The following is a 57,382-nucleotide window of genomic DNA, read 5'->3' as shown; positions in this document are numbered from 1 at the left end:
GGGGCAGAATCGATGGGTTGGGGTCCATGGGGCAGAATCTATGGGGCAGGGGCCTATGGGGCAGATTCTATGGGGCAAAATCGATGGGTTGGGGTCCATGGGGCAGAATCTATGGGGCAGGGTCCATGGCGTGGAATCTATGGGGCAGGGGTCCATGGGGCAGAATCTGTGGGGCAGGGGCCTATGGTTTGGGGTCCATGGGGCAGAATCTATGGGGCAGGGGCCTATGGGGCAGATTCTATGGGGCAGGGGCCTATGCGTTGGGGTCCATGGAGCAGATTCTATGGGGCAGGGGCCTATGGGGCAGGGTCCATGGGGCAGAATCTATGGGTTGGGGGTCCATGGGGCGGAATCTATGGGGCAGGGGCCTATGGGGCAGAATCTATGGGGCAGGGGCCTATGGGTTGGGGTCCCTGGGGCAGATTCTATGGGGCAGGGGCCTATGGGGCAGGGTCCATGGGGCAGAATCTATGGGTTGGGGGTCCATGGGGCGGAATCTATGGGGCAGGGGCCTATGGGGCAGAATCTATGGGGCAGGGGCCTATGGGTTGGGGTCCCTGGGGCAGATTCTATGGGGCAGGGGCCTATGGGGCAGGGTCCATGGGGCAGAATCTATGGGTTGGGGGTCCATGGGGCGGAATCTATGGGGCAGGGGCCTATGGGGCAGAATCTATGGGGCAGGGGCCTATGGGTTGGGGTCCCTGGGGCAGATTCTATGGGGCAGGGGCCTATGGGGAGGGGGCTGTGAGGGGCGGGGCCACAGGGGGTTAAAGGGGCGTGGCCAGAGCCGAGGGGGCGTGGCCACGAGGCCGGATTGGGGGGGCGGGCGCGCGCTCCTGTCACGTGGGGGGGGCTGTAATATAAAGGGGTCCGGGGGTGGGCGTGGCCTATAGGAAGGGGCGTGGTCTCTGAGAGGGGGCGTGGCCTCGGGGGAAGGTGACGTCACCCACCGCAGGTCGCGCTGCAGGACGTCGCTGACGAAGGCCTCGTAGCGCTGCGCCTTCTCCGCCATCGCCGCGCTTGACGTCACCGCCGCGCGACGCCGCCTGCTTGCGTCATCACCGCGCGACGCGCGCAGAGCGGCCCCGCCCCCCTCCCTCCCCCCCCCCCCCCCCCCGCCGCGCCATTTTGAGGGAAAATCCTGAGTTTTTGAGCAAGAATCGCTCAGTTTGAGGGGAAAAAAAACAAATTTGAGGGAAAACGAGTCGATTTGAGGGGGAATCGCACGATTTGAGGGGGAACCCCACGATTTTAGGGATAAATCAGCCGGTTCTGCGCGTTGTTGGGGCGGGAATCGCCTGATTTTAGCGGGTGGCGCCCGACTTTGAGGGGAAATGTGGAGAATTTGGGAAAAACGAGTCAATTTGAGGGGGAATCACGCGATTTGGGGGAAAATCAGCCAATATTGGGGAAAGTCAGGCAATTTTGGGGGAAAATTGGTCAATTTTGGGGAAAATCAGCCAATTTTGAGGGAAAATCAGCCAATTTGGGGGGAAAATCAGCCAATTTTGGGGGAAAATCAGCCAATTTTGGGGGAAAATCAGCCAATTTTGAGGAAAATCAGCCAATTTTGGGGGAAAATCGGCCAATTTGGGGGGAAATCAGCCAATTTTGGGGAAAATCGGCCAATTTGGGGGAAAATCAGGCAATTCGGGGGGAAAATCAGCCAATTTTGGGTAAAATTAGGCAATTTGGGGGAAAATCGGCCAATTCTGGGGGAAATCAGTCAATTTTGGGGAAAATCGGCCAATTTTGGGGAAAAAATCAGACAATTTTGCGAAAATCAGCCAATTTTGGGGAAAATCAGCCAATTTTGAGGAAAACGGGAAAATTTTGGGGAGAATCCCCCGTTTTCAGGGGGAAATTACCCAATTTGTGGTATTTTTCAAATAAATCAGCCCCTTCTGTGCGGGAATCCCATGGTTTTGGGGGTGAATCATCCAAATTAGAGGAAAATAAGTCAATTTGGGGCGGAATCGCTGGATTTTTGAGAGGAAACCCCACAGATTTGAGGAAAATCCAGCAGTTTTGAGGGGGGGGGAAGCTTTATTTGCTAATAGGGGGCGTGGCCAAGCGAGGGGGCGTGGCTAGTAGGGCGATGATCACGTGATGGGGCGGGGCCAAGCGAGGGGGCGTGGCTAGTGGGGCGGTGATCACGTGATGGGGCGGGGCCAAGCGAGGGGGCGTGGCTAGTGGGGCTGTGATCACGTGATGGGGCGGGGGCCAAGCGAGGGGGCGGGGCTTACACGGTCACTATTGCACATAGACCCCCCCCAGCCAAGGGGTCTGGGGGCTGAGGGGGCGGGGCTTGAGGCAGGGGGCGTGGCCTGTGGGGTCACGTGTGCCAGTGGGCGGGGCTTAAGGGGTGGGTGGGGCTTAAGGGCAGCGATTGAGGGCGGGGCTTGCTCTATAGGGCCCTATAGAGAGGCGGGGCTTCCATAAGGGGGCGTGGCTTTGAGGAGGGGGCGTGGCTTTGAGGAGGGGGCGTGGCTTGCAACCCCCTCCCTCACTCGAAGAAGGAGGCGAAGCTTTGCCGCAGGGCGCGGAGGCTCTCGGGGGCGGGGCTGGAGGAGGAAGAGGGGGCGTGGTCAGAGAGGAGGGGGCGTGGCCTGCGCGGATAAGCCACGCCTCCCTCTCCTTTAGGCCACGCCCACACTCACCTGGGGGCGGCGCCCGGCTTGGGGGCCAAGGGCGGCTTGGGGGACCCGGGGGGGCGGGGCTGAGCAGCAGGGGGAGGGGCTTTAGGACCCTGGGGGTGGGGCTGAGGGGCAGTGGGCGGGGCTTGAGGGCCCTGTGGGCGGGGCTGAGGGGCGGTGGGCGGGGCTTGAGGGCGGGGTTGTGGAGTGGGCGTGGCCTGAGGGCCCTGGGGGCGGGGCTGAGGGGCGGTGGGCGGGGCTTTAGGACCCTGCGGACGTGGCTGAGCAGCAGTGGGAGGGGCTTGAGGCCCTTGGGGGCGGGGCTGAGCAGCAGTGGGAGGGGGTTTAGGACCCTGGGGGTGGGGGTGGGAAGGGGGCGGGGCTTGAGGGCCCTGGGGGCGGGGCTGAGGAGCAGTGGGCGGGGCTTGAGGGCCCAGTGGGCGGGGCTGAGGGGCAGTGGGCGGGGCTTGAGGTCCCACCGAGTGCCGCTGAGGGGAAGTGGGCGGGGCTTGAGGCCCCGGGGGGAGGGGCTGAGGGGAGGTGGGCGGGGCCTGAGGGCTCTTGGGGCGGGGCTGAGCGGCGCTGGGAGGAGCCTGAGGGCCCTGGGGGCGGGGCTGGAGGGTGGGCGGGGCCTGAGGGCCCTGGGGGCGGGGCTGAGCGGCAGTGGGCGTGGCCTGAGGGCTCTTGGGGCGGGGCTGAGGGGAGGTGGGCGGGGCTTGAGGCCCTGGGGGGCGGGGCTGGGGTGAAGTAGGCGGGGCTTGTGGCCCCTGTGGGCGGGCCTGAGGAGTGGGCGTGGCTTGTGGGCCCTGTGGGCGGGGCTGGGAGGCGAGGGGCGGGGCTTGAGGCCCCTGTGGGCGGGGCTGGGAGGCGAGGGGCGGGGCTTGAGGCCCCTGGGGGCGGGGCTGAGCGACAGTGGGCGGGGCTTGAGGGCCTTGGGGGCGGGGCTGAGCGGTGCCCGGGGCTTTAGGACCCAGGGGGCGCGTCTGGGGGGCTGTGGGCGTGGCCTGAGGGCTCTTGGGGCGGGGCTGAGGGGAGGGGGGCGGGGCTTGTGGCTCCAGGGGGCGGGGCTGGGCGGCCCCTCGCTGGTGGGCGGGGTCAGGTGAGGCCACGCCCCCTGGTGGGCGGGGCGGGGCGGGACCAGGCGAGGCCGGGGCTCCTGCGGAAAGAAGGGGGGGGGGAGGTTAAGGGGGAGGGGCTTGAGGGGGAGGGGCTTAAGGGGGGAGGGGAACCAGCGAATTGAGGGGAATCCTCCAGATTGGGGGGAATCAGCCAATATCGGGGAAAATCAGGGAGTTTTGGACCCCAAATCATCCAGTTTGGGGGAAATTAGCCAGATTTAGGGGTCAATCCCCAAAATTTGGGAGGAAATCAACAAATTTTGGGGGAAATTGGACAGTTTGGAGGAGAATCTGGTGATTTCGGGGGGGAAATCGACAGATTTGGAGGGGAAAATGATAAAATTTGGGGGAAATATCAAAATTTTGAGGGAAATATCAAAATTTTGAGGGAAAAATGACAAAATTTGGGGGAAATCTCAAAATTTTGAGGGAAAAATCACAAAATTCGGAGCAAAACTCAAAATTTGGAGGGAAAAATCACAAAATTTGGGAGAAATCTCGAAATTTAGAGGGAAAATCACAAAATTTGGGGGAAATCTCGAAATGTGGAGGGAAAATCACAAAATTTGGGGGAAATCTCGAAATTTGGAGGGAAAATCACAAAATTTGGGGGAAATCTCAAAATTTGGAGGGAAAAATCACAAAATTTGGGGGAATCTCAAAATTTGGAGGGAAAATCACAAAATTTGGGGGAAACTCAAAATTTGGAGGGAAAATCACAAAATTTGGGGGAAATCTCAAAATTTTGAGGGAAAAATCACAAAATTCGGAGCAAAACTCAAAATTTGGAGGGAAAAATCACAAAATTTGGGGGAAATCTTGAAATTTAGAGGGAAAATCACAAAATTTGGGGGAAATCTCAAAATTTGGAGGGAAAAATCACAAAATTTGGGGGAATCTCAAAATTTGGAGGGAAAATCACAAAATTTGGGGGAAATCTCAAAATTTGGAGGGAAAAATCACAGAATTTGTGGTCAAATCACCTAATTGGGGGGGAAATTGTTGAATTTTGCAGGTGAATCACCCAATTTTGGAAGAAAATGACCCAGTCTGAGGGAAATCCCCGATTTTGGGGAGGATCAGCCAGTTTTAGGGGTTAATCCCCCAAATTTGGAGGAAATTCCTGAATTTGGAGGTAAATCAGACAGTTTGGGGGGGAAATCGGGCGACTTTGAGGGGAAATCACCAGATTTGAGGTGAAAATCACCAAATCTGGGGGGAAAAATCACTCAGTTTGGGGAAAAACCATCAAATTTGGGGGAAAATCATCAAATTTTGAGGAAAATCACCAAATTTGGGGGGAAAGAACCAAATTTGGGGGGGCAAATCACCAAATGGGGGGGGGAAACACTCAATTTGGGGGAAAATCATCAAATTTGGAGGAAAATCACCAAATTTTGGGGGAAAGAACCAGATTCTGAGGAAAATCACCAAATTTTGGGGGAAAGAACCAAATTCTGAGGAAAATCACCAAATTTTGGGGGAAAGAACCAAATTCTGAGGAAAATCACCAAATTTTGGGGGAAAGAACCAAATTTTGGGGGGCAAATCACCAAATTTTGGGGGAAAAACCACTCAATTTGGGGGAAAATCATCAAATTTTGAGGAAAATCACCAAATTTTGGGGGAAAGAACCAAATTTTGAGGAAAATCACCAAATTTTGGGGGAAATCACCAAATTTGGGGGGGCAAATCACCAAATGGGGGGGGTCCCGGGGCTTTGTGGGGGTCACTCACCCTGGGGGGGGGGTCGCTGCTGCAGGGAGGTCCCCGACCGGGGGGACCCCGGGGGCGCCGGCGTCTGTGGGACAGAAATGGGGGGGGGGGCGGTCAAGACCCTGTGGGGCCCCCCAAAACCTCCTGGAGGACTTGGGGGGCTCCTGGAGGGTCTTGGGGGGCTCCTGGAGGGTCTTGGGGACCTCCTGGAGGGTCTTGGGGGGCTCCTGGAGGGTCTTGGGGACCTCAGGAGGGATCTTGGGGGGGTTCCTGGAGGACTTGAGGACCTCAGGAGGGATCTTGGGGGGGCTCCAGGAGGACTCTGGGGGCTCCAGGAGGTTCCAGAAGGTTCTGGAGGACTCGGGGGGCCCCAGGAGGATGTTGGGGTGCGGTTACCTGCGGCCGCGGCCGAGCAGGAGAAGGACTTGGGGGTCGAGGAAGCTCCGACCTCATCCGAGCCAGAACCAGCTCCACGATGTGACCTCGATCCTCGGCCGCTCCCGGTCCCACCAGCGGCATCCAGGACCCCAGCACCTGCCGGGGGGACACAGGGGGGGGTCTTGGGGGGCTCCCGGAGGGGTCTTGGGGGGCTCCCGGAGGACTTGGGGGGCTCCTGGAGGACTTGGGGACCTCGGGAGGGGTCTTAGGGACCTCAGTGGGGGTCTTGGGGGGCTCCTGGAGGACTTGGAGAGCTCAGAAGGGGTCTTGGGGGGCTCCCGGAGGACTTGGGGACCCCAGGACGGGGTCTTGGGGGGCTCCTGGAGGACTTGGGGGGCTCAGGAGGGGACCTGGGGGGCTCCTGGAGGACTTGGGGTCTCCAGGGGGGTCTTGGGGGGCTCCTGGAGGACTTGGGGACCTTGAGAGGGGTCTTGGGGGGCTCCTAGAGGACTTGGAGGGCTCAGGGGGGGTCTTGGAGACCTCAGAAGGGGTCTTGGGGGGCTCCCGGAGGACTTGGGGACCCCAGGACGGGGTCTTGGGGGGCTCCTGGAGGACTTGAGGGGCTCAGGAGGGGACCTGGGGGGCTCCTGGAGGACTTGGGGACCCCAGGACGGGGTCTTGGGGGGCTCCTAGAGGACTTGGGGGGCTCCGGGGGGGTCTTGGGGGGCTCCTGGAGGACTTGGAGACCTCAGAAGGGGTCTTGGGGGGCTCCGGGGGGGTCTTGGGGAGCTCCTAGAGGACTTGGGGACCTCAGAAGGGGTCTTGGGGGGCTCCCAGAGGACTTGGGGGGCTCAGAGGGGGCCTTGGAGGGCTCCTGGAGGACTTGGGGACCTCGGGAGGGGTCTTGGGGGGCTCCTGGAGGACTTGGGGGGCTCCTGGAGGACTTGGGGACCTCAGAAGGGGTCTTGGGGACCTCAGTGGGGGTCTTGGGGGGCTCCCGGAGGACTTGGGGACCTCAGAAGGGGTCTTGGGGACCTCAGTGGGGGTCTTGGGGGGCTCCCGGAGGACTTGGGGGGCTCCTGGAGGACTTGGGGACCTTGGGAAGTGACCATGAGGGTCCTGAGTGACCATGAGGGACCTGGGTGACCATGAGGGATCTGAGTGACCATGAGGGTCCTGAGTGACCAGGAGGGACTCAGGTATCTCAGATGGGACCTGAGTGACCAGGAGGGACCTGAGTGACCTGAGTGACCAAGAGGGACCTGAGGGACCTGAGTGACCAGGAGGGACTCGGGTATCTCAGATGGGACCTGAGTGACCAGGAGGGACCTGAGTGACCTGAGTGACCAGGAGGGACTCGGGTATCTCAGATGGGACCTGAGTGACCAGGAGGGATCTGAGTGACCAGGAGGGACCTGGGTGACCATGAGGGACCTGGGTGACCATGAGGGATTCAGGTATCTCAGATGGGACCTGAGTGACCATGAGGGATCTGAGTGACCAGGAGGGACTTGGGTGACCATGAGGGACTCGGGTATCTCAGATGGGACCTGAGTGACCATGAGGGTCCTGAGTGACCAGGAGGGACTCAGGTATCTCAGATGGGACCTGAGTGACCAGGAGGGACCTGAGTGACCTGAGTGACCATGAGGGACTCGGGTATCTCAGATGGGACCTGAGTGACCAGGAGGGATCTGAGTGACCAGGAGGGACCTGGGTGACCATGAGGGACTCGGGTATCTCAGATGGGACCTGAGTGACCAGGAGGGACCTGAGTGACCAGGAGAGACCTGAGTGACCACGAGGGACCTGAGTGACCATGAAGGACCTGAGTGACCAGGAGGGACCTGGGTGACCAGGAGGGACTCAGGTATCTCAGATGGGACCTGAGTGACCAGGAGGGACCTGAGTGACCAGGAGGGACCTGGGTGACCAGGAGGGACCTGGGTGACCATGAGGGATCTGGGTGACCATGAGGGATCTGAGTGACCAGGAGGGACCTGGGTGACCATCAGGGACCTGAGTGACCATGAGGGACCTGAGTGACCAGGAGGGACCTGAGTGACCAGGAGGGAGTCGGGTATCTCAGATGGGACCTGAGTGACCATGAGGGACCTGAGTGACCAGGAGGGACCTGAGTGACCAGGAGGGACCTGGGTGACCATCAGGGACCTGAGTGACCATGAGGGACCTGAGTGACCAGGAGGGACCTGAGTGACCAGGAGGGAGTCGGGTATCTCAGATGGGACCTGAGTGACCATGAGGGACCTGAGTGACCAGGAGAGACCTGAGTGACCAGGAGGGACTCGGGTATCTCAGATGGGACCTGAGTCACCAGGAGGGACCTGAGTGACCAGGAGGGACCTGAGTGACCAGGAGGGACTCAGGTATCTCAGATGGGACCTGAGTGACCAGGAGGGTCCTGAGTGACCAGGAGGGATCTGAGTGACCAGGAGGGACTCGGGTATCTCAGATGGGACCTGAGTGACCATGAGGGACCTGAGTGACCAGGAGGGACCTGGGTGACCAGGAGGGACCTGAGTGACCAGGAGGGACTCAGGTATCTCAGATGGGACCTGAGTGACCAGGAGGGACCTGAGTGACCATGAGGGACTCGGGTATCTCAGATGGGACCTGGGTGACCAGGAGGGTCCTGAGTGACCAGGAGGGACTCGGGTATCTCAGATGGGACCTGAGTGACCAGGAGGGTCCTGAGTGACCAGGAGGGATCTGAGTGACCAGGAGGGACTCGGGTATCTCAGATGGGACCTGAGTGACCATGAGGGACCTGAGTGACCAGGAGGGACCTGGGTGACCAGGAGGGACTCAGGTATCTCAGATGGGACCTGAGTGACCATGAGGGACCTGAGTGACCAGGAGGGACCTGGGTGACCAGGAGGGACTCAGGTATCTCAGATGGGACCTGAGTGACCAGGAGGGTCCTGAGTGACCAGGAGGGACTCGGGTATCTCAGATGGGACCTGAGTGACCAGGAGGGACCTGAGTGACCATGAGGGACCTGAGTGACCAGGAGGGACTCGGGTATCTCAGATGTGACCTGAGTGACCATGAGGGACCTGAGGGACCTGAGGGACCATGAGGGACTCGGGTATCTCAGATGGGACCTGAGTGACCAGGAGGGACCTGAGTGACCAGGAGGGACTCGGGTATCTCAGATGGGACCTGAGTGACCATGAGGGTCCTGAGTGACCATGAGGGATCTGAGTGACCAGGAGGGACCTGAGTGACCAGGAGGGACTCGGGTATCTCAGATGGGACCTGAGTGACCAGGAGGGACCTGAGTGACCACGAGGGACCCGGGTGACCGCGAGGGGACCCGGGCTCCCCCCCGGTTGGGGTGCAGCCCCCCCAGGTGTCACCCTCGTACCTGGTCGATGGCCTCGCGGCCGTCGGGCGCCCGTTGAGCCTCCACCGCACACACCTCGACGCCCCCGAAGAGCCTCGAGCAGGCGTCCACCCACGCCCGGTGCCTTTGGGGGGACACAGGGACACCCCCAGACCCTCAGTGTCCCCTCAGTGTCCCCTTGGGGTCCCCCCCAGCCCCCCCGGCCCCTCACCGGGGACTCAGCGCCATCGGCTCCACCTTCACCTCCTCCCCGGGGGCGTCTCCGGGCCCCGGCGACCACCTTGGGGGGGGGCAGGGGGGGACGTGGGGACACCGGGGACCCCCATGTCCCCATGTCCCCAATGTCCCCCCATGCCCTCAATGGCCCCCAATGGCCCCTGTGACCCCCCACATCCCCATGTCCCCAATGTCCCCCTGTCCCCATGTCCCCAATGTCCCCCCCATGTCCACACATCCCCCCATGTCCCCATGTCCCCAATGTCCCCAATGTCCCCATGTCCCCATGTCCCCAATGTCCCCCTGTCCCCCCCATGTCCGCACATCCCCCCATGTCCCCATGTCCCCCCACATCTCCAATGTCCCCATGTCCTCAATGTCCCCACATCCCCCATATCCCCAATGTCCCCTCTATGTCCCCATGTCCCCCACATCCCCATGTCCCCCCCATGTCCCCATATCCCCCATATCCTCAATGTCCCCTCTATGTCCCCATGTCCCCCCACATCCCCCCAATGTCCCTATATCCCCCATATCCCCCCATGTCCCCATGTCCCCCCATGTCCCCAATGTCCCCAATGTCCCCCACATCCCCATGTCCCCCCAAGTCCCCACGTCCCCATGTCCCTCTACGTCCCCCAATGTCCCTATATCCCCCCATGTCCCCCCATATCCCCCATGTCTCCCCATGTCCCCATGTCCCTCCATGTCCCCCCAATGTCCCCAATGTCCCTATATCCCCCATGTCCCCCCAAAGTCCCCATATCCCCCATGTCCCCATGTCCCCCCACATCTCCAATGTCCCCATGTCCTCAATGTCCCCACGTGTCCCTCACATCCCCATGTCCCCCCAATGTCCCCAATGTCCCTATATCCCCCATATCCCCCCACGTCCCCATGTCCCCATGTCCCTCCATGTCCCCATGTCCCTCCATGTCCCTATGTCCTCCATGTCCCCCCCATGTCCCCATGTCCCTATATCCCCCATATCCCCCCACGTCCCCATGTCCCCATGTCCTCAATGTCCCCCCATGTCCCCCCACATCCCCCCAGTGTCCCCAATGTCCCTATATCCCCCATGTCCCCATGTCCCCCCATGTCCCTCATGTCCCCCCAAGTCCCCATGTCCCCATGTCCCCCCACATCTCCAATGTCCCCATGTCCTCAATGTCCCCCCATGTCCCCCCACATCCCCCATGTCCCCATGTCCCCCCATGTCCCCATACCCCCCCACATCCCCATGTCCCCCCGTGTCCCCATGTCCTTCATGTCCCCCCATATCCCCCCATATCCCCCATGCCCCCAATGTCCCCATATCCCCCATATCCCCCATGTCCCCCCAAGTCCCCACGTCCCTCCACGTCCCCCAATGTCCCCAATGTCCCTATATCCCCCATGTCCCCATGTCCCCCCATGTCCCCCCCTTGTCCCCCCATGTCCCTCATGTCCCCAAGTCCCCATGTCCCCATGTCCCCATGTCCCCCCACATCTCCAATGTCCCCACATCCTCAATGTCCCCCCATGTCCCCATGTCCCCCCTGTCCCCCCATGTCCCCCCTGTCCCCCCTGTCCCCCCCGTCCCCGCTGACCTGAGGGCTCTGTACTGGGTCCCGATGCGCTGGACCCGCAGCCGCTGGCCGCCCCCCGGCCCCCCGCTGACCAGCGCCCCGGCCCTCGCGGCCCCCATGGCCGCGGCCACCACCCCCAGCGCCTCCGGGCTCCCCACGCGCACCTGGGGGGACACCGCCTGCACTGGGGGCACTGGGGGGGACTGGGGGGCACTGGGAGGGACTGGGGGGGACTGGGAGGGACTGGGAGGGACTGGGGGGCACTGGGAGGGGACTGGGGGGCACTGGGAGGGGACTGGGGGGCACTGGGAGGCACTGGGAGGGGACTGGGAGGGACTGGGGGGCACTGGGAGGGCACTGGGAGGGACTGGGAGGGCACTGGGAGGGACTGGGAGGGACTGGGGGGCACTGGGAGGGGACTGGGGGGCACTGGGAGGGGACTGGGAGGGACTGGGAGGGACTGGGAGGGACTGGGAGGGACTGGGGGGCACTGGGAGGGGACTGGGGGGCACTGGGAGGGGACTGGGGGGCACTGGGAGGGGACTGGGAGGGACTGGGAGGGACTGGGAGGGCACTGGGAGGGCACTGGGAGGGGACTGGGAGGGGACTGGGGGGGGACTGGGGGGGGACTGGGGGGGGACTGGGGGGGGACTGGGAGGGACTGGGAGGGACTGGGAGGGGACTGGGGGGGACTGGGAGGGACTGGGAGGGGACTGGGGGGGGACTGGGAGGGACTGGGAGGGGACTGGGAGGGACTGGGAGGGGACTGGGGGGGGACTGGGGGGGGACTGGGGGGGGACTGGGAGGGACTGGGAGGGACTGGGAGGGCACTGGGAGGGACTGGGAAGGACTGGGAGGGGACTGGGAGGGACTGGGAGGGACTGGGGGGCACTGGGAGGGGACTGGGGGGCACTGGGAGGGGACTGGGGGGCACTGGGAGGCACTGGGAGGGGACTGGGAGGGGACTGGGAGGGACTGGGGGGCACTGGGAGGGGACTGGGAGGCACTGGGGGGCACTGGGGGGGGACTGGGAGGCACTGGGACACACTCAGAGGGGACTGGGAGGGACTGGGAGGCACTGGGAGGGGACTGGGAGCCAGAGCGTGGCGGCTCCTTTAAGGGGCGTGGTCTGTGGGGAGGGGGCGTGACCATTGACCATATATGGTATTGGGGGCGTGGCCTCACCTGTCCGACCCCGGGGGGGGCGGGGCTGAGCGTCACCAGCATCGGGAAGGAGGCGGCGGCCACCTGGGGGTCCCAGTAACACCAGTGACACCCCCAGTGCGTCCCAGTCACCCCCCCGAGCCTCCCAGTACCCCTCCCAGAGCTCCCAGTGCCTTCCAGTCCCCCCTCGGTGCCTTCCCAGTGCTCCCAGTACCCCCCCAGTGCCTCCCAGTCACCTCCCAGTGCTCCCAGTGCCCTCCCAGTGCCTCCCAGTCCCTCCCAGTGCTCACCAGTGCCTCCCAGTCACCCCTCAGTCCCCTCCCAGTGCCTCCCAGTCCTTCCCAGTGCCTCCCAGTGCCTCCCAGAGCTCCCAGTGCCTCCCAGTCCCCCCTCGGTGCCTTCCCAGTGCTCCCAGTACCCCCCCAGTGCCTCCCAGTCACCTCCCAGTGCTCCCAGTGCCCTCCCAGTGCTCCCAGTTACCCCTTAGTCCCCTCCCAGTGCCTCCCAGTCCCTCCCAGTGCTCACCAGTCCCCTCCCAGTGCCTCCCAGTGCCCTCCCAGTGCCTCCCAGTCACCCCTCAGCCCCTCCCAGTCCCTCCCAGTGCCTCCCAGTCCCTCCCAGTCCCTCCCAGTCCCTCCCAGTCACCCCTCAGTCCCCTCCCAGTACCTCCCAGTCCTTCCCAGTCCCTCCCAGTGCTCACCAGTGCCCTCCCAGTGCCTCCCAGTGCCCTCCCAGTGCTCCCAGTACCCCCCCAGTGCCTCCCAGTTACCCCTTAGTCCCCTCCCAGTCCCTCCCAGTGCCTCCCAGTGCTCACCAGTCCGCGGGGGCGGTTGCAGTACCGCTGGGGTACCAGTGGAAAGGCCTCGGGCCCCAGTTCCCGCTGCAGCTGGGCCAACTGGGCAAACTGGGAGCACTGGGAATGTCGGGGGGGGGAGGGGGGCAGGCGCCGCAGCCCCTCCCAGTGCTCCCAGTTTGCCCCAGTAGCCCTCCCAGAGCCCACGCGCTCCACTAGCCACCTCCCAGTGCTCACCAGTCCCTCCCAGTGCCCCCCAGTCCCCCACCAGTGGCCTCCCAGTCCCCATCCCAGTCCCTCCCAGTGCGTCCCAGTGTCTCCCAGTCCCTCCCAGTGCCCCCCAGTCCCCTCCCAGTGCCCCCCAGTCCCTTCCTATCCCTTCCCAGTCCCTCCCAGTCCTCTCCCAGTCCCCTCCCAGTGCCTCCCAGTCCCCTCCCAGTCCCTCCCAGTCCCTCCCAGTGCCCCCCAGTCCCCTCCCAGTCCCTCCCAGTCCCTCCCAGTCCCCTCCCAGTCCCCTCCCAGTCCCTCCCAGTCCCCTCCCAGTCCCTCCCAGTCCCTCCCAGTAACCTCCTAGTCCCCTCCCAGTCCCCTCCCAGTCCCTCCCAGTCCCTCCCAGTCCCTCCCAGTCCCTCCCAGTCCCTCCCAGTCCCCTCCCATCCCCTCCCAGTCCCTCCCAGTCCCTTCCCATCCCCTCCCAGTCCCTCCCAGTCCCTCCCAGTCCCCTCCCAGTCCCCTCCCATCCCCTCCCAGTCCCTCCCAGTCCCTTCCCATCCCCTCCCAGTCCCTCCCAGTCCCCTCCCAGTCCCCTCCCAGTCCCTCCCAGTCCCCTCCCAGTGCCCCCCAGTGCCCCCCAGTGCCCCTCACCAGTCGGGGGGGGTGTGCGAGGGCGCAGAGGGCGGGGAGGGGGGGGGCGCTGGGGACCCCCCCGAGCTGCAGCCCCAGGAGCAGCCGCCGAGGGGTCCCCCCCGCGCCCCCCCCCGGCGCCTCCCGCACCAGCACGAAGTCGGGGCGCAGCCTCCTGGGGGGGGGGGGGAGGCGGCTGTGACCCCCCAAAAATCAACCCGACACCCCAAGATCTGAGCCTGAACCCCCAAATCTGAGCCTGAACCCCCTAAAATCTGAGCCTGAACCCCCAAATCTGAGCCTGAACTCCAAAATCTGAGCCTGAACTCCCTAAAATCTGAGCCTGAACCCCCAAATCTGACCCTGAACTCCCTAAAATCTGACCCTGAACCCCCAAATCTGAACCTGAACCCCCGAAATCTGAGCCTGAACCCCCAAACCTGAGCCTGAACCCCCAAAATCTGAGCCTGAACCCCAAAATCTGAGCCTGAACCCACTAAAATCTGACCCTGAACCCCAAAATCTGACCCTGAACCCCAAAATCTGACACTGAAACCCCGAAATCTGAGCCTGAACCCCCAAATCTGAGCCTGAACCCCCAAATCTGACCCTGAACTCCCTAAAATCTGACCCTGAACCCCCAAATCTTAACCTGAACCCCCTAAAATCTGACCCTGAACCCCCAAATCTGAGCCTGAACCCCCAAAATCTGACCCTGAACCCCAAAATCTGAGCCTGAAACCCCGAAATCTGAGCCTGAACCCCCAAACCTGAGCCTGAACCCCCAAAATCTGACCCTGAACCCCCAAATCTGAACCTGAACCCCCCAAAAATGATCCTGAACCCCAAAATCTGACCCTGAACCCCCAAAAAATTACCCTGAACCCCAAATCTGACCCTGAATTCCCTAAAATCTGACCCTGAACCCCCAAAAAATGATCCTGAACCCCCAAATCTGACCCTGAACCCCCAAAATCTGACCCTGAACTCCCTAAAATCTGACCCTGAACCCCCCAAAAATGATCCTGAACCCCAAAATCTGACCCTGATCCCCTAAAATCTGACCCTGAACCCCCAAAAAATGATCCTGTACCCCTAAAATCTGACCCTGAACCCCAAAATCTGAGCCTGAACCTGAAAATCTGACCCTGAACCCCCAAAATCTGACCCTGAACCCCCAAAATCTGAACCTGAACCCCCAAAATCTGACCCTGAACACCCAAAATCTGAGCCTGAACCCCAAAATCTGACCCTGAACCCCAAAATCTGAGCCTTAACCCTCAAAATCTGAGCCTGAATCCTCAAAATCTGAGCCTGAACCCCAAAAAAATGAGCCTGAACCCCCAAAATCTGAGCCTGAACCCCAAAATCTGACCCTGAACCCCCGAAATCTGAGCCTTAACCCCCAAAATCTGAGCCTGAAACCCCAAAATCTGAGCTTTAACCCCCAAAAACTTACCCTGAACCCCCAAATCTGAGCCTGAACCCCCTAAAATCTGACCCTGAACCCCAAAATCTGAGCCTGAACCTGAAAATCTGACCCTGAACCCCCAAAATCTGACCCTGAACCCCCAAAATCTGAACCTGAACCCCCAAAATCTGACCCTGAACACCCAAAATCTGAGCCTGAATCCTAAAATCTGAGCCTGAACCCCCAAATCTGAGCCTGAACCCCCAAATCAGACCTTGAACCCCCAAAATCTGACCCTGAACACCCCAAATCTGAGCCTGAACCCCCCAAAAATGATCCTGAACCCCAAAATCTCACCCTGACTCCCCCAAAATGACCCCAAACCCCACAAATCTCACCTTGACCCCCTCAAAAATCAACCCGAACCCCCCAAAAATGACCCTGAACCCCCAAAAATCACCCAACCTCCCCCAAAATGACCCCAAACTCCACAAAAATGACCCTGACCCCCCAAAAATGACCTCAACCCCCCCAAATCTGATCCTGAACCCCCCAAAAATGACCCTGAACCCCCCCCAATCTGATCCTGAACCCCCCAAAATGACCCTGAACCCCCTAAAATGACTTCAAACCCCTCGAATATGACCCTGATCCCCCCCAATCCCACCCCGAACCCCCAAATCCCACTTTTTCTCCCCAGATCTTCCCCCTTGCCCCCCAAAGTGGGGGGGGGACCCCAAAACCCACCTGGTGCCCCCGCGGGGGGAGTCGATGGTGACGCTGAGGGCGCCGTGGGTGGAGGCCACGAGGGAGAGCTCGGAGAACTGAGCCTGGGGGGGCACCCCGAAATCCAGGGGGACCCCAAAACCCACAGGGACCCCAAAACCCAACCCAGGGTCCCCAAAAATCCAACTCAGGGACCCCAAAACCAACCCAGGGACCCTAAAATCAACCCAGGGACCCCAAAACCAACCTAGGGACCCCCAAAATCCGCACCAGGGACCCCAAAATCCATACCAGGGACCCCAAAACCCCCCTCAGGGACCCCAAAAATCCAACTCAGGGACCCCAAAATCTGCCCCTGGGACACAAAAACCAACCCAGGGACCCCAAAAACCCACCCTGGGAACCCCCAAATCTGCCCCAGGGACCTCAAAAGCCCCAGCAGGGACCCCAAAATCCAACCCAGAGACCCCAAAACCCAACCCTGGGACCCCAAAACTAACTCAGGGACCCCAAAATCCAACCAAGAGACCCCTAAGCCACTCAAAGCACCCCAAAACCCACCCCTGGGAACCCCAAACCTCCCCATAAACCCCTCTGAGACCCCAAATTGGGTCAGAAAAGGGAGGTTTGGGGCACCCCAAAAACCTGGGGGGATCCCCAGAATCCAGGGGGACCCCAAAACCCACGCCAGGGACCAAAAAACTCACCCCAGGGACCCCCCCCAAACCATCCCGACCCCCCAAAATGGGGCTCCAGGTCCTCCAGGATGCTCCAAGAAGGGGGGTGGGGGGCACCCCAAGATGTGGGGGGGACCCCCAAAAGTCTCACCTGCTCCACTCGCAGCTCCACGTCCCCGTGGACGGATTTGCCCTTGAAAAGCTTCGTCCTGGGGGGGCCCCAACATTTTTTTGGGGGGGAGGTGCAGAAGGGGGTGGATTTGGGGGTTCAGGGGGGTTTTAGGGGGTCCCACGGGGGGATATTGAGGTCTTGGGGGGATTTTGGGGTCCCCAGGTTGGGGGGAGGGGGCTTGGGGGGGGTCCAAGGTTGGATATTGGGGTCTGGGGCGGGGATTTAGGGGTCCCGGGGGGGATTTTGGGGTCCCTAGGATGGGGGGGGCAGGATTTGGGGTCCCAGGGTTGGATTTGGGGGTCCCAGAGGGGGATTTTGGGGTCCCTAGGATGGGGGGGGGAGGATTTGGGGGTCCCGGGGGGGGATTTTGGGGTCCCTAGGATGGGGGGGGCAGGATTTGGGGGTCCCAGGGTTGGATTTGGGGGTCCCAGAGGGGGATTTTGGGGTCCCTAGGATGGGGGGGGGGGGGAGGATTTGGGGGTCCCTAGGATGGAGGGGGGGTAGGATTTGGGGGTCCCAGGGTTGGATTTGGGGGTCTGGGGGGGGATTTTGGGGTCCCTAGGATGGTGGGGGGTAGGATTTGGGGGTCCCAGGGGGGGATTTTGGGGTCTGGGGGGGGATTTTGGGGTCCCTAGGATGGAGGGGGGTAAGATTTGAGGGTCCCAGGGTTGGATTTGGGGGTCTGAGGGGGGATTTTGGGGTCCCTAGGGTGGGGGGGGAAGGATTTGGGGGTCCCAGGGTTGGATTTTGGGGTCTGGGGGGGATTTTGGGGTCCAGGGGGGGGCATTTTGGGGTCCCTAGGATGGGGGGGGGGGAGGATTTGGGGGTCCCAGGGTTGGATTTTGGGGTCTGGGGGGGGGATTTTGGGGTCCCTAGGATGGGGGGGGGAGGATTTGGGGGTCCCAGGGTTGGATTTTGGGGTCCCTAGGATGGGGGGGGTAAGATTTGAGGGTCCCAGGGTTGGATTTTGGGGTCCCAGGGTTGGATTTCGGGGTCCCTAGGATGGGGGGGGTTAAGATTTGAGGGTCCCAGGGTTGGATTTGGGGGTCTGAGGGGGGATTTTGGGGTCCCTAGGATGGGGGGGGGGAGGATTTGGGGGTCCCAGGGGGGGATTTTGGGGTCCTGGGGGGGGATTTTGGGGTCCCTAGGATCGGGGGGGGGCAGGATTTGGGGGTCCCAGGGTTGGATTTTGGGGTCTGGGGGGTGGAATTTTGGGGTCCCTAGGATGGGGGGGGGGGGGGAGGATTTGGGGGTCCCAGGGTTGGATTTGGGGGTCTGGGGGGGGGGATTTTGGGGTCCCTAGGATGGGGGGGGGGAGGATTTGGGGGTCCCAGGGTTGGATTTTGGGGCCCAGGGGGGATTTGGGGGCCCTGGGGGGGGATTTTGGGGTCCCTAGGATGGGGGGGGGAGGATTTGGGGGTCCCGGGGGGATTTTGGGGTCTTGGGGGGGATTTTGGGGTCCCTAGGAACGGGGGGGGGCAGGATTTGGGGGTCCCAGGGGGGGATTTTGGGGCCCTGGGGGGGGATTTTGGGGTCCCTAGGATGGGGGGGGGTAGGATTTGGGGGTCCCAGGGTTGGATTTGGGGGTCTGGGGGGGGGATTTTGGGGTCCCTAGGATGGGGGGGGTAGGATTTGGGGGTCCCAGGGTTGGATTTTGGGGTCCCTAGGATGGAGGGGGGGTAGGATTTGGGGGTCCCAGGGTTGGATTTGGGGGTCCCGGAGGGGGATTTTGGGGTCCCTAGGATGGGGGGGGGAGGATTTGGGGGTCTGAGGGGGGATTTTGGGGTCCCTAGGATGGAGGGGGGTAGGATTTGGGGGTCCCAGGGTTGGATTTAGGGGTCCCGGGGGGGGATTTAGGGGTCCCCAGGTTGGGGGGGATGGATTTGGGGGGTCCAAGGTGGGGGGGGGGGGATGGATTTGGGGGTGTCCGACCCCCCCCCCCCCCCTTTTTACGTACCAGTCGGTGGTGGGGGGGGCGATGACGAGCAGGAGCGGGGGGGTGGGGGGGTTCCCCGCCCCTCCCCCCACCCCGGGGACCCCCCCCCCGCCCGGGGGGTCCCCCCCGCCCCCCCCCCCCGCCAGGAAATTCCCCTCGGAAAGGCGGCGCCGCAGAAACTGCATCCCGGGGGGGGGGAGGGGAGAGAGGGGAGGGGCTATAGGGGAGAGGAGGGGGGTATAGGGGAGGGGGAGGGGCTAGAGGGGAGGGGGGGGCGAGAGGGGAGGGGCTAGAGGGGAGAGGAGGGGGGTATAGGGGCTATAGGGGCTATGGGGGGTATAGGGGTATAGGGACTATAGGGGCTATAGGGGGTATAGGGGGTATAGGGGGTATAGGGGGGTATAGGGGGTATAGGGGGGTATAGGGGGGTATAGGGGGGTATAGGGGGCTATAGAGGTATAGGAGCTATAGGGGCTTTAGGGGGCTATAGGGGTATAGGGGCTATAAAAGGTCTAGGGGCTATAGGGGCTGGGGGGGCTTTAGGGGGCTATAGAGGTCTAGGGGCTATAGGGGCTGGGGGGGTTAAGAGGTCTAGGGGCTATAGGGATATAGGGGCTATAGGGGCTGGGGGGCTTCAGGGGGCTATAGAGGTCTAGGGGCTATAGGGGCTGGGGGGTTAAGAGGTCTAGGGGCTATAGGGGCTGTAGGGGCTATAGGGGCTGGGGGGGCTTTAGGGGGCTATAGGAGCTATAGGGTTATGGGAGGTAGAGGGGCTATAAGTGGTCTAGGGGCTATAGGGGTATAGGGGCTATAGGGGCTGGGGTGGGCTTCAGGGGGCTATAGGGGCTACAAGAGGTCTAGGGGCTATAGGGGCTGGGGGGGGCTTTAGGGGGCTATAGGAGCTATAGGGCTATGGGAGGTAGAGGGGCTATAAGAGGTCTAGGGGCTATAGGGGTATAGGGGCTATAGCGGCTGGGGCGGGGTTAAGAGGTCTAGGGGCTATGGGGGCTATAGGGAATGGGGGGGGTCTATAGGGGCTATGGGGGGTATAGGGGATTGGGGGCTATAGGGGCTGGGGGGGTCTATAGGGGATTGGGAGGCTATAGGGGCTGTGGGGGGTAGGAGAACTATAGGAGCTGTAGGGGCTGGGGGGGCTATAGGGCCTGTAAGGGCTGTAAGGGTCGTGGGGGTATAGGGAGCTATAGGGGCTATAGGGAGCTATAGGGGTCTATGGGGCCTATAGCGGCTCCGCAGCGCCCCCGCTGGCCCCGCCCCCTCTGCAGCACCCGCAGGCCCCGCCCCCTTCCCGCAGGCCCCGCCCCCTCGATGACGTCACTCGGAGCCCCTCGCTGTGCCGGGGGTGGGGGGTGTCGGTTTATTGAGAGGCTGTTGGGGGCGAATCCATTCGGGTTTGGGGGGGGGGGGGGAGAGGAGGCTGTGACGTCATCGGGAGGGCTCATTCCTCTGTGGGGGGGGAGAAAGGGGGGGATGGGGGTCAGTTCTTTAACCCTTTAACCCCTTCCTCCCCACCCCCCCTCCCAGAGACACCCCCCCACCCCATAAGGGGGTGACCCCCTCCCCATTTACCCCCCTCTTGAGACCCCCAACCCCCCCCCTTTAACCCTTTCCTCCCCTCATTGAGACCCCCAACCCCCCCCTTTAACCCTTTCCTCCCCTCATTGAGACCCCCAGCCCCCCCTTTAACCCCTTCCTCCCCACTCCCCCCCCCCAGACCCCCCCTTAACCCTATAAGGGGGTGACCCCCTCCCCATTTACCCCCCCTTGAGACCCCCAACCCCCCCCTTTAACCCCTTCCTCCCCTCATTGAGACCCCCAACCCCCCCCTTTAACCCCTTCCTCCCCTCATTGAGACCCCCAGCCCCCCCTTTAACCCCTTCCTCCCCACTCCCCCCCCATAGAGACCCCCCCCCCAAACCCCATGGGGGGGGGGTCCCCCCATTTTTAACCCCCCCCCCCTCACCGTGGGGCTCGGGGCAGGGCTGCCCCCCCCTGCAGGGCTCCGTCTCCTCCAAGCGCAGTCGCTGCCCCTCGAGCGGGGGGCACCGGGGGCGGGGGGACCCCCAAAACTGGACCCGGGATGGGGCCGAGGAGCCCACCGGGGTCACCAACAGCCTGAAGGGGGGGGGCACAGACCCATAGATCCTGCCCCATAGAGCCCCCCCTGCCCCATAGAGACCCCCCCAGCCCCATAGAGCCCCCCCCAGCCCCATAGAGACCCCCATAAAGACCCCCTAGGGACCCCCATAATTGCATTGGGGAGGGGTCACAGACCCATAGATCCTGCCCCATAGAGCCCCCCGTGCCCCATAGAGACCCCCCTGCCCCATAGAGACCCCCTCTCCACCCCATAGAGCCCCCCCCAGCCCCATAGAGACCCCCTCTCCACCCCATAGAGCCCCCCCCAGCCCCATAGAGACCCCCTCTCCACCCCATAGAGCCCCCCCCAGCCCCATAGAGACCCCCTCTCCACCCCATAGAGCCCCCCCCAGCCCCATAGAGACCCCCTCTCCACCCCATAGAGCCCCCCCCAGCCCCATAGAGACGCCCTCTCCACCCCATAGAGCCCCCCCCAGCCCCATAGAGACCCCCTCTCCACCCCATAGAGCCCCCCCCAGCCCCATAGAGACCCCCTCTCCACCCCATAGAGCCCCCCCCAGCCCCATAGAGACCCCCTCTCCACCCCATAGAGCCCCCCCCAGCCCCATAGAGACCCCCTCTCCACCCCATAGAGCCCCCCCCAGCCCCATAGAGACCCCCTCTCCACCCCATAGAGCCCCCCCCAGCCCCATAGAGACCCCTCTCCACCCCATAGAGCCCCCCCAGCCCCATAGAGACCCCCCAGCCCCATAGAGACCCCCCCAGCCCCATAGAGACCCATAGAGACCCCTTCTCCACCCCATAGAGCCCCCCCCAGCCCCATAGAGACCCCCTCTCCACCCCATAGAGCCCCCCCCAGCCCCATAGAGACCCCCTCTCCACCCCATAGAGCCCCCCCCAGCCCCATAGAGACCCCTCTCCACCCCATAGAGCCCCCCCAGCCCTATAGAGACCCCTTCTCCACCCCATAGAGCCCCCCCCAGCCCCATAGAGACCCCCTCTCCACCCCATAGAGCCCCCCCAGCCCCATAGAGACCCCCTCTCCACCCCATAGAACCCCCCCAGCCCCATAGAGCCCCCCACTCACGGGTAGTCGGGGAGGACGGGCTGGCACTCGCGCCAGCGGCTGCGTGTGGGGCTGGCCCCACATGGGGGGGTGCAGAAGCTCCAGGGGCTCCAGTCGGACCAGTTCCCATCCACTGGGGGCACAGGGAGGGCTCGACCCATAGAGCCCCCCCCAGCCCCATAGAGCCCCCCCCAGCCCCATAGAGACCCCCCCAGCCCCATAGAGAGACACCCTCCAGCCCCATAGAGAGACACCCCCCAGCCCCATAGAGACCCCCCCCAGCCCCATAGAGACCCCCCCCAGCCCCATAGAGAGACCCCCCCAGCCCCATAGAGAGCCCTCCAGCCCCATAGAGACCCCCCCAGCCCCATAGGACACCAGCCCCATAGAGACCCCCCCAGCCCCATAGAGCCCCCAGCCCCATAAGGTGCTGTGGGGCAGCTCTAGGGCACTATAGGGTGCTATAGGGCGCTATAGGGCGCTATAGGGCGCTGTGGGGCAGCCATAGGGCTCCATAGGGCACCTATAGGGCACTATAGGGTGCTGTGGGGCAGCTCTAGGGCTCCATAGGGCAGCTCTAGAGCACTATAGGGTGCTGTGGGGCAGCCATAGGACACCTATAGGGCACTATAGGGTGCTATGGGGCAGCTCTAGGGCGCTATAGGGTGCTGTGGGGCAGCTATAGGGCTCCATAGGGCAGCTCTAGGGTGCTATAGGGTGCTGTGGGGCAGCTCTAGGGCTCCATAGGGCACCTATAGGGCACAATAAGGCTCCATATGGCACTATAGGGTGCTGTGGGGCAGCTCTAGGGCGCTATGGGGCAGCTCTAGGGTGCTATGGGGTAGCCATACGGCTCCATAGGGCACCTATAGGGCACTATAGGGCACGCTGGGGCAGCTCTAGGGCACTATAGGGTGCTGTGGGGTGGCCATAGGGCTCCATAAGGCACCTATAGGGCACGGTGAGGCAGCCATAGGGCTCCATAGGATAGCTATAGGGCGCTATAGGGCTCCATAGGGAAGCTCTAGGGCGCTATAGGGTGCTGTGGGGCAGCCATAGGGCTCCATAGGGCACCTATAGGGCACTATACGGTGCTGTGGGGCAGCCATAGGGCTCCATAGGGCACCTATAGGGCGCTATAGGGTGCTGTGGGGCAGCCATAGGGCTCCATAGGGCAGCTCTAGGGCACAATAAGGCTCCATATGGCACTATAGGGTGCTGTGGGGCAGCTCTAGGGTGCTATGGGGCAGCCATACGGCTCCATAGGGCACCTATAGGGCACTATAGGGCACGCTGGGGCAGCTCTAGGGCACTATAGGGTGCTGTGGGGTGGCCATAGGGCTCCATAAGGCACCTATAGGGCACGGTGAGGCAGCCACAGGACTCCATAGGATAGCTATAGGGCGCTATATGGTGCCAAAAGGCACTCTAGGGCACTATACGGTGCTGTGGGGCAGCCATAGGGCTCCACAGGGCACCTATAGGGCACTATAGGGTGCTGTGGGGCAGCCATAGGGCTCCATAGGGCAGCTCTAGGGCGCTACAGGGCTCCATAGGGCAGCCATAGGGCTCCATAGGACACCTAAAGGGCACTATAGGGTGCTATGGGGCAGCTCTAGGGCTCCATAAGGCACCTATAGGGCACTATAGGGTGCTGTGGGGCAGCCATAGGGCACCTGTAAGGCACTATAGGGCGCTGTGGGGCAGCTCTAGGGCTCTATAGGTTGCTGTGGGGCAGCTCTAGGGTGCTATAGGGCAGCTCTAGGGCTCTTTAGGGCAGCTCTAGGGCTCTTTAGGGTGCTATGGGGCAGCTCTAGGGCTCTATAGGGTAGCTCTAGGGCACTATAGGGTACTATGGGGCAGCCATAGGGCTCCATAGGGCAGCTCTAGGTTGCTATAGGGTGCTATGGGGCAGCTGTAGGGCACTATAGGGTGCTATGGGGCAGCCATAGGGCTCCATAGGGCAGCTCTAGGGCACTATAGGGTGCTATGGGGCAGCTCTAGGGCTCTATAGGGTAGCTCTAGGGCACTATAGGGTGCTATGGGGCAGCTCTAGGGTGCTATAGGGTGCTGTGGGGCAGCTCTAGGTTGCTATAGGGTGCTGTGGGGCAGCTCTAGGGCTCCATAGGGCAGCTCTAGGTTGCTATAGGGTACTATGGGGCAGCCATAGGGCTCCATAGGGCAGCTCTAGGTTGCTATAGGGTGCTATGGGGCAGCTGTAGGGCACTATAGGGTGCTATGGGGCAGCCATAGGGCTCCATAGGGCAGCTCTAGGGCACTATAGGGTGCTATGGGGCAGCTCTAGGGCTCTATAGGGTAGCTCTAGGGCACTATAGGGTGCTATGGGGCAGCTCTAGGGTGCTATAGGGTGCTATGGGGCAGCCATAGGGCTCCATAGGGCAGCTCTAGGGTGCTATAGGGTGCCGTGGGGCAGCCATAGGGCTCCATAGGGCAGCTCTAGGGCGCTATAGGTGCTGTGGGGCAGATATAGGGCGCCGTGGGGGACTCACGCAGGCAGTGCTGGATGTTGTAGCAGGCGTGGATCTGGATGGTGCCCCCGGCCTCGTCCGTGGGGCAGGGGGGGCCCCCCGGCGTGCGCCCCACACATTCCCGCGTGCGGCGCTGCTGCCCCACGGCCTCCTGGCAGCTCAGCGAGCCCCACAGCGGCCGCACGCAGGGCGACCACGCGCCCCACGGCGACCAGTGCGCCACGTCTGGGGGGGCGGGGGGGAGATGTGGGGCCCCTATAGCCACCCCATAGACCCCCCATAGCCCCACACTGCCCCATTGACCCATAGACCCCCCCTGCCCCATAGAGACATATTGACCCCCCCGCCCCATAGAGCCCCATTGACCCATAGACCCCCCTGCCCCATAGAGACATATTGACACCCCTGCCCCATAGAGACACATTGACCCATAGACCCCCCCGCCCCATAGAGACACATTGACCCATAGACCCCCCTGCCCCATAGAGACACACTGACCCATAGACCCCCCTGCCCCATAGAGACACATTGACCCATAGACCCCCCCTGCCCCATAGAGACACATTGACCCATAGACCCCCCTGCCCCATAGAGACACGTTGACCCATAGACCCCCCTGCCCCATAGAGACACATTGACCCATAGAGCCCCACAGACCCATAGAGCCCCACAGACCCATAGACCCCCCATAGCCCCCCCTGCCCCATAGAGCCCCACAGACCCATAGAGCCCCCATAGCCCCCACTGCCCCATAGAGCCCCATTGACCCATAGAGCCCCACAGACCCATAGACCCCCCACAGCCCCCACTGCCCCATAGAGCCCCACAGACCCATAGCCCCCCCGTAGTCCCCACTGCCCCATAGAGCCCCATTGACCCATAGAGCCCCCCTGCCCCATAGAGACACATTGACCCATAGACCCCCCCGCCCCATAGAATTCCATTGACCTACAGACCCCCCCCAAATGCTCCATAGAGCCCTATTGACCCCCCTGCCCCATAGAGCCCCATTGACCCATAGACCCCCCCGCCCCATAGAGACACATTGACCCATAGACCCCCCCGCCCCATAGAGACACATTGACCCATAGACCCCCCCGCCCCATAGAGACACATTGACCCCCCTGCCCCATAGAGCCCCATTGACCCATAGAGACACATTGACCCCCCTGCCCCATAGAGCCCCATTGACCCATAGAGACACATTGACCCATAGACCCCCCTGCCCCATAGAGACACATTGACCCATAGAGCCCCCTGCCCCATAGAGACACATTGACCCATAGAGCCCCCTGCCCCATAGAGACACTTTGACCCCCCTGCCCCATAGAGCCCCACAGACCCATAGCCCCCCCGTAGTCCCCACTGCCCCATAGAGCCCCATTGACCCATAGAGCCCCCCTGCCCCATAGAGACACATTGACCCATAGACCCCCCTGCCCCATAGAGACACATTGACCCATAGACCCCCCCCGCCCCATAGAGACACATTGACCCATAGAGCCCCCCTGCCCCATAGAGACACATTGACCCATAGACCCCCCCCGCCCCATAGAGACACATTGACCCATAGATGCCCCCGCCCCATAGAGCCCCACAGACCCCCCCCGCCCCATAGAGACACATTGACCCATAGACCCCCCTGCCCCATAGAGACACATTGACCCATAGAGACACATTGACCCATAGACCCCCCCTGCCCCATAGAGACACATTGACCCATAGAGCCCCATTGCCCCATAGAGCCCCACTGACCCATAGAGCCCCATTGACCCATAGAGACACATTGACCCATAGAGCCCCCCGCCCCATAGAGACACATTGACCCCCCGCCCCATAGAGACACTTTGACCCATAGACACCCCCTGCCCCATAGAGCCCCACAGACCCATAGAGCCCCCATAGCCCCCACTGACCCACAGAGCCTCATTGACCCATAGAGCCCCACTGACCCCATAGAGACCCATTGACCCATAGAGCCCCCCCCATAGAGCCCCACTGCCCCATAGAGCCCCATTGCCCCATAGAGCCCCATTGCCCCATAGAGCCCCATTGACCCATAGAGCCCCATTGACCCATAGAGCCCCATTGACCCACAGAGCCCCATTGCCCCATAGAGCCTCACTGACCCATAGAGCCTCATTGACCCATAGAGCCCCACTGCCCCATAGAGCCTCATTGACCCATAGACCCCCCATAGCCCCCACTGCCCCATAGAGCCACACAGACCCATAGAGCCCCATTGACCCATAGAGCCCCACAGACCCATAGAGCCCCCATAGTCCCCACTGACCCATAGAGCCCCATTGACCCATAGAGCCCCACAGACCCATAGAGCCCCCATAGCCCCCACTGACCCATAGAGCCCCATTGACCCATAGAGCCTCACTGACCCATAGAGCCCCACTGACCCATAGAGCCCCCTGCCCCATAGAGACACATTGACCCATAGAGCCCCCACTGACCCATAGAGCCCCACTGACCCATAGAGCCTCATTGACCCATAGAGCCCCATTGACCCACAGAGCCTCATTGACCCATAGAGCCCCATTGACCCACAGAGCCCCATTGACCCATAGAGCCCCACTGCCCCATAGAGCCCCACTGCCCCATAGACCCCCCATAGCCCCCACTGCCCCATAGAGCCACACAGACCCATAGAGCCCCATTGACCCATAGAGCCCCACAGACCCATAGAGCCCCCATAGCTCCCACTGACCCATAGAGCCCCACTGACCCATAGAGCCCCATTGACCCATAGAGACACATTGACCCATAGAGCCCCACTGCCCCATAGAGCCCCCTGCCCCATAGAGACACATTGACCCATAGAGCCCCACAGACCCATAGAGCCCCACTGCCCCATAGAGCCTCATTGACCCATAGAGCCTCATTGACCCATAGAGCCCCATTGAGCCATAGAGCCTCATTGACCCACAGAGCCCCATTGACCCATAGAGCACCCATAGCCCCCACTGCCCCATAGAGCCCCACAGACCCCGCCCCCTCCCTCTCAGGCCCCACCCCCTCCCCTCAGACCCCGCCCCCTCCCTCTCAGCCCCCCCGCCCCTCAGGCCCCGCCCCCTCCCTTTCAGCCCCGCCCCCTCCCCTCCGGCCCCGCCCCCTCACCGGGACAGGCCCCCAGGGGCCCGCAGGCCTCGCGCCGGGTCCCGTTTCCCGGGCAACCGCGGCCGCCGTGCCGGGGGGCGGGGGAGTCGCACGCGCGGCGCCACGTGACCGCGCCCAGCCCGCACGTGACCGGGCAGGGCGGGGCGGGGCCCCAGGGGCCCCACGCGCCGTCGACTGCGGGGGGGGCGGGGGGGGGGGGTTGGGTCACGTGACCCTCCCCCCCCCTTAGAGTCCCATATCCGGGTGTCCCCCCCATATTAGTGTGTCCCCCCCCTCTTTAGGGTCCCATATCTGAGTTCCGCTCCCCCCCTTAGAGTCCCATATCCGGGTGTCCCCCCCATATTAGTGTGTCCCCCCCCTCTTTAGGGTCCCATATCTGAGTTCCGCTCCCCCCCTTAGAGTCCCATATCCGGGTGTCCCCCCCATATTAGTGTGTCCCCCCCCTCTTTAGGGTCCCATATCTGAGTTCCGCTCCCCCCCTTAGAGTCCCATATCCGGGTGTCCCCCCCATATTAGTGTCCCCCCCCCCTCTTTAGGGTCCCATATCTGAGTTCCGCCCCTCCCTTTAGGGTCCCATATCGGGGTGTCCCCCCCTTATTGGTGTCCCCCCCTCTATAGGTTCCCATATCGCGACGTTCCGACCCCTTTAGGGTCCCATATCGGGGTGTCTCCCCCCCATATCGGGGTGTCCCCCCCCCACTTTAGGGTCCCATATTGGGGTGTCCCCCTCCCTTTAGGTCCCATATCCGGGTGTCCCCCCCATATTAGTGTCCCCCCCCCTCTTTAGGGTCCCATATCTGAGTTCCGCCCCCCACTTAGGGTCCCATATAGGGGTCCCCCCCCTCTTTAGGTTCCCATATTGGTGTCCCCCCCTCTTTAGGATCCCATATCAGGGTCCCCCCCCACTTCCGAGTCCCATATCGGGCTGTCTCCCTCCCATATCGGGGTCCCCCCCCCACTTTGGGGTCTCATATCGGGGTTCCCCCCCACTTTGGGGTCTCATATTGGGGTCCCCCCCTCCCTTTAGGTCCCATATCCGGGTGTCCCCCCCATATTAGTGTCCCCCCCCTCTTTAGGGTTCCATATCTGAGTTCCGCCCCCCTTTAGGGTCCCATATCGGGGTCCCCCTCCCTTCAGGGTCCCATATTGGGGTCCCCCCCCTCTTTAGGTTCCCATATCCGGTTGTCCCCCCCATATTGGTGTCCCCCCCTCTTTAGGGCCCCATATCTGAGTTCCCCCCCTCTTTAAGGGTCCCATATCACGACGTTCCCCCCCCTTTAAGGTTCCATATCGGGGTGTCCCCCCCTTATTGGTGTCCCCCCCCCTTTTTTAGGTTCCCATATCCGGTTGTCCCCCCCTTATTGGTGTCCCCCCCTCTTTAGGGTCCCCTATCACGACGTTCCGCCCCCTTTAGGGTCCCATATCGGGGTGCCCCCTCCCTCATTTTCGGGGTCCCCCCCCCCTCCTCACCGGGGCAGGGGGGCAGCCCCGGGCAGGGCTCTCTCTCCGTGTCCCCCCCCCGGCACGGGGCTCCCGGCGGCTCCACCGAGGGCGGCGGCGAATCGCAGCGGCGGCTCCGGGTTCGCTCCGGCTCCGGGGCCCCCGAGCTCCGGCAGCTCCGCGAGCAGCCGCCCCAGGGCCCCCAGGGCCCCCAGGAGCCCCCCACTGCGGGGACAGCGGCTGGGAGCGCTGGGAGCACTGGGGGGGGGGACTGGGAGGGACTGGGAGGGATTGGGAGGGGAGTAGGGGGGACTGGGAGGCACTGGGAGGGGAGTAGGGGGGACTGGGAGGCACTGGGAGGGGAGTAGGGGGGACTGGGAGGCACTGGGAGGGGAGTGGGAGGCACTGGGAGGGACTGGGAGGGGAGTCGGGGCAACTGGGAGGCACTGAGGGGGAACTGGGAGCAGATAATGGGGACTGGGAGAAGAGTGAGTGGGACTGGGAGGGACTGGGAGAGGACTTAGAGCCGGTTGAGAGCACTGGGAGGGAACTGGGAGGCACTGGGAGCACTGGGAGCACTGAGAGGGGAGTAGGGGAGGGACTGGGAGGGACTGGGAGCAGATAATGGGGACTGGAGAAGAGTGAGGGGGACTGGGAGGGGACTCAGAGGAGATTCGGAGCACTGGGAGTTACTGGGAGGGGAGTGGGAGGGACTGGGAGTTACTGGGAGGGAGCAGGCGCGGGGTGGGGTGGGGCGCTAGGACCGCGCGGCTCCCTCCTCCCTCCCCCGCCCCGCTCTACCTGGGCACGTGACCAGGGCGGCGGCGCACATCCGGGTCTCTCGGGCGTCCCCCGCGCCGCAGCCCCCCCCGCAGCGGGGGGCGGGGTCAGGGCAGCTGCGCTCCCGCCATTGGCTGCCGGAGCCGCACGTGACCGAGCAGGGCGCCCAGGGGCCCCACGGCGCCCACGCGCCGGCCTCTGGTCACGTGGCGGGGGGAAAGGAGCGCGGGTCACGTGGGGCGGGAAGCCGCGCGGTCCTAGTGCCCGCCCTGCGCCCTCCCCCAGTGCTCCCAGTGCCCTCCCAGTGCCCTCCCAGTGCTCCCAGTGCCCTCCCAGTGCCCTCCCAGTCCTTCCCACGTCCCTCTCAGCTCCCTCCCAGTGCTCCCAGTCCCTCCCAGTGCCCTCCCAGTCCCTCCCAGTGCCCTCCCAGTGCCCCCTAGTGCCTCCCAGTGTCCCCATAGTGCCCTCCCAGTATCCCCAGTGCCCTCCCAGTGCCCTCCCAGTGCCCCCCCCAGCGCCCCCCCCAGTCCCACCGGGGCAGCAGGGCAGGTCGCACACTCTCCGCTGCCACTCGCGGTCGTCCCCGTGGGCCTCGCGGCGCCGTCCCCGTCCCCGCAGCTGCGTCCCCTCCCCGCACGAGGCCGAGCAGGCGCCCCACGGCCCCCACGGGCCCCACGTCTCCGGCCTGGGGACGCGGGGACGTCAGGGGGGCACCTGGGGGCACCCAAGGGCCTTCGAGGGCACCTGGGGGCCTTTCAATGGCACCTGGTGGCACTCAGTGGCCTTCGACGGCACCTGGTGGCACCTGGTGGCATCTAGTGGCCTTCAAATGGCATTTGGTGGCACCCAAAGGCACCTGGTGGCACCTGGTGGCTTCCAATGGCACCCAAGGGCCTTTCAATGGCACCTGGTGGCACCTAAGGGCCTTCAAGGGCACCTAGAGGCCTTTCAATGGCACCTGGTGGCACTCAGTGGCCTTTAATGGCACCTGGTGGCACCTAGTGGCACTCAATGGCACCCAAGGGCCTTCAATGGCACCTGGTGGCACCTGGTGGCTTCCAATGACACCCAAGGGCCTTCAAGGGCACCTAGAGGCCTTTCAATGGCACCTGGTGGCACTCAGTGGCCTTTAATGGCACCTGGTGGCACCTAGTGGCACTCAATGACACCCAAGGGCCTTCAAGGGCACCTGGTGGCACCTGGTGGCTTTCAATGGCACCTGGTGGCCTTCAATGACATTTGGTGGTATCTAATGGCACCTGGTGGCCTTCAATGGCATTTGGTGGCACCCAAGGGCCTTCAATGGCATTTGGTGGCACCTGGTGGCCTTTAATGGCATTTGGTGGCACCTGGTGGCACTCAGTGGCCTTTAATGGCACCTGGTGGCACCTGGTGGCTTCCAATGGCATCCAAGGGCCTTAAACGGCACCTGGTGGCACCCAAGGGCCTTCAAGGGCACCTAGAGGCCTTTCAATGGCGCTGGTGGCACCCAATGGCACCTGGTGGCCTTCGATGGCATTTGGTGACATCTAATGGCATCTGGTGGCACCCAGTGGCCTTCAAATGGCATTTGGTGGCACCCAAAGGCCTTCAATGGCATTTGGTGGCACCTGGTGGCTTCTAATGGCACCCACTGGCCTTTGACGGCACCTGCTGGCACCTGGTGGCACCTAGTGGCCTTCAATGGCATTTGGTGGCACCCAATGGCACCCAAGGGCCTCCAAATGGCATTTGGTGGCATCTAATGGCACCTGGTGGCACCCGGTGGTCTTCAATGGCACCTGGCGGCCTTCGATGGTGGCTTGTGGTGGCTCGTGGTGGCCACAATGACCCCCGATGACCCCCAACGGCTTGTGGTGGCCACGGTGGCACCTGAGGGTGACCAAGGCCCCCCAGGTGACCCCAGGTGCCCCCCGGTGTCCCCCGGTGTCCCCGTGACGCACCGGCAGGGGCGGCAGAGGCCGCGGTGGCGCCGTCGGTACCAGTAGGAGGGGTTGAGGCAGCAGTCGGCGAGCGGCACCGGCAGCTCCAGCAGCGGCTCCGAGCACCCCGAGGGCCCCACGAAGCACAACACGGAGCCCGCGCCTGATCCCAGGGACACCAGTGACACCAGTGACCTCCCAGTGCCACCAGTGCCACCGGGGACACCAGGGACACCAGGGACACCAGGGACACCAGTGACCTCCCAGTGCTCCCAGTGCCCCCAGCAGCGGCTCCCAGCACCCCGAGGGCCCCACGAAGCACAACACGGACCCAGCACCTGCCCCCCAGGGACACCAGTGACCTCCCAGTGCTCCCAGTGCCCTCCCAGTGCCTCCCAGTCCTCTCCCAGTGGCCTCCTACCCCCCTCCCAGTGCCTCCCAGTCCCCTCCCAGTGCTCCCAGTCCCCTCCAGTTCCCCCCACTCCCTCCCAGTGCCTCCCAGTTCCTCCCCTCCCCTCCCAGCACCCCCCAGTTCCCTCCCAGTGCCACCCGCTGCTCCAGTGCCCCCCGGCCCCCTCCCAGTCCCTTCCCAGTGCTCCCAGTCCCCTCCCAGTCCCCTCCCAGTGCTCCCAGTACCCGCGGGCCCCAGGGGGGCGCAGAGCAGCGCCAGCACCAGCCCCGCGGGCGCCATGGGGGGAAGTGGGGGAGGGGCGTCCCCACCCAGTGCTTCCAGTAACCCCAGTAACCCCAGGGCCCCTCCCAGTAACCCCCAGTAACCCCAGGGCTCCTCCCAGTAACCCCAGGGTCCCTCCCAGTAACCCCAGGGCACCACCCAGTGCCTCCCAGTAGCCCCAGTGCCTCCCAGTATCCTCCCAGTATCATCCCAGTCCCCTCCCAGTGCCTCCCAGTGCCTCCAGTTTCCACCTCACTCCCTCCCAGTGCCCTCCCAGTGCCCCCAGTACTTCCAGTGACCCCCCCAGTCCCCTCCCATGGCCTCCCAGTCCCACCCAGTCCCCCTTCCAGTCCCTTCCCAGTCCCCTCCCAGTGCTCCCAGTTCCCTCATGCTGCTCCAGTCTCTTCCCAGTGCTCCCAGTCCTTCCCCATCACCTCCCAGTACTCCCAGTGCCCCCTCCCAGCGCTCCCAGTCCCCCCAAACCCCCTCCCAGTGCCCTCCCAGTGCTCCCAGTGACCCCCAAACCCCCTCCAGTGCCCTCCCAGTGCTCCCAGTGACCCCCAGTCCCCTCCCAGTGCTCCAGTCCCCCCCAAACCCCCTCCCAGTCCCCTCCCAGTGCTCCCAGTCCCCCCCAAACCCCCTCCCAGTTCTCTCCCAGTGCCCTCCCAGTGCTTCCAGTCACCCCCAGTCCCCTCCCAGTGACCCCAACCCCCCTCCCAGTGCTTCCAGTGACCCCCAGTCCCCTCCAGTTCCCCCATTTCCCTTTTCCAGCCTCCAAAATCCACGTTTTTTCCACCATTTTTATTCCGATATAAAACAGGAACCGAAACCGCGCGCGGGGGGGGCGGGGCCTCCAGAAGGGGGCGGGGCCTCCAGAGGAGGCCCCGCCCCCTTCTGGAGGCCCCGCCCCCCACGGGGGGGTTCTGAGGCCTCTGATTGGCTCCGGTCTCCGAGGGGGCGTGGCCTCCGGGGAAAGGGGGCGGGGCCTCAGGGCCCCTCGGTGAAGCGCGAGACCCCGGGGCGGGGCCGGGCGGGGGCCTGCGGGGACCAGTGCTCCCAGTGACCCCCCAGTCACCCCCCCAGTCACCCCCCCAGGGCTCCCAGTCCCCTCCCAGTCCCTCCCAGTCCCTCCCAGTCCCCTCCCAGTCCCTCCCAGTCCCTCCCAGTCCCCTCCAGTCCCTCCCAGTCCCTCCCAGTCTCAAGTCCTCCCAGTCCCTCCCAGCCTCCCCCTCCCAGTCCCTCCCAGTCCCCTCCCAGTCCCCTCCCAGTCCCCCCCAGTCCCTCCCAGTCCCCTCCCAGCCCCCTCCCAGTCCCCTCCCAGTCCCTCCCAGTCCTCCCAGTCCCTCCCAGTCCCCTCCCAGTCCCCTCCCAGTCCCCTCCCAGTCCCCTCCCAGTCCCCTCTCCAGTCCCTCCCAGTCCCCTCCCAGTCCCTCCCAGTCCCCTCCCAGTCCCTCCCAGTCCCCTCCCAGTCCCCTCCCAGTCCCCTCCCAGTCCCTCCCAGTCCCCTCCCAGTCCCCTCCCAGTCCCCTCCCAGTCCCTCCCAGTCCCTCCCAGTCCCTCCCAGTCCCTCCCAGTCCCTCCAGTCCCCCCAGTCCCCTCCCAGTCCCCCCCCAGTCCCTCCCAGTCCCCTCCCAGTCCCCTCCCAGTCCCTCCCAGTCCCCTCCCAGTCCCTCCCAGTCCCCTCCCAGTCCCTCCCAGTCCCTCCCAGTCCCCCCCAGTCCCCCCCAGTCCCCTCCCAGTCCCTCCCAGTCCCCTCCCAGTCCCCTCCCAGTCCCTCCCAGTCCCCTCCCAGTCCCTCCCAGTCCCTCCCAGTCCGTCCCAGTGCTCCCAGTCTCACCTCCCGGCGCCGTCCCAGTCCGCTCCCTTCCTTCCAGCCCATGGCCTGGAGCATCCGGCAGCCGAGGGGGGGCGGGGGGGGCGCCTCGGGGGGGCTGCGGGACCCGAGTCGGGGTCAGAACCCCCCGTTTGGGGAAAAAAACCCCAAAAACCCCCATTCTGGGGGGAAAAACCTCAATTTTGGGGTCAAAACCCTCAATTTTGGGGTCCCAGCACCCACTTTGGGGTCAAAAACCTCAATTTTGGGGTCAAAAAACCTCAATTTTGGGGTCCCAGCACCCACTTTGGGGTTTAAAAACCCTCAATTTTGGGGTCCCAGCACCCACTTTGGGGTCAAAAACCTCAATTTTGGGGTCAAAAACCCTCAATTTTGGGGTCCCAGCACCCACTTTGAGGTCAAACCCCTCCATTTTGGGGTCAAACCTCTCAATTTTGGGGTCCCAGCCCCCACTTTGGGGTCAAACCCCTCAATTTTGGGGTCAAACCTCTCACTTTTGGGGTCCCAGCACCCCCTTTTGGGGTCCTTACCCCGGGGGGGCTCCCCCAAAGCGGCGCCTCTTGGTTTCGGGGGGGTCGGGGCCCCCCTGCTTCACCCGCCGCTCGGCCGCTCGGTCCCGGTACCGGAGCTGGGGAGGGGGGTGTCAGACCCATAGAGACCCCCCCAGACCCATAGCAGCCCCCCCAGACCCATAGAGACCCCCCAGACCCACAGAGACCCCCCCAGACCCATAGCAGCCCCCCCAGACCCATAGAGCCCCCCCAGACCCATAGCAGCCCCCCCAGACCCATAGAGACCCCCCCCAGACCCATAGAGCCCCCCCAGACCCATAGAGCCCCCCCAGACCCATAGCAGCCCCCCCAGACCCATAGAGCCCCCCCAGACCCATAGCAGCCCCCCCAGACCCATAGGGCCCCCCCAGACCCATAGGGCCCCCCCAGCCCCACAGAGCACCCCCAGCCCCATAGAGACCCCCCAGACCCATAGGGCCCCCCCAGACCCATAGGGCCCCCCCCAACCTCCTCCCCCTCGGGGGGGGCCGGGTGGCTCCGTCGCTGCAGCTCCAGGTTTTGCTGTTGGGGGGGGGGGGGGAGACCCTGTTATTAGGGGGGTGGGGAGACCCCAAAACCCAAGGGGGGCCCCAATACCTTCAAGCGGGACCCCAAAAACCTCAAGGGGGACCCCAAAACCTCCCCCAAACCCCCCTGTACTCCCCCTCCAGCCCAAGGGGGGGGGGCGGGCTGAGATCTCCGAGGGGACCCCAAGACCTCAAGGGGGACCCCAAGACATCAAGGGGGGGTCCCCAAAGCCTAGTGGGACCCCAATAGGGCTAAAGGGGACCCCAATACCATCAAGGGGGTCCCCAAAACCCCTTTAAAGAGCCCAAACCGCCCCTCTCTCCCAGCTCCTCCAGCCCAAGGGGGGTCCCCAAGATCTCTGAGGGGACCCCAAGACATCAAGGGGGGTCCCCAATACCTGGTGGGACCCCAATAGGGCTGAAAGGGGCCTCGATATCATAAAGGGGGTCCCCAAAAGTGCCTCCAAGAGCCCAACCCGCCCCTCTCTCCCAGCTCCTCCAGCCCAAGGGGGGTCCCTAAGATCTCTGAGGGGACCCCAAGACATCAAGGGGAACCCCAACAAACCCAGGAGAGGTCCCCAAAGCCTGGTGGAACCCTAATAATGCTGAAAGGGACCCCGATATCATAAAGGGGGTCCCCAAAAGTGCCTCCAAGAGCCCAACCCGCCCCTCTCTCCCAGCCCCTCCAGCCCAAGGGGGGGTCCCTGATCCCCCCCAGGATTTGGGGGTACCTTGTGGAGCCCCGAGAGCTGCTGGTGGCGCAGCAGAGCCTCCTTGCTGGGGAACTGGCGGCGGCAGAGGAGGCAGGCGAGCTTGTGCCAGTCGGTGAGGGGCTCCCCGGGGCGCTCGGGCCGCTCCCCCTCCTCCTCGCTCTCGCTCTCCCCGCTGTAGGCGGCCACCAGCCCGCGGGGGGGGCTCTGGGGGGGGGCCCGGGGGGGTTAGAGAGGAATTTGGGGGGCCCCGTGGGGGTTAGAGAGGAATTTGGGGGGCCTCGGGGGGTTTGGGGGGGGGAAGGGGATTGGGGGGCACAAGGGGAAATAGGGAACCAGGGGTTTAGGGGGTTTGGGGGGGGTATAGAGGGGATTTGGGGGGGCCAGGGGCTCTGGGGGGGCTCTGGGGGGCCCCCCGGGGGGGTTAGAGAGGAATTTGGGGGGACCCCGGGGGTTTGGGGGGGAGAAAGGGATTGGGGGGCACAAGGGGAAATAGGGAACCAGGGGTTTAGGGGGTTTGGGGGGGTATAGAGGGGGGTTGGGGGGGGCCAGGGGCTCTGGGGGGGCCCCCGGGGGGGTTAGAGAGGAATTTGGGGGGACCCGGGGGGTTTGGGGGGGAGAAGGGGATTGGGGGGCACAAGGGGAAATAGGGAACCAGGGGTTTAGGGGGTTTGGGGGGGTATAGAGGGGATTTGGGGGGCCCCCCGGGGGGGTTAGAGAGGAATTTGGGGGGACCCCGGGGGTTTGGGGGGGACAAGGGGATTGGGGGGCACAAGGGGAAATAGGGAACCAGGGGTTTGGGGGGTGGAAAGGGGTTTAGAGGGGGTATAGAGGGGATTTGGGGGGGTCCCAGGGGTTGTGGGTCGGGGGTTTTGGGGTCCCCCCCCCCTCACCAGCCTCTCGTCGCCCCCCAAGCGCGGCAGCTCCAGGGGGGGGGGTTGGCGCTCGGCCAGGGCGCCCTGGAAAAGGGGGGGGGGGGGGCACCTATGGGTGAGGGGGTACCCAGAGCACCCCCATAATGCCCCATAGCCCCCCCAAACCCCTATAGCCCCCCCACAGGCCCCATAAAGTCCTATAGGCCCCAGAGCCCCCCCAGTTTCCCACAGCCCTATAGTCTCCCCAGAGCCCCTATAGCCCCCCTATAGTTCCCACAGCCCCCCTATAGCTCCCACAGCCCCCCTATAGCTCCTCTATAGCTCCCACAGCTCCCACAGACCCCCCTATAGCCCCCATAGCCCCCCCAGCTCCCATAGACCTCCCTATAGCCCCTCTATATCTCCCACAGCCCCCATATAGCCCCCCATAGCCCCCACAGCCCCCCCATAGCTCCCACAGCCCCCCTATAGACACCACAGCCCCCCAGTAGCGCCCCTATAGCTCCCCTATAACTCCCACAGCCCCCCTATAGCCCCCACAGCCCCCTCATAGCCCCCCCATAGCCACCATAGCCCCCCCACAGCCCCCCTATAGCATCCACAGCCCCCCCATAGCCACCCCTATAGCTCCCATAGACCCCCCTATAGCCCCTCTATAACTCCCACAGCCCCCCTATAGCCCCCCTATAGCCCCCCCCATAGCCCCTCTAGCGCCCACCCCCAGGCCCCATAGCCCCCCCTCTAGCCCCCTATAGCCCCCCTATAGCCCCCCTAGGTACCCCACAGCTCCCATAGAGCCCCCTATAGCCTCTCTATAGCTCCCACAGCCCCCCTATAGCCCCCCTATAGCCCCCCCCATAGCCCCTCTAGCCCCCCCCCCCAGGCCCCATAGCCCCCCCTCTAGCCCCCCCAGCCCCCTATAGCCCCCCTATAGCCCCCATAGGTACCCCACAGCTCCCATAGAGCCCCCTATAGCCCCTCTATAGCTCCCACAGCCCCCCTATAGCCCCCCTATAGCCCCCCCATAGCCCCTCTAGCCCCCCCCCCAGGCCCCATAGCCCCCCCTATAGCTCCCCCAGCCCCTCTATAGCCCCCCCAGCCCCCCTATAGCCGCTATAGGGGGCACCTTCTTCTCGAGGATGGCGTAGCCGGCGTCGGCGGCCGCGGCCTCGCGCCGCTCGTCGTCGCGGGGGGCCGGGGGGGGCCCCGCGCTGCGCCCGCTCTCCCGCTGCTTGTTGAGGCTCCGCGCCCACCGCTCCATGTCCTTGGCGATCTGGGGGGGGTACTGGGGGGTACTGGGGGGGACTGGGAACCTATGGGGACCCATGGGAGCTACTGGGATCAATGGGGACTCATGGGGGCTACTGGGAACCTATAGGAGCTACTGGGGTCAATGGGGACCTATAGGCTTTACTGGGAACCTATAAGAGTTACTGGGATCAATGGGGACCTATGGGAGCTACTGGGAACCTATGGGAGCTACTGGGAACCTATGGGAGCTACTGGGATCAATGGGGACCCATGGGAGCTACTGGGAACCTATGGGAGCTACTGGGAACCTATAGGAGTTACTGGGAACCTATAGGAGTTACTGGGATCAATGGGGACCTATGGGCTCTACTGGGAACCTATGGGAGTTACTGGGAACCTATAGGAGTTACTGGGATCAATGGGGACCCATGGAAGCTACTGGGAACCTATGGGAGCTACTGGGAACCTATAGGAGTTACTGGGAACCTATAGGAGTTACTGGGGTCAATGGGGACCTATAGGCTTTACTGGGAACCTATAAGAGTTACTGGGATCAATGGGGACCTATGGGAGCTACTGGGAACCTATGGGAGCTACTGGGAACCTATAGGAGTTACTGGGATCAATGGGGACCCATGGGAGCTACTGGGAACCTATGGGAGCTACTGGGAACCTATAGGAGTTACTGGGATCAATGGGGACCCATGGGAGCTACTGGGAACCTATGGGAGCTACTGGGAACCTATGGGAGCTACTGGGAACCTATAGGAGTTACTGGGATCAATGGGGACCTATGGGCTCTACTGGGAACCTATAGGAGTTACTGGGATCAATGGGGACCCATGGGAGCTACTGGGAACCTATGGGAGCTACCGGGGTCTCCAAGCCCCTACGCGTTTTTTTTGGGGTTCCTGGGGGTTCCCATGGGGCTGGAGGGGCCGGGAGCCCCCCCAGATTTTGGGGGTGGGATCGGGGGGGGGCTCTGGGGGGGCTTTTTTTTTGGGGGGGGGGGGTCTGACCTGCTGGGCCGTCTTGGTCTTGTGCTTCTCCTTCTTGTCCTTGTGCTCCTTGGGGGGGTTGTTGGGGGGCGCGGGGGGCCCCGTGGGGGGCGCGGGGGGCGCCGGGAGGTACGTGCGACGCTCCCCGTCCCAGTAGAGGAACCGCCCCGCCCCCGCCTCGTAGTAGTACTGGGGGGGGGGGGGGGGAGAAAGGAGGGGAGGGGGGGGGTCATGGAGGGGGAGCACCCCGAAATCCGGCCCCCAACGGGACCCCCCTCACCCCGAAATTGCCACCTTTCCCCTCAAAATTAGCACGTTTCGCTCCAAAGTTGATGGATTCAGCACAAAATCAGCACGACGCACCCCAAAATTAGCACGTTGCACCCCAAAATTAGCACGTTTCACCCCAGAATTGATGCGTTTCACCCCAAAATTGAGGCATTCAGCCCCAAAATTGAGGCATTCAGCCCCAAATCGAGGCGTTTCACCCCAAAATTGAGGCATTCAGCCCCAAATCGAGGCGTTTCACCCCAAAATTGATGAGTTCAGCGCGAAATTAGCACAATTCACCCCAAAATTAGCATCTTTTACCCCAAAATGGATGCATTTTACTCCAAAATTGATGCACTCACCCCAAAATTGATGCGTTTTACCCCAAAATTGATGCATTCAGCCCCAAATTGACATGTTTCACCCCAAAATTAGCACATTTAACCCAAAATTGATGCATTTCACCCCAAAATTGATTCATTTTACCCCAAAATTGATGCATTTCACCCCAAAATTGATGCATTTTACCCCAAAATCGATGCAATTCACCCCAAAATTGATGCATTTTACCCCAAAACTGACTGATTTCACCCCAAAATTGATGAATTCAGCCCCAAATTGACACGTTTCACCCCAAAATTAGCACATTTCACCCCAAAATTGATGCGTTTCACCCCAAAATTGATGCATTCAGCCCCAAAATTGAGGCATTCAGCCCCAAATCGAGGCGTTTCACCCCAAAATTGAGGCATTCAGCCCCAAAATTGAGGCATTCAGCCCCAAATCGAGGCGTTTCACCCCAAAATTGAGGCATTCAGCCCCAAAATTGAGGCATTCAGCCCCAAATCGAGGCGTTTCACCCCAAAATTGATGCATTCAGCCCCAAAATTGAGGCATTCAGCCCCAAATCGAGGCGTTTCACCCCAAAATTGATGAGTTCAGCGCGAAATTAGCACAATTCACCCCCAAATTAGCATCTTTTACCCCAAAATGGATGCATTTTACTCCAAAATTGATGCACTCACCCCAAAATTGATGCATTTTACCCCAAAATTGATGCATTCAGCCCCAAATTGACACGTTTCACCCCAAAATTAGCACATTTAACCCAAAATTGATGCATTTCACCCCAAAATTGATGCATTTCACCCCAAAATTGACCTTTTCAACCCCAAAATTGATGCGTTTTACCCCAAAATTGATGCATTCAGCCCCAAATCGACACATTTCACCCCAAAATTGACGAATTCAGCCCAAAATTGACATGTTGCACCCCAAAATTAGCACATTTCACCCCAAAATTGATGCGTTTCACCCCAAAATTGGTGCATTTCACCCCAAAATTGACGCACTCACCCCAAAATCGATGCATTTCACCCCAAAATTGACTGATTTCACCCCCAAATCGATGCATTTCACCCCAAAATTGATTCATTTCACCCCAAAATCGATGCATTTTACCCCCAAATTGACTGATTTCACCCCAAAATTGATGAATTCAGCCCCAAATCGACACCTTTCACCCCAAAATTGATGAATTCAGCCCCAAATTGACACGTTTCACCCCAAAATTAGCACATTTCACCCCAAAATTGATGCGTTTCACCCCAAAATTGATGCATTTCACCCCAAAATTGATGAATTCAGCCCCAAATTGACACGTTGCACCCCAAAATTAGCACATTTCACCCCAAAATTGATGCATTTCACCCCAAAATTGATGAATTCAGCCCCAAATTGACACGTTGCACCCCAAAATTAGCACATTTCACCCCAAAATTGATGCATTTCACCCCAAAATTGATGAATTCAGCCCCAAATTGACACGTTGCACCCCAAAATTAGCACATTTCACCCCAAAATTGATGCATTTCACCCCAAAATTGACCTTTTCACCCCCAAACTGACGCTTTTCACCCCCAAAACCGACCCCTGCACCCAAAACTCTTCCTTTTCGACCCAAAACGGACCCCCTTGACCCCCAAAACGCCCCTTTTCAACCCCAAAACGTCTCTTTTTCCTCCCAAATTGACCCTTTTTAACCTAAATCTGCGAGTTTCACCCCAAAAAATCTTTTTAGCCTTAAAACACCGTTTTCAGCACCAAAATTGCACTTTTTGGACCCGATTTCCCACTTTTTCAACCCAAATTTTCCTTTAATTCGGGGAAGGGGCCCCGATTCCCCCCCCCCCAGCACCCAAACGGCCCCGTTCGCTGCCCCAAATCTCACTTTTTTCGCCCCAAAACGCGTTTTGAGCCGTTTTAAGCCCCAAAATCGCCGTTTTTTCGGAATTTTTTTTTTCCTGAAGGGGGGGGACGGACCCAAAATTCCTGTTTTTCACCCCAAAATCCTTCTCACCTGGGAGTGGGGGTCGTAATAGAGCCCCGTGAGGGGGTCGTAGTAGTAGCCGGAGGTCTCGTCATATTGATAAGTGGAGACGTCGGGAACAGCTGGGGGGGGGGGGGGGGGGCAGAAAGGGGGGGGTCAGGGGGGACCCCAAAATCCTCTGACCCCCCCATACCCCATAGACCCCCCAAAACCGCCCCCCCCACCCCATAGACCCCCCTAAACTGCCCCCCCACCCCACAGACCCCCCCAGAACTGCCCCCCCCACCCCATAGACCCCCCTAAACTGCCCCCCCACCCCACAGACCCCCCCAAAACTGCCCCCCCCACCCCATAGACCCCCCAAAACCGCCCCCCCACCCCATAGACCCCCCTAAACTGCCCCCCCCACCCCACAGACCCCCCCAAACTGCCCCCCCACCCCACAGACCCCCCCAGAACTGCCCCCCCCACCCCATAGACCCCCCTAAACTGCCCCCCCCACCCCACAGACCCCCCCAAACTGCCCCCCCACCCCATAGACCCCCCAAAACCGCCCCCCCACCCTAGACCCCCCTAAACTGCCCCCCCCACCCCACAGACCCCCCTCAGCCCCCCCAAACCGCCCCCCCCAGCCCCCTAGACCCCCCCCCCCGTACCCCAAATTTCACACCCCCCCCCCCAAGCCCCCCCCCAAAACTCACGGAACTGCCCGTAGGGGTCGGCGCTGGGGGTCGCTGTGGGGGGGGCCGCGGGGGGGGCAGCACTGGGGGGCTCAGTCTTGGGGGGCCCCGCGTAGCTCTGGGGGGGGGGCAGCACCCCAAATCCATTAGGGAAACCCCTTTTTTTTACCCTCCCCCCCCCATTTTTGGGGTCCAAATCTCTGCCCCCCCCTTCCCTCCCCCCTTCTTGGGGTCCCCCCCCACTTTTTGGGGTCCCCCTTATATTTTGGGGTTCACTCACCTGGCTGGGGGGGTTGTTGCTGGAGGGGGGGTCCCCGGATTGGGGGGCGTAGGGGCTCCCCCCGGGGGGGGCGCGAGAGAAGGAGCCGCCCCCCCCCCACGCCCCCCGACCCCCCCGGAGGCTCCAAACCCGGCACCCCCGGCTCCTCCGCACCTGGGGGGGATGATAGAGGGGACCCCAAAATCTATAGGGGCCCCCCCAATCCGTAGGGACCCCCCCGAATCCATAGGGACCCCCCAAATCCATAGGGAGCCCCCTCCCAAACCATATAGGCTCCCCCCAAATCCATAGGGACAGCCCCTAGTTCATAGGGGGGGGTTCCCCATTCCATAAAGACTCCCCCCAATCCATAGGGACCCCCCCAAAATCCATAGGGACCCCCCCTAGTTCATAGGGGGGGGGCTCCCCATTCCATAAAGACCCCCCCAATCCATAGGGACCCCCCCAAATCCATAGACCCCCATCCATAGGGCTCCTCCTTCCATAGAACCACCCCCAAATCCATAGGGACCCCCCCCAAATCCATAGGGGCTCCCCCCTAGTTCATAGGGGGGGTTCCCCATTCCATAGAGACCCCCCCCAATCCATAGGGACCCCCCCAAATCCATAGAGACCCCCATCCATAGGGCTCCTCCTTCCATAGAGCCACCCCCCAAATCCATAGGGACCCCCCCAAAATCCATAGGGACCCCCCCTAGTTCATGGGGGGGGGGGCTCCCCATTCCATAAAGACCCCCCCCAATCCATAGGGACCCCCCCAAATCCATAGAGACCCCCATCCATAGGGCTCCTCCTTCCATAGAGCCACCCCCCAAATCCATAGGGCCCCCCCCAAATCCATAGGGCCCCCCCCTCCTCTATAGCCCCCCCCCCCCCCTCACCGGAGGCGGCGCCGTCGGCCTTGGGGGGGCCGCTCGGGGCCAGGGGGGGCCCGGGGGGCGGGGGGGGCCCCCCCAGAGCCTCCTCGGCTTGGTAGAAGGAGCCGAAATCCGCGGGGGGGTCCTCAGCCCCCCCCCACGAGGGCTCCGAGCCCGGAGCAGCCTGGGGAGGGAAGAAGGGGGGGGGTTAGAAAACCCCCCCTCTATTGATAACCCCCCCCCTCTATTGATAACCCCCCCATTCCATTGATAAAACCCTCTATTCCACTGATAACCCCCCTGTTCCATTGATAACTCCCCTCATTCATTCATAAAACCCCCATTGATAACTCCCCCCGTTGATAAAAACCCCTTCATTCATAACTTCCCCATTCATAAATTCCCACGCTCCATTCATAAAACCCTCCTCCCCAACTCCCCCTCCAAGAGCCCCCCGACCCCCCTAAAGTCCCTCCTTGACCCCCAAGTGCCCCCCAACTCCCCCTCCAAGACCCCCCTGACCCCCCCTAAAGTCCCTCCCTGACCCCCAAGTGCCCCCCAACTCCCCCTCCAAGCCCCCCCCGACCCCCAAGCGCCCCCTAAGTGCCCCCCAACCCCCCTCCCAAGCCCCCTCGACCCCCAAGCCCCCCCCCAAAGTCCCTCCCTGACCCCCAACTCCCCTTCCAAGCCCCCCCTGACCCCCGGCCCCCCCCAAACCTGCGACAGGGCCCACTGGGCGGCGGCGATGGCCGTGGAGGCGACGGAGGCGGCGCTGGCGCGGGGGGGACCCTCCCCTGGCCCCGCCCCCTGCCCCTCCCTATGGGAAAAGGGGCGGGGTTTAGGGTCTGGGGGCGTGGCTTAAGGTGTGGGGGCGTGGCCTGAGCCGAGGGGGCGTGGCCTGAGCCGAGGGGGCGTGGCCTGAGCCGAGGGGGCGTGGCCTCACCGCTTGGAGCCTTTAGCGAACTCGACGTTGATGCTTTTCCCATCGATGTGAAGCGGCGGCTGCAGCGCCTGCAGCATCTGGAGCAGCTGAGACGCCTCCTGAGGGGGGTGAGGGGTGAGGGGGACCCCGAAAACGGACCCCGGGGGAGCCCAGAAGGGACGGGGGGACCCCGAAAACGGACCCCGGGGGCTCAAAAAGTGGAAAGAAGGGACGACGAAAGGGGCGCAGGGGCGTAAAAATGGACCCAGCGGGACCCGAAAGCAACCAGGGGGGTCAAAAAAAGGAGGAAAAGGACCAAAAAAGGGGTGCAGGGAACTCAGAAATGGACCCGGGGACCCCAAAAAGGGCTGAAGGGACCCCAAAAACACCCAGGGGCTCCAAAAAAGGAACTAGAGGACTCAAAAAGGCACCTGAGGGCTCCAAAAAGGTGCTGAGGGACCCCCAAAAACACTCAGGGGCTCCAAAAAAGGACCAAGGGGACCCAAAAAGGGACCTGAGGACCCTAAAAATGGACCCAGGAGACCCCAAAACCACCCAGGGGGCAGCAAAAAGGATCAAGGGGACCCCAAAAAGGACCTGGGGGACCCCCAGAAACACCAAAAAGGACCAAGGGGACCTAAAAAGGACCAAGAGGACTCAATAATCCACCCCAGGACCCCAAAAAAAGGATGAAGGGGACCCAAAAGGGACTATGGGGACCCCAAAGGGACCAAGTGGACCCCAAAAAGGACCAAGAGGAGTCAAAATCCACCCCGAGATCACTGAAAAGGACCAAGAAGAGCTCAAAAAGGACCAAGAGGACCCCAAAAAGGACCTGGAGACCCTCAAAAAGGACCTGGAGACCCCAAAAAGGATCTGGAGACCCCCAAAAAGGACCAAGGAAACCCCAAAAAGGACCTGGGGGACCCCCAGAATCACCCAGGGGCTCCAAAAAGGACCAAGGGGACCTAAAAAGGACCAAAAGGACTCAAAATCCACCCCAGGACCCCAAAAAAAGGACCAAGGGGACCCCAAAAAGGACCAAGAGCACCCCAAAAAGGACCTGGAGACCCCAACAAGGACCTGGAGACCCTCAAAAAGAACCTGGAGACCCTCAAAAAGGATCTGGAGACCCCAAAAAGGAGCTGGAGACCCCGAGAAGGACCTTCTGAAGGAACCCGAGGAGCCATAAAGGGACCTGGGGAGCCATAAAGGGACCCGGGAGCCGTTTTGGGGCGCGGGGAGCGGGTTTCGGGGTCCCCGCGGAGTCGGGGTGACCCACCACGATGGTGGCGAGCTGGACGAAGGCGAAGCCGCGGTTGAGCTGCGTCTGTCGGTCCTTGATGACGCGGACGTTGGCGGCCGAGAGGGCGGCGAAGGGGGCGAGCGCCGCCAGGATGGACTCGAGGCTGCTCTGAGGGTGCAGGTTGCGCAGGATGATGGCTGCGGGGGGCGGAAAAAGGGGGGTCAGGGGGGTGGGACCCCAAGATTCGGGAGCGGGAAGTCAAAATTCGGGGGTGGAAGGTCAAAGTTTGGGGGTTCAAGCGGAGATGCGGCGGTCAAACTGCAAAATGGGGCGGTGGAACCTCGAAATCTAGTGGTTGGAACCCAAAATTTCGTGGTTGGAACCCAAAATCTGGTGGTTGAACCTCAAATCTCGTGGTTGGAACCCAAAATCTGGGGGTTGAACCTCAAATTTGGTGGTTGAAACCCAAACTTGGGTGGTTGGAACCCAAAATTTGGTGGTTGAACCTCAAATCTGGTGGTTGAAACCCAAAATTGGGTGGTTGAACCTCAAATTTGGTGATTGGAACCCAAAATCTAGTGGCTGAATCTCAAATATTCTGGTTGGAACCCAAAGTTGGGCGGTTGGAACCCAAAATCTGGTGGTTGAAACCCAAAATTTGGTGGTTGAACCTCAAATTTGGTGGTTGAAACCCAAAATCTGGTCGTTGAAACCCAAAATTTGGAGGTTGAACCTCAAATCTTGTGGTTGGAACCCAAAATCTGGTGGTTGGAACCCAAAATCTGGTGGTTGAAACCCAAAACTGGGTGGTTGGAACCCAAAATCTGGTGGTTGAAACACAAAATTGGGTGGTTGGAACCCAAAATCTGGTGGTTGAAACCCAAAATTGGGTGGTTGAACCTCAAATCTGGTAGTTGGAACCCAAAATCTGGTGGTTAAACCTCAAATTTGTTGGTTGGAAGCCAAAAGCTGGTGGTTGAAACCCAAAATTGGGTGGTTGAAACCCAAAATCTGGTGTTTGAACCTCAAATTTGTTGGTTGGAACCCAAAATCTAGTGGTTGAACGTCAAATATTCTGGTTGGAACCCAAAGTTGGGCGGTTGGAACCCAAAATCTGGTGGTTGAAACCCAAAATTTGGAGATTGAACCTCAAATCTGGTGGTTGAAACCCAAAACCTGGTGGTTGAAACCCAAAACCTGGTAGTTAAACCTCAAATTTGGAGGTTGAACCTCAAATCTGGCGGTTGGAACCCAAAATCTGGTGGTTGAAACCCAAAATTTGGTGCTTGAACCTCAAATCTCGCAGCTGAACCCCAAAATTTGGAGGCTGAAACCCAAAATCTGGTGGTTGAAACCCAAAATTTGGTGGTTGAACCTCAAATTTGGTGATTGAAACCCAAAATCTGGTGGTTGAAACCCAAAGTCTGGCAGTTAAACCTCAAATTTGGTGGTTGAACTTCAAATCCAGCGGTTGGAACCCAAAATTTGGTGGTTGGAACCCAAAATCTGGTGGTTGAAACCCAAAACTGGCTGGTTGGAACCCAAAATCTGGTGGTTGAAACCCAAAATCTGGTGGTTGAACCTCAAATTTGGTGCTCGAGCTCCAAGATTTGGTGGTTGAACCTCAAAATCTAGTGGTTAGACTCCAAAATTTGGGGGTTGAACCTCAAAATCTCGTGGTCGAACCCCAAAACCTGGTGGTTGAGCCCTAAAATCCCCATTTACCCCCCTCAAATTCCCCATTTTTACCCCCCCAAATCCCCTTTTACCCCCCCAAGACCCCCCCAAATCCCCTTTTACCCCCCCCGGATCCCCCCCAACCCCCTTTTACCCCTCCAGGACCCCCCCAAATCCCCTTTTACCCCCCCCAGACCCCCCCAAACCCCCTTTTACCCCCCCAGGACCCCCCCAAATCCCCTTTTACCCCCCCAAACCCCATTTTACCCCCCCCAGAACCCCCAAACCCCCTTTTACCCCCCCAGGACACCCCCAAACCTCCATTTACCCCCCCAGACCCCCCCAAATCCCCTTTTGCCCCCCCCAGGCCCCCCCGAACCCCCTTTTTTTGCCCCCCAAACTCACTGTCGTTGGCGTTTTCAGCTCCGGGTTCGCTGCCACCTTGGGGTCCCCCCGGGGTCCCCCCCAAATTGGGGGTGTAGGACTGGGGGAGGGGGAGGAGCCCCGCGCCCCCCCCCGGCACCAGCTCCGCTCGGGGCCCCCCGGGACCTCGCTGCTCGGCTTCTGCACCCCAAAAAAAACAACCCCCCCCCCCCAGGTCAGGAGAACCCCCCAAAAATCTCGGGGTTCAGCCCCAAAAGCGGGTGGAGAACCCCAAATCGGGGGGGTTGGACCCCAAAATGTGGGGGTTGGACCCCAAAATCTCGTGGTGGGACCCCAAAATTGGGGGGTGGGACCCCAAAATTGGTGGTTGGACCCCAAAATCAGATGATTTGGCCCCAAATTGGGAGGTAGAACCCCAAAATGTGGCACCTGGACCCCAAAATCTGGTGGTTGAACCCCAAAATTTGGTGGCCAAACGCCAATATTAGGTGGTTTGGGGTGAAAAAGAGGGATTTTGGGGTGAAAAAGAGGGATTTTGGGGTGAAAAAGAGGGATTTAGGGTCCCCGGGGGTGATTTTGGGGTGAAAAAAAAGGATTTTGGGTCTCCCAAGGTGATTTTGGGGTGAAAAGGAGGGATTTTGGGGTCCCCCGGGAAGATTTTGGGATGAAATGGAGGAATTTTGGGTCCTCGGGGGGATTTTGGGGTGAAACGGAGGGATTTTGGGTCCCCCCAGGGTGATTTTGGGGTGAAACGGAGGGATTTTGGGTCTCCCAGGGGTGATTTTGGGGTGAAAAGAAGGGATTTTGGGTTCCTCGGGGTGATTTTGGGGTGAAAAGGAAGGATTTTGGGTCCCCCAGGGTGATTTTGGGGTGAAACAGAGAGATTTAGGGTCCCTGGGTGTGATTTTGGGGTGAAAAGGAGGGATTTTGGGTCCCCCGGGTGTGATTTTGGGGTGAAATAGAGAGATTTTGGGTCCCCCGGGTGTGATTTTGGGGTGAAAAAGAAGGATTTTGGGTTCCTCGGGGTGATTTTGGGGTGAAAAGGAAGGATTTTGGGTCCCTGGGTGTGATTTTGGGGTGAAAATGAAGGATTTTGGGTCCCCCCCCGATGATTTTGGGGTGAAAAGGAGGGATTTTGGATCCCCCTGGGGTGATTTTGGGGTGAAACAGAGGGATTTTGGGTCCCCCAGGGTGATTTTGGGGTGAAAAGGAGGGATTTTGGGTCCCTGGGGGGATTTTGGGGTGAAAATGAGGGATTTTGGGTCCCCCAGGGGAATTTTGGGGTGAAAAGGAGGGATTTTGGGTCCCCTGGAGGTGATTTTGGGGTGAAAAGGAAGGATTTTGGGTCCCCGGGGGTGATTTTGGGGTGAAACGGAGGGATTTTGGGTCCTCCAGGGTGATTTTGGGGTGAAACGGAGAGATTTTGGGTCCCCGGGGGTGATTTTGGGATGAAATGGAGGAATTTTGGGTCCCCGGGGGGATTTTGGGGTGAAAAGGAGGGATTTTGGGTCCCCAGGGGTGATTTTGGGGTGAAACGGAGAGATTTTGGGTCCCCTGGAGGTGATTTTGGGGTGAAACAGAGAGATTTTGGGTCCCCCGGGTGTGATTTTGGGGTGAAAAAGAAGGATTTTGGGTCCCCCAGGGTGATTTTGGGGTGAAAAAGAAGGATTTTGGGTTCCTCGGGGTGATTTTGGGGTGAAACGGAGGGATTTTGGGTCCCCCCAGGGGAATTTTGGGGTGAAAATGAGGGATTTTGGGTCCCCCCAGGGTGATTTTGGGGTGAAAATGAAGGATTTTGGGTCCCCCCCCGATGATTTTGGGGTGAAAAGGAGGGATTTTGGGTCCCCCTGGGGTGATTTTGGGGTGAAAAGGAGGGATTTAGGGTCCTCCAGGGTGATTTTGGGGTGAAACAGAGGGATTTTGGGTCCCCCTGGGGTGATTTTGGGGTGAAAAGGAGGGATTTTGGGTCCCCCAGGGGAATTTTGGGGTGAAAAGGAGGGATTTTGGGTCCCCTGGAGGTGATTTTGGGGTGAAAAGGAAGGATTTTGGGTCCCCGGGGGTGATTTTGGGGTGAAACGGAGGGATTTTGGGTCCTCCAGGGTGATTTTGGGGTGAAACGGAGAGATTTTGGGTCCCCGGGGGTGATTTTGGGATGAAATGGAGGAATTTTGGGTCCCCGGGGGGATTTTGGGGTGAAAAGGAGGGATTTTGGGTCCCCAGGGGTGATTTTGGGGTGAAATAGAGAGATTTTGGGTCCCCCGGGTGTGATTTTGGGGTGAAAAAGAAGGATTTTGGGTTCCTCGCGGTGATTTTGGGGTGAAACGGAGGGATTTTGGGTCCCCCCAGGGGAATTTTGGGGTGAAAATGAGGGATTTTGGGTCCCCCCAGGGTGATTTTGGGGTGAAACGGAGGGATTTTGGGTCTCCCAGGGGTGATTTTGGGGTGAAAAGAAGGGATTTTGGGTCCCCTGGAGGTGATTTTGGGGTGAAATAGAGAGATTTTGGGTCCCCTGGCTGTGATTTTGGGGTGAAAAGGAGGGATTTCGGGTCCCCCTGGGGTGATTTTGGGGTGAAATAGAGAGATTTTGGGTCCCCCGGGTGTGATTTTGGGGTGAAAAAGAAGGATTTTGGGTTCCTCGGGGTGATTTTGGGGTGAAAAGGAAGGATTTTGGGTCCCTGGGTGTGATTTTGGGGTGAAAATGAAGGATTTTGGGTCCCCCCCCGATGATTTTGGGGTGAAAAGGAGGGATTTTGGATCCCCCTGGGGTGATTTTGGGGTGAAACAGAGGGATTTTGGGTCCCCCAGGGTGATTTTGGGGTGAAAAGGAGGGATTTTGGGTCCCCCTGGGGTGATTTTGGGGTGAAAAGGAGGGATTTAGGGTCCTCCAGGGTGATTTTGGGGTGAAAATGAGGGATTTTGGGTCCCCCCAGGGGAATTTTGGGGTGAAAAGGAGGGATCTTGGGTCCCCTGGAGGTGATTTTGGGGTGAAAAGGAAGGATTTTGGGTCCCCGGGGGTGATTTTGGGGTGAAACGGAGGGATTTTGGGTCCCCCAGGGTGATTTTGGGGTGAAATAGAGAGATTTTGGGTCCCCCGGGTGTGATTTTGGGGTGAAAAAGAAGGATTTTGGGTTCCTCGGGGGGATTTTGGGGTGAAACGGAGGGATTTGGGGGTTTGGGGTCACTCACCAGCTTTGGGGACTCCGCACTTGAAGCATTTTTCGCGCCGTTTGAAGTTCTGGACCCCGCACTGAGCCCCAAAACCCGAGAGTTTCACCCCAAAAGCAGCAGTGGGGACCCCCCCCCCCAACAAAGGTCCCTCTGTGCCCCCCAACTCCCCCTCCACCCCCCTAAGTGCCCCCCAACTCCCCCTCCGAGACCCCCCCAGCCCCCCAAGTGCCCCCCAGCTGCCCCCCCAGCCCCCCAAGTGCCCCCCAAGTGCCCCCCTACTCCCCCTCCAAGCCCCCCCCAGCCCCCCAAGTGCCCCTGAGGTGCCCCCCCAGCCCCCCAAGTGCCCCCCAACTCCCCCTCCAAGCCCCCCGCAGCCCCCCAACTCCCCCTCCACACCCCCCCATCCCCCCAAGTGCCCCCCAACTCCCCCTCCAAGCCCCCCCCATCCCCCCAAGTGCCCCCCAACTCCCCCTCCACACCCCCCCATCCCCCCAAGTGCCCCCCAACTCCCCCTCCACACCCCCCCAGCCCCCCAAGTGCCCCCCAACTCCCCCTCCAAGCCCCCCGCAGCCCCCCAACTCCCCCTCCACACCCCCCCATCCCCCCAAGTGCCCCCCAACTCCCCCTCCAAGCCCCCCCCATCCCCCCAAGTGCCCCCCAACTCCCCCTCCACACCCCCCCCATCCCCCCAAGTGCCCCTGAGGTGCCCCCCAGCCCCCCAGGTGCCCCCCAACTCGCCCTCCACGCCCCCCCAGCCCCCCAAGTGCCCCCCCAGCCCCCCAGGTGCCCCCCAACTCCCCCCCAATGCCCCCCAGGTGCCCCCCAACTCCCCCTCCAAGCCCCCCCAGCCCCCCAAGTGCCCCCCAACTCGCCCTCCACGCCCCCCCAGCCCCCCAAGTGCCCCCCCCAGCCCCCCAGGTGCCCCCCAACTCCCCCTCCAAGCCCCCCCCCAGCCCCCCAAGTGCCCCCCCAGCCCCCCAGGTGCCCCCCCCAGCCCCCCGGCACCTTCCCGCAGAGCCAGTCCTCGTTGCTCTTGGGTTTGGGGTCACTGTAGTGCAAGGACACTCGCTGCCCCAGCAGCACCAGCCCCGCCTGCGGGGCACGAGGGGCTCGCACGAGGGGCTCGCACGAGGGGCTCGCAACCCCTCGCCCGGGCCCCGAACCGGGGGGGGGGGGCTCGAACCGAGGGGCATCGGGGCTCGCACGAGGTGGGGGGGGGGGAACCAGGGGCACCCAGGGCTCACGGGGCCCTCGCACGAGGAGGCACGAGGGCTCGCACGAGGGCTCTGAACCCCCTCACGCAGCGCCGGCACGAGGGCTCGCACGAGGGGGGGAGCAGGGGCACCCAGGGCTCGCACGAGGAGGCACGAGGCCTCGCACGAGGCCTCGCACGAGGGTTTGCACGAGGAGGGGAGCGGGGGCACCCAGGGCTCGCACGAGGAGGCACGAGGCCTCGCACGAGGGCTCGCACGAGGGTTTGCACGAGGAGGGGAGCGGGGGCACCCAGGGCTCGCACGAGGAGGCACGAGGCCTCGCACGAGGGCTCAGACCCCCCCCCCCAAGGGCTCGCACGAGGGCCGGGACTCGGGGGGAGGAGGAAGGCGGCGCCTCCCAGTATAAACCAGTGCAGCCCAGTATAAAGCAGAATAAATGGGAGGCACCCAGTACTCCCAGTACAAACCAGTATAAACCAATATAAACCACTACAGGCAACTACAAACCAGTCCAGACCAGTATAGACCAGTAGCTCCCAGTACCTCCCAGGAACAACTAGTGAACCTCAAAAAATCAGGCCCCCCAGTATAAACCAGTAGAAACCAGTATAAACCAGCACCGCTGAGGCCACCCCAGTCGCTCCCAGTCACTCCCAGTCCAGACCAGTAAGATCCGATCCCATCCCGTATCCACCAGTACAGCCCAGTAGAGACCAGTACAACCCAGTACTTCTCTGCAGGGACCAGTATAACCCAGTATGCACCAGAACCACTTATTAAACACCAGCAAACACCAGTACACACCAATTAAGACCAGTATGCACCAGTAAAAACCAGTAAGCACCAGCACTGCCTAATAAATAGATACCAGTACAGCCCAGTATAGTCCAGTACAGCCCAGTACTTCCCTATATAAACCAGTACAACCCAGCACATACTGGGATTATTTATTAGAAACCAGTAAAAACCAGTAAAGCCCAATAAAAACCAGTAAAGACCAGTACCGCTTAAAAACCACATCCCAGTACACACTAGCACTGCCCAGTACAGCCCAGTACGCACCAGTACAGCCCAGTACAACTCTCTACTTCCCAGAATCGCTTCCTAAAAACCAGTAAAGACCAGTAAAAGGCAATAAAAGCCGGAACGCACCAGTACAAACCAGTAAACACCAGTACTGCCTAATAAATACGCACCAGTACACACCAGTAAACACCAGTGCTGCCTAACAGACACCAGTACACACCAGTGGGGCCCAGTGGAGCCCTGTAGAGAGGAGTAAAGCCCAGTGCAGCCCAGTATAACCAGTATAACCAGTATAACCAGTACCTGGTTGGCCGCCATCCACCGCGCCGCCTCCTCCACGCGCTGGAACTCGACGAAGGCGAAACCGCGACTCTGACCTGGGGAACAGCACCCGACGGGGCTACTGGGGAGACTGGGGAGACTGGGGAGACTGGGAACCCACCATGGGGGAGACTGGGGATACTGGGAACCCACAGGGCCTGCTGGGAACCCATAGGGGATACCGGGAACCCATGGGGGATACTGGAGGCACTGGGCCCCCTCCAGTGTTACTGGGGGATACTGGGCACCCCTGGGTGCTACTGGGACGCCTTCCAAACTGGTTTTGATCCCCCCCCCCCCCCGGGTGCTTCAGGGACCCTCTGGGTGCTCCTAGAACTGGGACCAGCACCCCTGGGTGCTCCTGGGGATAAGATGGGGACCCCTGGGTGCTCCTGGAGCTGAGACCAGCACCCCTGGGTGCCCCCTAGAACTGGGACCAGCACCCCTGGGTGCCCCCTAGGAACAGGATCAGCACCCCTGGGTGCCCCTAGAAGTGGGATCAGCACCCCGGGTGCTCCTAGAAGTGGGACCAGCACCCCTGGGTGCCCCTAGAAGTGGGATCAGCACCCCTGGGTGCCCCTAGAGCTGGGACCAGCACCCCTGGGTGCCCCTAGAACTGGGATCAGCACCCCTGGGTGCCCCTAGAGCTGAGACCAGCACCCCTGGGTGCTCCTAGAAGCGGGATCAGCACCCCTGGGTGCCCCTAGAAGTGGGATCAGCACCCCTGGGGGCTCCTAGAGCTGGGATCAGCACCCCTGGGTGCTCCTAGAACTGGGAACAGCACCCCTGGGTGCCCCTAGAGCTGGGACCAGCACCCCTGGGTGCTCCTGGGGAAGGAATCAGCACCCCTGGGTGCTCTTGGGGATGGAGCCAGCACCCCTGGGTGCTCCTAGAAGCGGGATCAGCACCCCTGGGTGCCCCCTAGGAACAGGATCAGCACCCCTGGGTGCTCCTAGAACTGGGAACAGCACCCCTGGGTGCCCCTAGAGCTGGGATCAGCACCCCTGGGTGCCCCTAGAGCTGGGACCAGCACCCCTGGGTGCCCCCTAGGAACGGGATCAGCACCCCTGGGTGCCCCTAGAACTGAGACCAGCACCCCTGGGTGCCCCTAGAACTGGGACAGCACCCTTGGGTGCTCCTAGAACTGGGACCAGCACCCCTGGGTGCTCCTGGAGCTGAGACAGCACCCCTGGGTGCTCCTAGAACTGGGACCAGCACCCCTGGGTGCCCCTAGAGCTGGGAACAGCACCCCTGGGTGCTCCTGGGGAAGGAATCAGCACCCCTGGGTGCTCCTGGGGATGGAATCAGCACCCCTGGGTGCTCTTGGGGATGGAGCCAGCACCCCTGGGTGCTCCTAGAAGTGGGATCAGCACCCCTGGGTGCTCCTAGAAGTGGGATCAGCACCCCTGGGTGCCCCTGAGGATGGAACCAGCACCCCTGGGTGCCCCCTAGGAACGGGATCAGCACCCCTGGGTGCTCCTGGGGAAAGGGACCAGCACCCCTGGGTGCTGCCGGGTGTGGGTTTGGCACCCCTGGGTGCCCCTTGAGAGGGAGATGGGCACCCCTGGGTGCTCCCTAGGGACAAGAGCGGCACCCCTGGGTGCCCCTGGGAAAGGGATCAGCACCCCTGGGTGCTCCTAGAGCTGGGACCGGCACCCCTGGGTGCCCCTGGGGATGGAACCAGCACCCCTGGGTGCTCCTAGGACACCCCTGGGTGCTCCTGGGGACGGAGTCAGCACCCCTGGGTGCTCCTGGGGAAGGGACCAGCACCCCTGGGTGCTCCTAGAGCTGGGACCAGCACCCCTGGGTGCCCCTGGGGACGGAATAAGCACCCCTGGGTGCTCCTGGGGAAGGGATCAGCACCCCTGGGTGCCCCTAAGGAAGAGACCGGCACCCCCGGGTGCCCCTGAGGATGGAATCAGCACCCCTGGGTGCCCCTAGGAGGGATTCCAGCACCCCTGGGTGCCCCCTAAATTCCACGCGACAGCCCTGGGTGCCCTCTGAGAGTGGAATTAGCACCCTCGGGTGCCTCTGAAGAACAACCCAGCGCCCTTGGGTGCCCCGGGGGGTGGGATTTAGCGCCCTTGGGAGGGACCCCGCGCCCTCGGGTGCCCCTGGGGGTGGGATTCAGCCCCCCTGGGTGCCCCTGGGGGTGGGATCCAGCCCCCCTGGGTGCCCCTGGGGGTGGGATCCAGCCCCCTTGGGTGCCCCTGGGGGTGGGATCCAGCACCCTTGGGTGCTGTGCTCACCGGAGGATTTGTTGCGCATCAGCCGGACCTCGCGGGGCTGCACCCCCTGTGCCTGTAGCTGCGCCCGGATCTGGGGGGGGAAGGAGGAGAAAAAAACATCTTGGGGGGGAGCCCCAACATCTGGGGGGCCCCCCAAACACCTGGGGGGGGCCCTAAACATCTGGGGGGGCCCCAAACATCTGGGGGGGCCACCCAGGGGCTGGGGACCCCCCGAGACCCTCCCCTGACAGCAGCTAAAGGGAACCTAGGGGAGCCCCAGGGGGGAGGCGTGGCCTAAGCGAGGGGGCGTGGCCTAAGGGGCAAGGGGGCGTGGCCTAAGCGAGGGGGCGTGGCCTAATGGGCAAGGGGGCGTGGCCTAAATGCAACGAGCTATGAAAGGGGCTTATGGAGGGGGCGTGGCCTAAAGAATAAGGGGCGTGGCCTAGGGCGAATGGACTACGGGAGGGGGCGTGGCCTATAGAAGGGGCGTGGCTTAAGGGAGGGGGCGTGGCTTGGCCAAGGGGCCCTGTGCTAGCCCCAGAGAGCCTGTGCTAGCCCAGAGGGCCTGTGCTAGCCCCAAGAGGGCCTGTGCTAGCCCAGAGGGCCTGTGCTAGCCCCAGAGAGCCCATGCTAGCCCCAGAGGGCCTGTGCTAGCCCAGAGGGCCTGTGCTAGCCCCAAGAGGGCCTGTGCTAGCCCCCGAGGGCCTGTGCTAGCCCCAAGAGGGCCCTGTGCTAGCCCCAGAGGGCCTGTGCTAGCCCCAGAGGGCCTGTGCTAGCCCAGAGGGCCTGTGCTAGCCCAGAGGGCCTGTGCTAGCCCCAGAGAGCCTGTGCTAGCCCCAGAGGGCCTGTGCTAGCCCCAAGAGGGCCTGTGCTAGCCCAGAGGGCCTGTGCTAGCCCCAGAGAGCCTGTGCTAGCCCCAGAGGGCCTGTGCTAGCCCAGAGGGCCTGTGCTAGCCCCAGAGGGCCTGTGCTAGCCCAGAAGGCCTGTGCTAGCCCCAGAGGGCCTGTGCTAGCCCCAGAGGGCCTGTGCTAGCCCCAAGAGGGCCTGTGCTAGCCCAGAGGGCCTGTGCTAGCCCCAAGAGAGCCTGTGCTAGCCCAGAGGGTCTGTGCTAGCCCCAAGAGGGCCTGTGCTAGCCCAGAGGGCCTGTGCTAGCCCAGAGGGCCTGTGCTAGCCCCAGAGGGCCTGTGCTAGCCCCAAGAGAGCCTGTGCTAGCCCCAGAGGGCCTGTGCTAGCCCAGAGGGCCTGTGCTAGCCCAGAGAGCCTGTGCTAGCCCCAGAGAGCCTGTGCTAGCCCCAAGAGGGCCTGTGCTAGCCCCAGAGAGCCTGTGCTAGCCCCAGAGAGCCTGTGCTAGCCCCAGAGGGTCTGTGCTAGCCCCCGAGGGCCCGTGCTAGCCCCCGAGGGCCCGTGCTAGCCGCGGGGTGGCTCACGTCGCTCTCGGTGGCGGCGGGCGGCAGCATGCGCAGCATGACGATGGTGCTGGCCCGCGGCTCCTCGTCGCCGGCCTCGGGCCGGTAATCCTGGTCCCGGTAGTCGCCGTCGGCCCCGAAGGGCAACGAGGAGGCGGCCGCCGACGTCACCTCCCGCTTGCGGGGGGGCTCCGAGCCCTCGTAGGGGGCCTGCGGGGGGGCAGAAAGGGGGGTCGGGGGGCAGAAACGGGGGTAAGGGGGGCAAAAAGAGGGAGTTGGGGGGCAGAAAG

General features: G+C 62.0%; 3 protein-coding genes across 3 annotated transcripts; all 3 read right to left on the bottom strand.

Annotated features, from left to right (window-relative positions):
- Nucleotides 1-2,408: 2,408 nt before the first annotated feature.
- On the bottom strand, nucleotides 2,409-18,906 carry LOC138735160 (synapsin-1-like). The gene is made up of 13 exons (XM_069883064.1): nucleotides 18,743-18,906; nucleotides 16,765-16,822; nucleotides 15,958-16,040; nucleotides 13,821-13,974; nucleotides 12,978-13,076; nucleotides 12,185-12,247; nucleotides 11,021-11,163; nucleotides 9,427-9,495; nucleotides 9,237-9,339; nucleotides 5,867-6,004; nucleotides 5,492-5,555; nucleotides 2,661-3,792; nucleotides 2,409-2,564 (listed from the first exon to the last, which is right to left on the bottom strand). Exons 1-13 carry the CDS (start codon nucleotides 18,904-18,906, stop codon nucleotides 2,507-2,509), a joined length of 2,328 nt encoding a protein of 775 aa, XP_069739165.1. The 3' UTR covers nucleotides 2,409-2,506.
- A 1,187-nt stretch (nucleotides 18,907-20,093) lies between these two features.
- Nucleotides 20,094-32,359, bottom strand: CFP (complement factor properdin). The gene is made up of 10 exons (XM_069883062.1): nucleotides 32,302-32,359; nucleotides 31,687-31,828; nucleotides 30,277-30,428; nucleotides 29,765-29,941; nucleotides 28,994-29,188; nucleotides 27,524-27,697; nucleotides 24,416-24,619; nucleotides 21,927-22,038; nucleotides 20,703-20,854; nucleotides 20,094-20,185 (listed from the first exon to the last, which is right to left on the bottom strand). The coding sequence occupies exons 1-10, from the start codon at nucleotides 32,354-32,356 to the stop codon at nucleotides 20,178-20,180; spliced, it is 1,371 nt and encodes a 456-aa protein (XP_069739163.1). The 5' UTR covers nucleotides 32,357-32,359; the 3' UTR covers nucleotides 20,094-20,177.
- A 900-nt stretch (nucleotides 32,360-33,259) lies between these two features.
- On the bottom strand, nucleotides 33,260-57,311 carry LOC138735159 (RNA-binding protein 10-like; the record flags this gene model as incomplete). The annotated part of the gene is made up of 22 exons (XM_069883063.1): nucleotides 33,260-33,376; nucleotides 34,176-34,269; nucleotides 34,703-34,800; nucleotides 35,192-35,245; nucleotides 35,982-36,167; nucleotides 36,854-36,919; nucleotides 37,962-38,108; nucleotides 39,106-39,273; nucleotides 41,714-41,805; nucleotides 42,385-42,481; nucleotides 42,644-42,796; nucleotides 42,909-42,943; nucleotides 43,525-43,684; nucleotides 44,218-44,317; nucleotides 44,444-44,541; nucleotides 45,705-45,865; nucleotides 47,751-47,909; nucleotides 50,916-50,976; nucleotides 51,903-51,989; nucleotides 53,441-53,514; nucleotides 55,708-55,777; nucleotides 57,114-57,311. Coding segments are annotated over 22 exons (2,409 nt in total), but the record flags the coding sequence as incomplete, so codon positions are not given.
- Between the last annotated feature and the right edge of the window lie 71 nt (nucleotides 57,312-57,382).

The sequence above is a fragment of the Phaenicophaeus curvirostris genome, unplaced genomic scaffold (genome assembly GCF_032191515.1).
Source record: "Phaenicophaeus curvirostris isolate KB17595 unplaced genomic scaffold, BPBGC_Pcur_1.0 scaffold_499, whole genome shotgun sequence".
In the NCBI taxonomy this organism is placed as follows: Eukaryota; Metazoa; Chordata; class Aves; order Cuculiformes; family Cuculidae; genus Phaenicophaeus; species Phaenicophaeus curvirostris.
This window is presented reverse-complemented; position numbering and strand designations above follow the sequence as displayed.

Excerpts from the sequence above, each read along its gene's own strand:
- CFP (XM_069883062.1), bottom strand. The coding sequence starts at position 32,356 with ATGGCGCCCGCGGGGCTGGTGCTGGCGCTGCTCTGCGCCCCCCTGGGG. Across the intron at positions 24,620-27,523 it reads GCCCCTGGGGGCCTGTCCCG|ACGTGGCGCACTGGTCGCCG; the intron begins GTGAGGGGGCGG and ends CCGCCCCCCCAG. Across the intron at positions 22,039-24,415 it reads CAACATCCAGCACTGCCTGC|TGGATGGGAACTGGTCCGAC; the intron begins GTGAGTCCCCCA and ends CTGTGCCCCCAG.
- LOC138735160 (XM_069883064.1), bottom strand. The coding sequence starts at position 18,906 with ATGCAGTTTCTGCGGCGCCGCCTTTCCGAGGGGAATTTCCTGGCGGGG. Across the intron at positions 13,975-15,957 it reads TCCCCCCGCGGGGGCACCAG|GAGGCTGCGCCCCGACTTCG; the intron begins GTGGGTTTTGGG and ends CCCCCCCCCCAG. Across the intron at positions 9,340-9,426 it reads CCGATGGCGCTGAGTCCCCG|GCACCGGGCGTGGGTGGACG; the intron begins GTGAGGGGCCGG and ends GTCCCCCCAAAG.